The sequence below is a fragment of the Dasypus novemcinctus genome, chromosome 17 (assembly GCF_030445035.2).
Source record: "Dasypus novemcinctus isolate mDasNov1 chromosome 17, mDasNov1.1.hap2, whole genome shotgun sequence".
In the NCBI taxonomy this organism is placed as follows: Eukaryota; Metazoa; Chordata; class Mammalia; order Cingulata; family Dasypodidae; genus Dasypus; species Dasypus novemcinctus.
Window position 1 is genome coordinate 48526603 of NC_080689.1, and position 72089 is coordinate 48598691.

Below are 72089 nucleotides of genomic sequence, written 5' to 3' on the forward strand. Positions count from 1 at the left end.
GGATTCAGAATGATGCCTGTCTTTTCAAATGTAAAACTGAAAAAGCAGCCCAAATAAATGCCATTTAAATTAAGAGGAGAGTCGATTTCCCACCTATAAATATGTGCGCAAAAATTTTTGACAGTAAAATGAAGACATTTTCAGACACCCCAAATGTTATGCTCTGTCTTAGATTCCTAGGGCTGCTATAACAAAATTATGCCGAAACAGCCTGGGTGGACTTCAGGAATCAAGATCCCACAGAAAAGGCAAATGCAAAGAAGTGAGACTAAGCTTCTCACAAGATTCCCCATCTAGGCACTTGACTATGTTTAAGTGGCCATGGGCAAGAGGCTAAAACATCAAACAGAAAGCCACTGAAAGACTTGGAGTTTTCAATAGTCACTCTGTAGTGAGACAGAAATTGAAGTAGGATACTAAGTAGCTCCACTAGAGAGTGAGTCTACATTCATCTATAAGCTCCTTCTTACAGACATTTACAGAATGCAAGGGGGTATATAATCAAAGTCTTGGGCAGTCCTAGGTTGTTTAGTGAAATCCAACTTATAAACATCGGACCATTTTCCCATAGCAAATAATCAGATTTTACAAGATGGAGAACTGAAAGAAATCCACCGATGTCCCTACAGCCCCCTACTGAATGTACTGCAATGTCCTATGAAAGCTAAAGATAAGGCCAGACAGCTGGGAGAAATTCTAATGAGGTACTCTGGGCCTTCATTGACTGCACTGCATTGGCTCTCTGAAGCTGATAGACAAAAAAGAAATTGATCAGCAGGCAAAAAATTTATCTGAGGTAAAGAAAATTGGATTAGATGTAATGGAAAACAGAAAACTCTGTAGCAATCTGAAATTATTGCATCCAGGAAACAAAACAGAAAATTCTCATGCAGAGAACAGCTGGCAGTTTGGCAATAATGCTACAGAGATCTCCAGAATGTTACTAGTGCTCAGATTCTAAGCCCCATTGAAGGGAAATCCCTTTTCCTGACCTCAAAAACATAGGAAACTAATAGTGAAGTGAATCTAAATCTGCAACAAAACTCAGATCCAAATTAATGACAGATTAGATTGATCCAGAGTCCTAGATGTGTGGTCTAACAGAAAAAGTTGTGTGCTATTTTCTGGGGATACATTTTATTTATTTTAGACTCTACTTTTCTGTCACACAAAAGGTTTAACATGCAATCAAAACTTACGAGAAACAGGAAGAAACTAATAATGAAACACATGGATAAGAGATGATACAGACAATAGAATCAGATCTGAAGATGAGCTAGTTGCTGGAATTATCAGAGATTGATTTTGAAATAATGATAATTAAGTTAAAAGGTATGGTGGAAAAGGTGAACAACATGTGTGAACAGATGAGACCACTGACAATTAATGAAAAATAATAAAATCTAGAAATCAGGCAAAGAAACAAAAAAGACAGGAATAATGGCTAAATTCTCTTCAGAAACATTGGAAGCCATAAAATATGAAATGTAAACTTTAAAGAGATTTTAAAAATATTTCTCAAGTCAATAAAAATGTACTTTAAAACTCAAAGCAAATTAAAGGCATTTTCAGACAGACAAAAACTGAGTTTATTTCCAGCATACTGCACTTTAAGAAGGTTATAAGAAGGTCATTGGGCTGAAGAAAGCTGGTTCAATATGGAAATTTTGATTTTCAGGGAGGAATGAAGAGTATCAAAAAGGGTAAATATCTGAGTTAATAAAAAAGACCTCCTAAAATATATGTCATGCATATATATTTGTATTTATAAAATATATTTGTATAGAAAACTTTTATTAATTATTTACATATGTAAACTTCAATGAAAAATTAAGTGTATTATGGGACATTGAGCATATATGGGAGAATAGTGTGGAAGAAGATACTTGTAATATAAATGTGTGTGTGTGTGTGTATGTGTACATATAGAACAAAAGCCATGTGTTTAGAGTATATAAAGAATTCTGTTTTACTTTCCTGGCTGCTAAAGCAAATACTATTCAGTGGTTTGGCATAAACAATGGAAATTTACTGGTGCCCTGTTTTGAGGCTAGGAGAAGTTAAAATCAAGACATCATCAAGGTGATCCTTTCTCCCAGAAGACTCTGGTGTTCTGAGGCCAACTGTTAGCAATATTTATTCCTTTGCTTTTCAGTCACATGGCAATACATATGGTAGGCTCTTCTGTCTTTTCTTTCCTGTCCCCTTTTCTTCCATCTTCTGGATGCTCCCTGTGGTTTTCTGCCTATGTGACTGAATTTCATTCTGTCTATAAAAGACTTCAGTAGTAAAATTAGAACCCTTCCTAATTAAGACCCATTCTGAGTCACATCTTAACTGACATAACCTCATGGAAAGGTCCTATTTAAAAGAGTTCAAAGTAACCAGAATGGATTAAGTTCATAAGCATGTTTGTATAGCTCCAAACCACCACAAACTCCTATTATTAAAAAAGAAAAATACAGACAGCCTGTTAAAAAAATGCCACACTATTTAGATAGACAATTCACCAAAGATGATATCTACATTATAAATAAGTATGTGAAATGCTTCTTTATCTCATTAGTAATTAGAAAAATGACAACAAAATCATCCAGCAGAATGGCTAAAATGAAAAACCAAGAAAATGTCAAATTTTATGAGGATATGGAGCAATGGAGCTCCAAAAATTGCTGGTAACACAATAGTTTTTAAAAACTATATTGGAAGACTCTTTGGCAATAGCTCCTAAAGCTGAGCCAATACATAACCTATGTCCTAGAGATTGCAACAGATAAGTGTACATATGTGCATGATAAATAGGTGATAGATAGATATGGTAGAGGAGATAGTGGGTTTGAGAGATGAAGAGAAGAAGAGAGAGATGTTTATACCAACCTAATTATTATAGTCAAGGACTTAAACACCCTAAATGTCCATCAGTGAGAGGTTAAATAGTGACATATTCATACAATGGTATATCACGCAGCAATAAGAATGAACAATTATGACATGCAAACACATGAACGAGTTCAAGAATATAAATGTCAAATAAAAGAAGACACGGGCAAAAGGTACATATTATGTGATTTTATTTACTTAAATTGAAAAATAACCAAATGTATCGTGTTGATAGAAATCAAGATAGTGGCTACCTTTAAGAGGGAAATGATGATAGGTGCCAATAATGGTTTTTTCTTCATCTGGGTGGTGATCATGCACATATGTACACTTGTAATTTTCATTTTTCTATATGTGTGTAATACTTAGTTGTAAAGTTTAATTAATTTATAGAGAGAGAAAGATTGGAGACTCAAATAAGAAAGTGACCTGATAAATTACCTTTTACATTTTCCCTTACGGCAGGGTATTTTGTATTTCTGGGGAGAGTTTGGGAACTAAAACAATGAATCAGCTGGTCACAACAGGAAACAGCACATTCAAATTATGATAATTGGAAAATGGTTTAATAAAGAGATTGTGATTGATAATTTCATTTTTTTTTTTTTTGAGAGGAAACTGCAGCTACTTTATATACTTTTTAAAATCAAAGCTCAGTGATAATCAGATTATAAAATGAATCACACCTCCACCTCTCTCGGGTCACAGGGGCAGAAAGCCACTTGCCCTCGGGCTCAGGAGGTCCCTCTCTGTGGACAGGCCCAGAGCTGGGAGTCAAAGGGAGCGGGCATGGAGGGCCCTCACTTCATCTCTCGCCTGCAGGGAGGCCCTGGAGATCTCTCGGAACTCCTTGAGGGCTGCCTCAAGGGTTTCATTAAGAGATTGTGATTGATAATGTCAATTTGACTAAATTATGGTACCCAGTTGCTTGGTGAAGCAAGCACGGGCGGAATGTTACTGTGAGGGAAGGTATTTCATAAACGTACTTAAATAATTAGTCAGTTGACTGTACCTATGACTGATTATATTTAAAACCAACAAAAGAGATTGCCTTCAGCAATGAGAAGATTCTCCTCAGCCAATCGTAGGAGACCTTAAAGAGAGAACTGAAGATTTCAGTAGTCAGAAAGAAGAATTTCTGTTTCTACTTGAGTCAGCCAGCTTCTCTTTGGGAATACATTGTCACCTGCATTGGAGTTTCTAACAATGTGGCTTCTCCTGGGAAATTCAAACTTACTTTCACTAGGTTTCCAGACTGTGGCCTGACTTATGGAATTTGGATTTGCCAGTCTCTACAGTCATATGAGCCAATGCTAATTCCAATAATCTGATAATCTGTATGTGCATGTGTGTATCCTGTCATTTGTGTTTTTCTGAAAAACTCTGACTAAGACAACGACTATTAAGAAAGGTGTGTGACTACAGTGGAGAGGAACTGCAAGGAAATAGTGTAGAGACCAAGTATCTCACTTTGCCATGGCTGCTATAACAAATATCACAATTTGGTTGGCTTAAACAACAGGAATTTATTGGCTCACAGCTTGGAGACTAGAAGTGTAAAATCAAGGAGCAGACCAAACTTTCTCCGAAGTCTGTAGTGTAATGGTGGTAGTTTGCTGGCAATCAGTCTCTGACTGCATATGTGGCAAACTGTCTCTTTCTATTTCCTCTTACAGCTTGAACTTCCATGCCCAAGTTTCCTTTGGCTATAAGGACTCCAGGCATACCAGATTAAGATATACCCTGATTTAGTTTGGTCTCATCTTAACAGTTTCTTTGAAGATTCTATTTACAAATGAATCCATACCCTCAGAAGGGTTAGGACTTGAACATGTCTTTGTGTGGGGCATTATTCAACCTATATAAATAATAGCATAGTAATCATTACCCCTAGTCTAAAAGAAAATAGGACAAGGAATGGCTAGAAGAACCCAAAAGAAGAGAATTATGCAGAGAAAGTTTGCCTTGTGAAGAGAAGTGCTTTCAATTCTATGAATCCAACTAGAAACACAAAGACGAAAGAGTCTTTAATATTTCCCACATAGGTTGGCTTCTCAGGGTAGAAAGAAATGTAGAAAGGGATAGAGATTGGATCTAATGGGGCAAATAGAGGAGAGAAAACTAAATAAATAAAAACAATGACCAATAAATAATTTAAGGGGTCTTATACTGGAAAGCATATATAATTGTATGCTAGATGCCTTGGCAGTGACCAATATTTATTTAATCTTAATTGCATCAATACTCCATATTGAAGGAACTGAAAAAATGTGATATGAAGGTAGGGTGTAATGTAAAGAGCTAAATTCTCACTTTCCATGATAGAAACTGAATAGATTATCTAAAAATTGAATAAAAATAAAAATAAATCAAATAAGCATATAATATAGAAAGATGGAGGTTGAAGTCTCAAACTCAAAAAGATTGAAATTATACAAAACAATTTCTCTCATCATAAAAGTTAGTTATGGATAGAAAAAGAGAAAATTAATAAATATATGGAGTTTAAACAACACACTCTTAAACAATCAGTGGGTCAAAGAACAAATTGCAAGAGAATTCAGCAAATATCTTGAGACAAATGAAAATGAGAATACAGCTTATCAAAACCTATGGGACACTGCAAAGGCAGTGCTCAGAGGAAATTTATAACCCTCGAGGCTTACATTAAAAAAGAAGAAAGAATTAAAGTTGAGGAACTAACTACACACCTGGAGAAGCTATAAAAAGAACAGCAAACTAATTCCAAACCAAGCCAAAGGCAAAAATAGTAAAGATCAGAGCAGAAATAAATGAAATTGAAAAAAATAAAGGGGGCAGGGGGAGAGAATAAACAAGACCAAAAGTTGATTCTTTGAGAATTTCAACAAAATCAACAAACCCTTAGCTAGATGGACAAAAAAAAAAAGAGAAAAATGCAAATAAGTAAAATATAAAATGAGAGGGGGGACATTACCACTGACCCTTCAGAAATGAGAGATCATAAGAGGATACTATGAACAACTATATGCCAAAAATTAGACAATGTAGATGAGATGGACACATTCCTAGAAACAGAAAAAACCACCTACACTGACCCTAGAAATAGAAGAAATAGAAGACAATAAACCAATCACAAGTGAAGAGTTTCAAACAGTCATCAAAAACCTCCCAAAGATGAAAAGCCCAGGAGCAGAGGGATTCACAGGTGAATTTTACCAATTATTCAAAAATGATGTAATACCAATGTTGGTCAAGGTCTTCCAAAAAATTGAATAGGAAAGAACTGTACCAAACTCATTCTATGAAGCCAAGACCCCTCTAATACCAAAACCAGCTAAAGATACTATGAAAAAAGAAAATTACAGACCAATATCTCCAATGAATATAGATGTAAAATCCTCAACAAAATACTTGCAAACAGAATCCAAAAGCACATTAAAAGAATTATACACGATAATCAAGTGAGTTTTATCCCAGGTATGCAAGGATGGTTCAACACAAGAAAATCAATTAATGTAATAAACCACTTTGATAAATTGAAGAAGAAAAGTCACATGATTGATGCAGAAAAGGTATTTGACAAAATGCATTACCCTTTGTTGATAAAAACACTCCAAAAACTAAGAATAGAAGAAAGCTTTCTCGGTATGGTAAAGTGCATGTATGAAAAACCTACAGGGAAGTGGACTTGGCTCAATGGATAGAGAATCTGCCTACCACATTGGAGGTCCATGGTTCAAACCCAGGGCCTCCTTGACCTGTGTGGAGTTGGCCCACTTGCAGTGCTGATGCGCACAAGGAGTGCCGTGCCCCGCATAGGAGAGCCCCACATGCAAGGAGTGTGCCCCGTAAGGAGAGCCGCCCAGTGTGAAAAAAGTGCAGCCTGCCCAGTAGTGGCACTGCACACACGGAGAGCTGACGCAGCAAGATGACGCAACAAAAAGAGGCACAGATTCTGGGTGCTGCTGACAAGAATAGAAGTGGACACAGAAGAACACACAGCAAATGGACACAGAGAACAGACAACTGGGGAGAGGGGGAGGGGAGAGAAATAAAAATAAAATATTTTTAAAAAATCAAAAAACCTACAGCTAGCATTGTACTCAACAGTGAAAGACTGAAAACTTTCCCACTGAAATCAGGAGCAAGACAAGGGTGTGCACTGTCACCACTTTTTTTCAATATTGAGCTAGAATTTCTGGTTAGAGCAGTTAGGCTAGATAAAGAAATAAAAGGCACCCAAATAGGAAAAGAAGAGGCAAAACTTTCACTATTCAATGATGATATGGTTTTACATCTAGAAAATCCTGAAAAATTCATAGCAAAGCCACTAGAATTAATAGACAATTTCGGCAAAGTGGTGGGATACAAGATTAATACACAAAAGTCAATAGCATTTCTATACACTACTAATGCACAATCTGAAGAGAAATCAGCAAAAAATTCCATTTATAATAGTGACTAAAACAATGAAATATTTAGGAATTAACTGAACCAAGAACATAAAGGACATGTATTCAGAAAAGTATGAAACACTGCTAAAAGAAACTGAAGAAGACTTAAATGGAAGGACATTACACATTCATGGGTTAGAAGACATCATTAAGATGTCAGTCTTCCCCAAACTGATTTATAGATTCAATGTAATACCAATACAAATTCCTACAGCCATTTTTGCAGAAATGGAAAAGCCAATTATCAAATTTATTTGGAAAGGTAAGGAGCCCCAAATATCTAAAAATATCTTAAAATAGAAGAACGAAGTTGGAGGACTCTCACTTCCTGACTTTAAAGCATATTACTTAGCTACAGTGGTAAGAAACCACATGGTACTGGCATAAAGACAGACATATTGACCAAAGGAACTGAATCAAAAACTCACAACACTTATCTAATGATTTTTAATAAGGCTGTTAAAAGCCCACCCTGCTGGGCTAGAACAGTCAATTCAACAAGTAGTGCTGGGAGAACTAAATATTCACATCCAAAAGAAAGAAAGAAAGAGGACCCCTATTTTATACCTTACATAAAAATTAACTCAAAATGGATGAAGAACCTTAATATAAAAGGTAGAACCATAAAAATCCTAGAAGAAAATGTAGGAAAATATCTGCAAGATCCTGTGGCAGGTGGTGGTTTCTTAAACTTACACCCAAAGCACAAGCAACAAAAGCAAAAATACATAAATGGGACTTCCTCAAAATTAAATGGTTTTGCCCCTCAAACGACTTTGTCAAAAGGGTGAGAAGGCAGCAAACTCATTGGGAGAAAATAGTTGGCAATCACTTATCTGATAAGGGTTTAATATCCATGTATACAAAGAGATCATACAACTCAACAATAAAAAGACAGACTACCTGATTTTAAAAATGGGCAAAAAACTTGAAAAGACAATTGTCCAAAGAAGAAATACAAATGATGAAGAAACACATGACAAAATGTTCAACATCACTAGTGATTAGGGAAATGCAAATCAAAACTATGAGATATCATTTCACACCTAGTAGACTGGCCACTATTAAAAAGTCAGAACACTGTAAATCTTGGAGAGGACGTAGAGAGATAGGAATGCTTATTCACTGTTGGTGGAAATGCAGAATTGTACCAGCCACTGTGGAGGACTATTTGGCAATTCCTAAGGAAGTTAAATGTAGACTTGCCACATGATGCAGCAATACCATTTCTAGGAGTATATCCAGAAGAACTGAGAGCAGTGACACAAACAGATATGTGCATACCAATGGTCATGGTGGTATTATTCACAATTGTCAAAAATTGGAAACAACCCAGGAGTCCAACAACTGATGAATGGGAAAACAAATTGTGATGTATACACATGATGGAATATTATGCAGCAGGAAGAAGAAATGAAGTGGTGAAGCATATGACAACATGGATGAACCTAGAGGGCATTATGTTGAGTGAAGTAAGCTAGACACAAAAGACAAATACTGTATGGTTGGGCTATTATGAACTAAATATATTATGTAAGCTCAAGAAATTAATTATTAGAATATAGGTCAACAGAAAATAGAATGAGAGTAGAGAATGGAAGGCTGAAGGTTAATCTGTGTAGAATAGTTAAAAGATTATAAATCTTTGGAAATGAATGGAAATGGTGAGAGCACACCATGGTGTTTTTGATTAGCAGAGCTATTATTTGGGTATGACAGTGTCAGTTGAAAAGGAAAGTCTATGGACATGTATATTATTAGAAGGAAAGTTAAAAAATGTAACATGAGACTATATAACATAGTGAAACCTCCTGTAAAATACAAACATGGATGATATTGCATATATAAGACTACTTTTAGAAAGTATAAAAACAAATAACCTAGAGAAGGAAACAGAATAGCAGCTATGTATGACAGGGGAAGCATAGAGAAATTGAGAGGTGATGAGTTTTGTTTGTTTTTGTGTTTGTTTGGGTTTTATTTTTTAGTATTATTATATTATTACTGGAATAATGGAAGTGCTCTAAAAATGAATGAGGTGTTTGTATTGAATACCATTGATTGTACACTTTAAATGGATTTATGCTTTATTAATATGTATCAATAATATTGATTTAAAAAATAAAGCAGAAGGAACATTTATTACATATAGTTGATTCAGGAGAGGGAATCAGGAGGTGAGAAAAACTGGGTAAAAGGCCTGTTTTCTTTTTGGTGTTATACTATTGTGTTAAAAACATTCTAAGACTATTTGGAATTTAAACTTTGTATATTTCAGAGATAATTAATTAAATATGGAAATATTTAGCAAAGAAATTAGTAGACACACCTACTTTTTATTGATCCATATAAAATCACCTCTTTTGAGCTTTGTTTTTTACCTATAAAAAGTAATTCCCATGGTGTTTATGTGTGATGAATCTGGACTCAGATGGGATCTCCCTTCATAAGACTTTCATGCTAATGTGCTGGAGGTGCAGTTAATGTTGGGGTTTAAGATATATTTAGGGGATTTGAATCTCTGGACTGACAATGTGATAGCCAGATCCTGAGCCTCAACAGACTCCAGCACCTACAATCTGATTTATTGGACTTACCACACTCAGCTAAGATGGAGGCGAAGAAGGACAACCACCACACCATGGAGCCTAGAGTGATTACAACTGAAAATGGGAGGATTGCATCCAGCATCCAGGTGGAATCTGAGCCTCCTCTTGACATAAAGGTGCAATGGACACAACCAATCCAGTGTCCACATAGAAGAGGTGGCATTGGATTGGGAAAAGTGGACATAATGGACAAAGGGTATGGGGAAAGGCAGGAAGAGATGAGAGGTGGAGGCGTCTTCGGGACATGGAGCTGCCCTGGATGGTGCTTCAGAGGTAATCACCGGACATTGTAAATCCTCACAGGGCCTACATGATGGAATAGAGGAGAGTATGGGCCATGATGTGAACCAATGTATATGAGGTGCAGAGGTGCCCAAAGATGTACTTACCAAATCCAATGGATGTGTCATGATGATGGGAACGAGTGTTGTTGGGGGGGGGGAGAGGGGGGGTGGGGGGGTGGGGTTGAATGGGACCTCACATATATATTTTTAATGTAATATTATTACAAAGTCAATAAAAAATAAAAAAAATAAAAAAAAAAAAAGTAATTCCCTATGGTAAATACTCATAAATAAATCATAGTGATTATAAATATACTAATGATAATAAAATTGATAAATAAATTTGAGGGAATTTAAGAACAATGGAAAATTAAAATACAAGAATATTATGTGAAGAATTTAAAGGAGTTAAGAGTGAAAACATTGTAAGCCTTTTTTTATTAAAGAAGATTATTTCATGCAAGTTGACTTTAGTCTATGCTAAGTAATGTGGTCAGATTAGAATTTGAATAGCCACTAAAAGAATAGAAATATATAGATTTTAAATAAGTAGGGGAAATAATGAAAATTCAAATGATCTATTGGAAAGTTAGAAAGGAAAAAGCAAAAAGAGAGAAAAGACAACAAAAGTATGCAAAATAATTTTAAATATAGCCATAATAATAATTGTCAAAATTGGATTATCCTCACCTATTGAAAAACAGAAGCTATGATATTTTAAATTAAGCTGCGTAAGTGTAAAAGCATTACTCTTAAAGCAAAATAGTTCAGAAAAGTAAAAAAATGAAGATATGGAAAAAGATATACCAAGTATGACTAACCAAAAGAAATATTTGGTGTATAATCTATAAAAGAAAGTTGGTATATAAATTTAACTTTGGACAAAATATAAATAAAGGGAAACCTCCCATTTTAATTGGGATAAAATGAGGTGCTACATAATAAAAACGAAATAATTAACCAAGATTTAACCAAGAAGTTATAATTAGCTTGTACCTGCATATACCAAAATATATAATCTCAATATATATATAAAACAAAAATTAAGAGAGTTACAAGGAGAAGTTTGTACATCCACAGAATCAGGGATTTTAATAGACTTCAATTGTCAATTGATAGATTGAGTATATGGTAATAAAAGACTACAGAGCAGCATGTATTTGGACAGTTAGAAACACAAAGACACTTCCTATTATATACCAATGGAGTTAATAATTTATATTAGAAACTATAAAATATTTACAACTTTTGACAGCAAGTTTACTACATAAGAAACCTGTAGAACCCAGGAAGGCAATACTTAGAAAGAAAAGTATAGAGTTAAAGTCAAGTATTAAAAAAAAAGAAAGATGGTTAGAAGAATATTTTTAAAATATTGATATAATTAGTTGTGGAAATCTAAATGCTTTCTACGTAATTTGCAAACAGAATGCAGGAAGTTCCATTGAAATCCCAAATTTGCCTGTCTGCCTGTCTGTTTCATGCAGAGCTTTGATAGAAAGCAAAATTTGACTGGAGAATATTGATGGGAGGCTGAAATTAGAAGTAGCTGGGGCAGGGGTGGCGGGGGGTGAGCACCGGGAGGGAGATTTGTATGTGTTGATGACTGCGGAGGCAAGGCCAGTGAAGTAGATGGATTGGAAGGTCAGGATGAAGGAAATAAAAATCTCAGCATAAAATAATTCTTTTTTGTGTGACCTTACTATCTTCTTAGAAGGAATTCTTAACCTACTGGATTGTTGAAGAAAAAAATTCCCGCCATGAAAATAATGTTGTGGTTTGTGTTAAGCCCCATTTATATCAGGGCTCATAATTGAGAATTAGCTGAAAGTCTCAAAATGGTCCTAAAACTGAAAGTTTTAAACATCCCTATGTAATTTCAGTCATATCTTTCTATGATTGGGTAGAGATTTTCCTTTGTTTCTATTTCAACCAATATGGTGATTGAAGCCCCAAATTTAATACAATTATCAGTCATTCTAGTGGTTAGAAATATGTCAATACCAATGAACATTTTCTCAAAACAAAGAGGAAAAGTAGGTAAACTAGCAACTGTTAAGATGAGAGGTCCTATAAGTCAATGCATGTTAATACTGTCTATATTTGTAGGTCAGAGAAAGTCACCGTTTTATTAAGAATCCTCTCAATTCTGTTTCTTTCACCACAACTGAAATAACTTCTGTGAGATTATTCCTGGTATGGCTTATCTTTATGGTCCCAAGTACATAAAATGTCTACCTACTATACCTTTCTTAAGATTTTAAAACCTTATACCCCATGAAATAATGACAATGTTTAGATATCCTATTGCTAGTGATGTCTTGAAGCCTTTTAACAAGATGAACATAAAGTTCTACCAGAGTGGACAGAGAGGCAAGTTGTCAAGACACTGAGGTCAAAGTAGTATATTTAGACACTAATCCTGGCCTGCCAGCCTCCTTGTTGCTGATCTGATAGTCACCAAAGCACTTGACCAATATCTGGCTTAAAGAAGCCTCCAGAAAATAACGAGGCATATTGGCAAGGACAAGAACATATCTGCTCAACGAATATTGGCCAACTGATTGAATAATAAGAAGCATTGAGTTTATGTATACCCAGAAGGAAAAATGAAACCCCAAATCCAGTTTCATCTTAAAAGCTGGGAGGGAATATTGAGCCAAATAAAGCACTACCAGGTTATAAATTAAAATTCTCAGAAAAGCCTATACAACTTCTGTTTGCAAGCAGGCCAAAATAAAAGCACACTATCACCGACTACCAGTGAAATATTGGGCTGGTCTTTAAACCAAAGATTTCATACTCTTTGTGGAGAGGATCTTGCTTGTTTATTTGCTTCCTTGCATGCTCGCTTTCTCCCCCATCATTTTATTTCACCTTTAGCAATGTTAGATGATGTTCAGTCAACATTTGTCTTCTTTATCCTGTGATATTTTCCATCTATGAGGATTTGTGTCTGTAACTTTTTTCTACCTTTAGTGGCTCTGGAGGCTGAATGCTACTTGGGGAAGAAAAATATACTGAGTCTCAAAGAAAATAAGAAATTTAGTGGGAGGTGAATGCTGCTATGTGTGAGGACCCTAAGGAGATGACAGAGAAAGAGCTGAGTTTGGAGGTGAGAGAGTGCAGGTGAGGTAGGTTCAGGAAGGGAGCAAAGTCCCTGACCCCTGCTGCCCACATGGAAGGTGCTGGCAGTCAGTCACCACGTGTGCCCGTGGCAGGGAAAGTTGGGGTTTCATTGCAGTCGAGCATGTTGTAATGGGCTACCTTCACTTTGAGGAATGTGAATCTTGAAATTCTTCTGATCCTTTCCTTTTATTCCAATTTTCTTTTAGATAACTTTTTTCCCCCTTTGAAAAACCCACAACAGTAGAGAAAAAATGAATTAATAAAGAGGAAAAAATACTTTCCAAAGAAATTACTTCAGAAAATTCTTTTCTTACGATGGACTTAGTTTTTTATTTTTAGTTTTTGTTTAATTAGGTTTTAAATCTTTCCCTTCTTAATTACTTTTTTTTGGTATTAACACCTAAATATACTTCTATTCGGAGCACAAACATACAGTGATAACAATTAGCAGAATAATTACACTCTTTCTGTCAGTGTAACCTCATGGCACAGAAAGTATTACAAATCCATTTTAAAACATATTAAATGTTCATATTAATGAGGATAATAGAGAACAAGTACCAGCAAACTAAATATTGTTAATGATTTTGAGCTATTAAATTCATTACCATTTTCTTTCATAATAAAGTGGTTAGTTGCTAATTAGACCTTTTTTAACTCATCATTATTGAATTCATTACATTGTGTGCAGTTAACCCTTAGAGGTCTGTGGGTGTGTGCATGCAATTAAAATCATTTTAATACCATATTAAGGATATATGGGGAGTTCTTATGGCTTTTCTAACAGTTGTTCTATATACTTTCCCTGTGTGTATTTCCTTAGTAGGATATGCCTGGCAGCTTCATAGCTGTCACTGCATCTTCACCAACACATAATACAGAAACAGCCTGAATTCATTAGGGTTATTACCATTAGTATTTACAATAAAATTGCATCCCACTTATTTCATTATAAATGTCAGACATGCACAAAAATTATACTTAGGCAACTAGGAGACAATTTAAACTAATTTTAGTGCAGCCTACGAGGAAAGACCAATCTGAAGTCAAGTAAAAATTAATATTGACCTAGGGGAGAATTATCATCTCAGAATTTTAGCATTTGTTTTTCTACATAATGATGATACTATTGCTCTCTTGCTCATACAGCTTCCCTTGGGAGAGCCTGATAGATATACACATACACACATTTACATACATACATGCATACATACATGGAAGGGTCTTGTATATACACATGCACATACACATTTTGTCATGGCTGCTAGCTTTAAGAAGCAAAAATAGCTGAGTAACAGAGTTTTGGTTTATGTAGGCATTTAGTACTAAAATCTAAACTGTTATATTCACTAGCAAGAAACACAATATGAAAACAAAAGTGAGGGTGGGTGGGTAGATGTATGAATGAGACAGATATTCATTAACAGAAAATGAAACTCCTTCTGTGTGTGTGTATGTGTGTACAACCCAGATGGGCAAGGTACTTGGTGTTGGGGTCAGTGACAGGTAGGGCATTGGCTGGGTGGTAACAATGCTTAAAAATCCCCAATTAGAGCAAATCAGAAGTTTGTGTACACTGAAGAGCTAGTAATTAAGAATACACCTTAGTAAAGGCTCATCGTATTCCAAGAATATGTAACTCTAATGGAAGCAGAACCAAACAATACATGCCTGCTGAGCAAAAGGTGGCCCTCTCAAGGATAGTCCTCCTTGTTAAAAAATCTAATTGATGGGAATCCCAGGACTAATACATATTCTTCTCTTATTCTTAATTGAAAAAAAAAAAACATTTATCTCATGTTCTTCACATGTTTATGATCCCAGGAGAGTGAAGAGTAAAAGTTGATACAATTAATAGTTTCTTTGCCTTATTTGGTACTTTTTCTCCTTAAAAACCTGCAGCATAGGAAATATGAAAGTAAAGAAAGACCTGGATTTTGCAAATCAATATACTGAAAGAATGTAGGTCAGGTTGCTAGCCTTGTGAATGTGCTAAATGTCTCTCAAAATTACTTTTTAAAGGATCTGGAGCATGAGTTCTGTCCCTCTGTGCCTGCCCTCATAAAAGGTTATCAACTCTGAATCAAGATGGCTGAACAAATGTCTTTCTTCCCCTTCCCTCCTCAAATCCTATCTAAATGACAGAGGAAATATAAAAATAAATCTGTATCAGTTCCAGGAAATCCATGGCAGTGGGGGTGGGTGGGTGGGATTGCCAAAAGAGTAACCAACTAGAAGACTGGAAGATACCTAGCAGGGGTGAACTGATCAAGCACAATAACCCTTAAAATAGGAAATCCAAATCCCCCACGAACAAAAGAAGGGACCTCCCCAGGAAGGATTTTATTCCAGTTTTATCCCCAAGAAACTGAGATTAGAGACTGTTGAGGCTAGAAAAAGGATCCGGTTCAGTAACTTATTATAGGGCAAACAGCTATTCTTAGTCATTGGATTCCAGCATTTATCTTCAGTTGATTTCTAGAATATAATCTTCAGGGAAGCAGATTTAGCTCAACTGATAAAGCACCCACCTACCACATGGGAGGTCCAGGGTTCAAACCCAGGGCCTCCAGATCCGTGTGATGAGCTGGCCCACATGCAGTGCTGATGCACGTAAGGAGTGCCGTGCCACGCAGGGGTGTCCCCCACATAGGGGAGCCCCACAAGTAAGGAGTGCACCCTGTAAGGAGAGCTGCCCCATGCAAAAAAAAGTGCATCCTGCCCAGGAGTGACGCCACACACAGAGAGCTGATGGAGCAAGATGACACAACAAAAAAGAAATGTAGTTTCCCAGTCCTGCTAACAAGAATAGAAATGGATACAGAAGAACACACAGCCAATGGGCACAGAGAACAGACAACTGGGGGCAGGGGGTAAGGGGAGAGAAATTAAATAAAAACTAAATTAAAAATAAAATCTTCTGAAGCTGGATTTCTTGCACATAGAGGGAGTATTTGGGGACCTCAGCTCAGTTAATTAATGGATAGTACTACTAATGAGGTCAAGACTGCATTCTGGCCCCAGTCAATTTGCATTTATTTGTTCATTGTTGCATTCAATAAACAATTTAACATGTGTCGGGGATTGTGCATAAATTACAGGAACCAATATATTTTCCTAGTCAAAGTCTGTAAGGATTGATCCAAAGGATGTCTCAAGTCCCAACTGCCACTTTACCTGTGTGAAGTTCATCTGGTGAGACTGGCACAACTTGGGGTGGAATATGTGGACCCCTTTTCCTCTTGGAAGAACAGTGTCAGTACACAGAGGTGCTGCAGGTACACCAGCAAGTGCAAACAAATTGTCATCTGAAATTTCTTAATGTGTATATTTAAAGAGTTAAGTAGGTTTTAACAACATAACCTTTGACCAGTTCAAGACTCTAGAGGAAATCTTAACTTTGAAAGGAGCAATGTGATAGGATAGGGCTAAAGAACATGATGGCTAGATGATCAATATATAAGTCAAGAATAAAGTTAACAGGAAAGTTATAGACATACACAAAACTAGGTGTCTCTTCATAAGATGAATAAGACTGGATTAAAGGTGTTTTTGTTTCACAGGAAGTTCAGTTTATATGTCGTAAAAATAATAAGATTGATTTTTTAAAACTTTATACATAACAGAAAATCAACAAGAGAGTTGTTCCTATCCAAAGTTATTACTTGGTGAATTTTACTCTTATTCCAGTAACAATAATACTTTTGCCTCTCCCCTACATTTGGAATATGCCTTTAGAAATTACCTTTAGAGCTTAGGGAAAATCTATTTAAATATATTCAGCTGTGACACGTTTCTCCTTTGTAGAATAAATTTGGTTTCAGGCCACAGCCAAATCATTTGGCCAAAAGTCTGGTGAATAAGATGGTTGGTTAGGCTGGACATATTTTTGATCCAAAACAAGATTGACTTCCACATGCGGCTTATAAACTGATTCTAAAGGAAAAGGCTTATTGCTTAATAGCTACTTCTCATACATGGTTACCAAATATATAGACTTTCCAATTGCCACTAGCAGTTAATGGTAGAGAGAGAGAACCTTCAGATGGATAACAGAACACAGTCATAAAGCTGCCTTCATACGCGGGGGCTGTAAGGACTGTCAAAAATTAGTATTCCAGTATAGAATTACATTTATTCAAGAGTTTTATGAATCTGGCTTCAGAGATCTGTGGTATTTGAATAAAATCCTGAAACTTAAATCACCTGTTCCCTGATTCCAATCTTCCAGTACTGCTTGTGAAAAGGAACGTATCATTTCTGTGTTCCATCAGAGAGATTCAGGATCTAATCTCTCTCAGTCTCTCTCTCTAGAGAGAGACTCTCTAACACACACATATACACACAAACACCACAGACATAAAGACACATATACACACAGACTCCTACCAGTTGCCTTTTTAATCTTTTATGTTTTACGCATAAAGAAATAAACTTAGTCTTCCTCATATGTTCTTGACCATTTCAGTGTTAATTTATCTCCTTTAAATTTAATTACTTATTTGGAGGTGTTTAAAGTAGAATTTTTTTAAAAAAGCCATTTCTGTCTCCTTGCAGCTCAGAAGATCTGTTTAGGAAAGCACATTATCCTCCTTTACAAAATATAGGGATATAAAGAGCATATTTCAATTCGGTCTTCTTCATTCTTAATCTTTTAGTCAATAAGAGCCTGACAATCAAGTTCAGGTCTTTGGCTGTTTTGTGTATCCAAAGATTTATCTAAACACACACATTCATATTTGTATCTTTGTTCTTTTTGCTATATGCTAAGATCTTCATACACTAGGTGTGAGGTGTGCTGAAAGAGCATATAGGAGCTTAGTGTTTATGCTCAGAATGCTGCAAAGTCCCTCCAAACTTCTATAAATTTCTCCACTCTTTTAAAACTGTGTCACCTTGTTTAAAAATATCCCCCTCTGTGAGATGGTGATGTTTTTCTGAAGGGATACTACTCAAGAAGGGCTACCCCCACCTGGGGTCTTTCATCCAGAAGTCCTTCTAAAGAACTGGCAAGGGTCAAGGGAGGAAAAATTAGGGGTGCAGGGTAGAGGGTCCAGGGTACAAACTCCCAGCTCTTTAGAACAGTTGCCAAGGGCTTGCATTTGTGGCAAGAACCTAGTATAGAGTGAATCTGGCTGCACATCATAGTGAGTAGGGATTTATGTGGGCAATTCCTTGTATGCAACATTATAAACAAAACCTACTATCTCCTGACTTACCAATTCCTAGTTCTCCTTCTTATCCTAATGAATGAGTTGTGTATTAATAATAGTAAGATATTATACTTTGCAATTATAACATGATCTTTTTCTCCCCAGGGTACTCAGTGGATGTTAAGCACCCAATCATTTCTGCATTCAGAATGTCCTCAGGTGGGGGGGTGTTTGGGAGGCTTACCATAGGGGATATCAGCTTTATTTTATCCTCATTCTGAAAATACACATTTTTGTGCAAATACCAGTTCTCTACACTCTTTAGGAGACGGCAGCTAAGGTACTTCCTCCTTGTGAGGTACCAGAAATCTGTTCAAGACCACGAGCTCATGGAATATTAAGGTTGACAGGAACCTTGGAATGAAATGTTCATCACCACTGGGGCTGTTCTTCCACCTAACATGGAAATGCTAGAGTGTCTGGGTCCTCAGTTTGGGACCCAATTTTCTCTCTATCCATATTCTCTCTCTGGATAGTGTCATTCAATACCACAGGTTTAAATGCCATCACTATGTTGATTATTCCCAAATTACTATTCCCTAGTTCTCATTTCTTAAATGACTCATACATTCAGCTTTCTGACATCTCCTATTGGATGTGTATTGGGCATCCCTAAATTTACATGTCCAAAATAGATGGCTTGAGTCCCCCAGTCACCTTATCTGTTTCCTTTTGTCTTCACTGTCTTAGGAGTCCCATTAGCTCTTCCCTTTTCCTCCCCTCCCTGTATTTTCTCCATCCATAAGTTCTATCAGTTTTTCTGTGGATTATGCCAACCACTTTTGCCTGGACTACTCCAGTTTCTCCTACCTGGCCTCCTTGATCTATTCTTGCCAGTCTTCAATTCCTTTCCCCAGCAGCCATAATAAATGTCTAAAGCATGAAACTTTTCCAAATGATTCCTCTTGTAAGACACCCCCCTACTCACTGGACTTGCTTCCCATTGAGCATTAAGGAACATGGGTTTTACGGATTGCCATGCCATCCACAGCCTGGCCCCTGCCCCATCTCTGACCATCTTTTGGGCTGCCCCTGGCTCACTGTGTTCCAATCATGCTGGCTCCTTCCTGTTCCTGGAATAAACTAAACCAACTCATGCCTTAGAACATATGCACCTTCTCTTCCCAGTGCTTGGAATGCTCTCCCACCAGGTTTCAGGGGAATAGCTTCTTCTCATATTCTAATTAATAATAATAATAATAAATACCCTCTTTTCAGAAATATTTTCATCCACCTTATTTATTTCCTTCATTTGATTATTCCTATCTAAAATTATTTCATTGCATTTTGCCTGCCTTCCCTCAAGGTCTCATGAAACATGGAATCTTCTGTATATCTTAGTCATCTTTCTGTTTCTACCTTCTTAAGTAGTGTATAGATCATAGTAGGTGATCAGCATATATACTATTGAACAAACAAATAAAGGAATGAAGGTGATGGTGAAGTTACTTTCTATTCCAATGAAGGAGACTGACCCTATTCAATTGGTACATTAAAATATCTTTATGTGGAATGTGACTGGGATGTGAGGGGTGGGATTTGGGTTTGGGAATGCAATTTGAATACTATCGTATTATCCAGGGAACCAGTGGAGAGAACTTGGTCTAAGATAACATCTATGGACATGAAGAGGTGGCAGCAGAGCTAGTTATGGGGATAACCAATAACACTTGAGGATAAAATAGAGAAGTCAGGGGTAAGGCCCAGTTTCTACCCATAGTAACCCATGGAAAGGATGGTATTATTGATTAAGTTTAAAAACAAGGAAAAGGAACAAATTCGATATTTGTAGTTGATGAAATTTGGGACCATCTGACGAGCTTGTAATAATTCCCCCTTTTTTAGAAACAGTCCCCTTTTACAAGATGGGTCCCTGGTGACCATATTTTTATATAACCTGTTGCTCTCGCCATAGTCAATTGGATCTGGAATGGGCATCTGATCCAAATTGAGCCTATCAGATTATGCCTCCCTAGAATTTGAAATTGGAACTCATATGGTAGCTAGTTAGTCTCTGGGTGTGGCAAAAATCAAGGTGCCATAAATTCTTGAACTGTGGGGCTTCCCTGTCTAATAAGTAGCATAGAAAGTCATTTTCTTTACCAAGAGAATGAAAATCAGATATGCAGAGAGATACAGAAATGAGACACAGGGAATGTTGCTTGTGATTCTGAGGGTTATTTGGTTTCTGCTTAAAATCTGCCCAAAAGTCTTGTTGTCTTCTCTCTCTCTCTCTCTCTCTCATCAATTAGCTTGTTTTCTAAACTTTGCATCAAAGGAAAAAATATAACACATTTGTATATATAAAATTCTACACACATATAAAAGATATAAACATAATTTAGCAGAGAAGTTTTCTAATTTTTTTTTTGTAAAAATAAGGGATTGAATAATTCACTCCTCTTGCCTTAGTACTTTAAATCAGTAGTACTCACTGAGATGACGTGCCCTGTACTCTAACATGGACTGAAGAGAATTCAAAGGCCTAACAACATTTGGTCTCTGCCACAGGGAATGTTAGAAGCAGTTTGGCAACAGAAGTTAAATCATATGAATTTAATAATGATATAATATGAAGGAAGTCACAAAGCAGTGCTATACATGATTAATTGCCAAATGGTTCAGACGATAATGTGAGTTCAGAAGCTGAAGACAGCCGAGGGCCAGGTGGACAGGTAAACTTCAATAAGGAATGAGGACAGAGGTTGGAACTTGAAGAATGATTAGGAATTGCACAGCTGGCCAGGAGTGGGAAGGAAGGCAGAACCCCTCCACTGGGAGGGCTGCCATGACCAAACACAGTTAGGGAGAGGAGGCTTCAGGGCCCAGATGCCCCAGCCATCCTGATTTGCGAAGGATGCTTGATGGGTACCAGTGACAAACCAAGAATTCTCTGGTCTGCAGAAAATAGTTTGGCATTTTCTTCCAAAGGGCAGCTGCTCTTTCACTTTCCAGAGAAAGTACAAACCTATTTTTTACCTGCTTGCCTTTCAATTCACCTTGTGCCAATGGTAAGGATTGGTGGCGGCCACCAGGCAAACAACCTGGCTCCCTTATTTTGCTTGTTGTTGCTTCCGTGGAACTAACAGGGTAAGAACACTGCCCCCACAGAGGAGTTTTAATGTTGGGAAATGGGCTGCACTCTCCTTGTCCAGGACTGAACAGCTTGGGGATCAGGAAGAAGACAAGAGCTGGGGACTTGGCAGCTCAGCCACAGGGTGGGTAAAGGAACTGAGAACACGAACCATGTGGCGTCCATCGGGGCCAAGATGGCTAAGTCTGTGCTGGCCTGTGTCTGACCCTGAAAGAAGGAGACCTCCATTAGCTGCAGCCCAGCCTGGCTCCCAGACACATGTGTAAGCAATACCCCCCTCCCGACGTGCTGCCCCAGAGCAGGGTCAGTGTTCTCCCTAACAGGATGCAGATGGTGGGAGTGTCCATTTGCCCAGCCAAGATGCACCAGCTTGGGCCTCAGCTTCCTCTTTGAAACAGCAACACATTTCATAATTAATCTTTTAGGAAACCGATTGTAAATACAAACAAACTCCAAATCCTGATCTGCTGTTGGAAGCTAGTATGATTAACACAAAAAACGAAAAAAAAAAAAGAAGTCAATCCTTCAACATGGGTGTTCCAACTTCTACTTCTCATGTATAGACTCTTTGTTTATTTATCTATTTTCTTATTTTCTTCACCTGCTTTTGAGAGAAAAGTGTCTAATCCTTAGGTGCATTTATTCAAATTAACCTCTAGTATGAAAAGATGTGATGTGTCAGGATTTTTCTCCTTTCAGACACCTAGCTCATATTTTATAGGCACTTAAGTCACACAACCACAAAGTGTCCATGCCCTTTCCAGACATCGGCCTCACTAATTCCATATGAATCTAGGTCAAGGCAATAGCAAAATGTTAAAAACTTGGCATTTTAGGAAGAGAGGTAAAGCAGCCAGGGAAGAGTCCGACTCAGCTCTTGGCACAGCTCACCAGTGTCATGTAAAGAAAGTTAGAACTGACCCCATGGAGTCAGTCCTCACCACAATCGGGATGGCTTTTAAAAAACACTTGGACAGCTAAAAAGTCCAACTTCAAATCCAATTCAGCTCCCCTAATGCCGTAAGCCTCTTCCCTCTCTTCTGTACACCCATTTTCACACAGAGGGGGAGAAAATGAAGCAAGGAGACTCAGGCAAAGCTTGTTAGCATGTAAAAATCACTGGAGCTGCAAAGTCTATTCCATACAATGAAAAATTAATACATACTAATTAATTCTGAACCTTAATTAATTAATGTTTGTGAAGCACTTTGAGATTCTTGGATGAAATGTATTGAGTATTGTTTTATGATGTCATTAGTAATGTTACTACTGCAAATAATAGTAACCACCCTCAATAAAATACCAGCGATAGAGTGAGGTTGTTTATATATTTCTGCATATTGTTTCATATTCTGAGAAAAAAATGGTGGGGTGGTTAGGAAGCTTGGCGCACTCTACCATGCCGAAATAGGAGAGAACACATGATAATATCCAAGTACCTTTGAAAGAATAGGGAAATTTATTGGCATATGAATCATTCCAAATTAATTACTAACTAATCTTGTTACAAACTTCTGCTCTAGCTAAACAAAATTAGTCATTCTTTCACATAATTCCCCACACATTTCTATTTTTGTGCCTTTGCTCTGCTTTTTCCTTTATCATGAGTGACCACGTTCCCCATCTCCCCTTATCCAACTGTGTCCAGTCATCAGTGTCTATCTGAAGTGTCACCTTCCATGGAGTGCGCCCAAACCCCAGCGGTTAGATTTCTTCAGTTTCTTTGATGTCCCTTAACTCCATATTGATGTCATTCTTAAGGAAAACAGTCTATCAGTCAGGATGGCCATGATTATGCTGCAATAACCAGCACAAAATCTCTCTGACTTAACACTACATTTTATTTCTCTCTTTTAGCAGGTAGGCAAGGAAACTAATAGTTTGCCTTGACATTTGCTTTCAGGATCACAGAGGCAGGGAAAACAGATTGAGGAAGCCTCACACTGTCTCTTACAACATAGCTAAATCAAGTTCTCTGGCCATGCCCTACCTAGTTCAAGAAGATGGAGAAGCACAATCCCACCAGGTTGCCCAGAATTATAGACCTAGATAGTGGTTAGCTGTCCCAAGGCCAGCTACTCTGATTCCCTCATCATATATGGACTTTCAGCATGACTTCTCTCCTATTCAATTATCAATTTGAAGTCAGAATTCATGTTTGAGTGATCTTTATGTTCTATATTGTTTATCTTATAGAAGTCTCTCAATGTAAATAGATCATTAAATATACAAAAGAATAGTACAACAATTTTGTGCATCATAAATCTACTATATTTGGCTCTGTAATAATGCACAAATATATATCTGGTAATTATGTTTTGTCATAATTATTGTTAAAATTGTTTCACATCTCCAGCATATGTCAGTTAATAATCGGGAAAGGTTTCAAACTTTTCATCCATGATTTCTATGTGTTTAGCACGGTACTGAATTGTGGGGAAGGTACAAAGGCCTGAAACTTGCCCATTACAATGCAGATTTTTTTATAGAAAAGCCTAATATAAATGAAAGGATGTGAAAGTGATACAACAGTATAATAAGTTTGGATTAAAGTATAGGCTGTTTCTTCAGATCTCTCAGAAATCAGGCTCATGGTAGGTAGTTGAGAAACATCTGTCCTCATCAGGATCTTAGACTTCTCAGGTTGGTCAATCAAAAATCCCTGCCCGTCTGCCTCTCTCCACACCAGTTCTGAGGTACATTTCCCCTGTGCTTAGACCCTTTCCCTTTTCCAGTTTACTCCAAAACTCTTGTTAATACTGGCATTGCTTTCCTAGATGGAAAGAGCATACATTCTTCTGCCCCAAACTCTTCATTCAGTAAAGAACAGAGATGTTATGTAATAAACCCACCCCAGCAGTTCCAGCTTGAATTATGCATGAATGAGAGGATAAAATAAGCTCCATAAATTTCAAGCACAATGTTGCACACAACAATATGACCTAAAACAAGAATATAAGACAAGAAAAAAATGTGGATTGATTAAATGATTTGCAAACCAACAAAATAGAAGACAACCCGAAAATGACAAACTCTTTCATTGCAACTGTTAAATACTCAATGAAGGCAGAACTTTTAAGACTTACTTGATTCCTGGAATTTACATAAATGAGTGGGCAGCCCTGAGTATGGGCTTCCCATTCCTTCCTTCCTTTCTTCCTTCCTCCCTCCCTCCCTCCCTTCCTTCCTTTCCTTTTTCCCTCTCTATCTTTTCTGAAAGATAAAGAATCTAAATTTCTTTTTAAAAATAGGAAGCAGCTGGAATGACAACCCCATTTTATAAGGGTGAGTAAATAGGAACAAATAGACTGTAAATGCCTTGTCCATGTGACATCAAGAGCCTCTAATGTGGACTGCTACTCAGGGATGGGGAAATGGAAAAGGAGAGTAAGACTAGGGGACGTGCTGGTTTTTGGGACTCCTAGCTGAAAGTGTAGCTCTCATCATAACTCATCATAATTCAATCACATTAAATGAACCAGTGACATTTCTGGAATACAAATTCCACACCTTTGAATTCAAAGGAGCACCTGAGGTTTTCCACGAGGGTCTGTAGTCATTCTCATGCTCAGATTTTAGAGTCCTTCGCTTCTGCTTCACCAAAGTCTACCCAGATGGTGTGCAAGTATCTTTGCTGATATCACTCTTCAAGGCTATAATAATCTTGTTATTCCAGTATTAATTTTGGGGTGCTCACAAGTATTTCTTTTTTCTACTCAAATAGGCATCACCCTGAGGTGAGGGAAGCACAGTTTTCTCTAATCATGCTCTTTCAGGAGATCACAGCCAGAGGAGCTGGAGCCCTCGAATTCTCACAGATGCAGTTCTTCATCTTACTGGTTCTTGATAGTTAGCAAAACCCAGTGTTATAACAAAGTGCCCAGGATTTGGGGTCAAAAAAAAAAAAAAAAAAGATCTGAGTTACATTGTACAATACAAAGTCAAAATGAATCGTCCTCTAAACAGCTCTTGTATCTCCTCCAATTTCAAGGATTCTGGTTTTCTTTTCTTCAGTGAGATTCCTCTGCCATCAGTTATGCGGAATGGTTTTTCTTCCCTAAATCCACAGTACCTTGGTCCCAAAATGAGTTATTGCATTGAGGTATTGTTCTCTCTAGAGGTTATTAGGCCCTTATGTAAACAGAATCCTTTCCATCACTGAAAACATGCTTAGATATATCTGAATTTGCAATGAGCATGACATTTAGGGCATTGTTAGAATCTTGCTGTGTGAAGCCATTCAATGGGTTATATTTGCCCACAGTACAAGGTTAAGTATGCTCAGCACAGAAAGTGGTGGCCCTCTTTCAAATCCAAGGGAAGGAGGCAAAACCCCACAAAACACTGTGTGACATAACTTAGGTTAGATACTATAAGCAGTTAAATTATCTGTCCAGGGGTTGTTATCTAGGACTTGAGAACCATGTAGCATTAAGTAAAAGTATTTGATTACGCTTCAGGAATATGTTCTCAAAGTGTCATCATAACACAGATTCCCTACCTGTATTTTACTTGCATTCAAAACTTACTTCACTCAACTACTTGTTATGCTGTATGACTCATCTTGAAAGCTTTAACATCAGTAAGCAAGCCCTCCAGCATGCTCCAGTCATTATCTCTTCTCTATGTCTCTGGCTCATCTTCTAGAGTAAACCCTATTGCTAGCTAAGTGGCTGGTTCATAGTAGGTGTTCAATAATATTTGTGCAATATATAAATGTGAATGAAAGAGATGAGTCAAGTTCAAAGTATGTGATACTTTTCTATCTTGAAATGCAACCAATGGAAAGATGTTACACTGGCCAGTTGATAGTATAAAGTGAGTGGGATTTTCAATCTACCCAACTCCCACTAGACATAAAAGTCATCTTAGTTCTTAATTTTATATCAGTTGGAGGTTATGAATTCGGATAAGTAGACTCCCCTAAAAGTCACGTCTGTCACCTTGTTCTAAAGTACATCTGAATTGCTGGGGGTTGGGCTACAGGTCAGAAGAGTAGGATCAGATGATGAGGTACAATGCAGAGGCAGGTCTCCTTCACCTGTCATTTTCCGTGTTGAGCCCTAGAGAGAGGGTTGTCAGCATAGGTGTTATGACTCCTTTGATTCACAACTTTCTTATCTGGTGTGTAATGCTTTGGTGCCTTAATAAAATTGCACTGAGCAGGGAGTTCCTCCTTTTCACAAATTATAAGGGAAAATCTGTTTGGACAGTTTTAAGGAAAAAGGGGGAAAACTTCTAGATTTTACATCTTTGTTTTTTTCTTTGAAAGTAGTTTCTGTCTTTTAGCAGGTCTTCACCTTGCACATGCATGTCAACTCATTGGATCTTTTGGGTGATTAAATGAAAAATAAAGAGAAAACGTTTATATTTTAGATTCATGGATTTGAGGCTCCAAATGGAACCTCACCCAACTGACATTTTTAGTAGGCAATTTACGTTAAGTTAGAAATTTCAGGCATAAATTGACATTATCTTTGTTTTTGCTAGAGAAATTTCAACAAATACTTGTGTATTTTTAAACTTTTCCTTTTTAGTATGATATAATTTGCATACTATAAAAGTCAAAGGTATTTGCTTTTACAAATTTTGAAAATAGGATACAACCTTAAAACTACTACCCAAATAAGAATTTGACAGTTCTATCACCTTTCATGTTGCTTCCTAGTCAATTTCCCCAACCATAAGTTGAAATTTCTTACTTTTATTAACTTAGATTAGTTTTACCTGTTCCTAATCTGATTAAAATGGAATATAATTTATTTTCTATTTGTCTATGTCTCGCTCCTTTTCTCAATATAATATTTTAGAGATCATGATGGTTAGGTTCATGTATCAAACTTGGCCAGGTGCCCAGTTTGGTAAGCAAGTACTGGCCTCACTGTTCCTGTGAGGACATTTCGTGGACTTAAATCATGATACCTGAGTGCATTTTTGACTGATTGCATCTACAATCAACTACGGATATAGCCTTCAACAATAAGAGCCATTTCATCCAATTAGTTGAAGGCTTTAAAAGGAGAAGTAATAATTTCAGTGGTTAGAAGAGAGAATTTCTATTTCTACTGTAGCCACCCAGCTTCTCCTGGGGAATTGATCAAAATCCTTCATTGGAGTTTCCACCTTGTAGCCTGCCTTAAAGGATTTGGATTTGTGCATTCTGAGAGTTGTGTAAGACAATTTTTACAAAACTCAAAATATTTACAGATATGTCCAGTCAGTTCTGACTCCCTGGAGAACTACAATACAAAGATGCATCCATTTTGTTGTGGGTATCACCAATATGCCCATGTTTATTGCTGAGTAGTATTGTATTGTATGGATCACAGCTATTTGTTCATCTATTCTCCTTTTGATGGGTTGAGTTGTTCAGAGTTTCACAATTATAAATAAGGTCAATGTAAACATAGTTACGGAAACCTATTTTATGAACATAAGTCTGTAATTCTCTTGGGCCAATAAGCAGGAGTTGAATTATTGGACCATAAAGAATGTTTATGTTTAACTTGTAAAAACCTACCAAACATTTCTTCAAAGTAGTTTTACTACTTTAGGCTTCCATCAGCAATGTATAAGTATTCAATTTGGTCTATTTCTCACCAATTTTTGATGTGGTAAGTAATTTTTACTATAAAAAACTCATTCTAAAAGATCTAAAATGGTATATTATTTTCCCTTTTGAAATTTAGGTGATTTTAAAAATTATATAATAGTAGACGTAACTTACACTGAATGAGGTCCTTTGTGATTTAAGTATTGGGGATATTGTTCCCAGTTTGTGGTTTGCAATTTATATTTTCTTAATGGTGTGTATGGGAGATTCAGGGCTCAACTGGCATATGAACAGCCATAAGATTTAAGTCTCTGGGGCATCTATTAAATGGGTATAGTGCTAATTATAGGTTCAAATAAAAAGGGCATAAGAACCATGTGTACAGTCTAACTCTGATACATTGAGGGGATAGGTTATCATAAGTACAATAATCACTATCAAGGCCCTGGCATAATGGTCTGTCTTCCTCTACTAGGCACTGCCCATGTTCTCTAGAAATTCTTGCTACTCTATTAGAGAACATAGCAGGATTCCTCGGGATGGAAATTAAATATTCCATCAGTTATTGTGTAGATCTCCATCCACCAAGACAATACCCGATGACCACCTGAACACATTGATATTCCATACAAGCATGCCCCAGGTACACTTCTCCCCACCCCTTTCCATACCACCAACACCCTACATCAGTGAACCTTCCCTGCCACATTTGCAACCCCTCTGCAATCCAAAATCTCCCCCCAAAGAGACCCATTTTTTTGCATTGCACCTTTCATTGCTGTAAGATCTGTTATCTTTTTTGCATATCAACAGTTTCTTCTGTATATTCCCCAGTGTCTTATTGTTTTTCACTTTATTTTCAAAGAAGTTTTAGGTTACAGAAAAATCACTTAGAAAATATAGGGGATTCCCAAATACCCCCTCACACTTTCCTGTTAATAACATCTTACATGAATACACTATCTGTGTTACAATTGATGAACAAATATTGAAGCATTGCTACTAACCATAATCAATGACTTACATTATGTTTTCCATTTTGCACCATATATTAATATTTGTATAGGTTTTGACAAAATGTATATTTGTCATTGCAAGATGATGCAGAACAATTCCAATGTCCTAAAGCTGCCCTCTGTTCCACCTATTCTTCCCTCCCCTTCCCTTCAGAACCTATAGTAACCACTAAGTTTCAATTTTTGAAGAATAACCTTCATAGTTGCATGCATTAATATTGAGGGTTTGACATACTGGTCTGTTTTCTTTTATTAGGAACTGCCTATGTACTTGGGAATTTCTTGCCCCTTTGTTTGAGAATGTAGCAGGACTCCCCATGATGGGAGTTTATTAATTTTGTTTTTATAGTATGGGTTTCCACCCACTTTGACATCCCATGACAAGATGAACCTATTCATATTCCGTAAAAGTATACCCTAGATTCACCCTTTCCTTCATTTCCCCCTACCACCAATATCCTGTGTGACCCTCCCTTGCTGTATTTGCCAAAAGAACATTCCCACAAGTGTAGTTTCAATCACAGACCTACAAATCCCCAGTTAACCTGTTTCTTCCTCCAGCCCCCTTCCCCCTCAGTTTGATGGATAGTCCAACCCAACCCCCTCACCCCACATATTTAGTTTGTAAAGAAACTGCCTAATTGCTTTCTGTTGTGGCTATGCCATTTTACATTCACATCAACAATACATGAGTGTTCTCTTCATCCTTGCCAGCATATGGTGTTGTGAATATTTTTTATTTTAGCCATTCTGTGAGGTGTGTAGTAAAATCTCATGCTTTTAATTTTCATTTTGTTAATAGCTAATGATGTTGAACATTTTTTCATGTGTTTATTTGGTTGTTATGTGTCCTCCTCTGTGAAATGGCTCTTCATATCTTTTGCCTATTTTCTACAAGTATTGTGAGATTCTGTTGAATTTTGAGACTATTTTATATATTTCATCTATCAATCCTTTGTTGGATATGTAGTTTGCAAATGCATTCTCCCAGTCAGTAACTACTCTTTTCATCCTATTAACATCGTCTTTTATGGAGAAAAGCTTTTAATTTTGGCAAAGTCCAAATGATGTCAAGTATAAGAATTCTTTTCTTAGCCCAGGATTCCAAAGACTTTTTTTTCTTTTTAAGTCTAAAGTTTTGTATTTTTACATTGTAAGTCCATGAAATATTTTATACAATATTTGTATAATGCATGAGAATTAAGTTGAGGGTTTTTCCTATAAATGTTGAATCATTCCAATACTGCTTGTTGAAAATGAAATATTTCATCCATTAAACTGATTTTGCACCTTTGTCAAAAATCAACTAGGGATTGTGGTGAGTGCTAATGGTACAGTGAGGACCTCTAAAACGCTGCTCCATAAAAACAGACACTAGCAAAAAGTATCATAATCTTTTTCAGAACTTTGGAAATTAGTCAAAGGCTTACAAATATCCAAGGGGGCATTACTGCAAGAAGAAGAGCTGAATCTTGGTAAGAACACTGAACTTTGTGGCATTTTAACTTGCTATATTCCTATTCTCTTCTTCCTAGCTCTGCGGTGCCCTTGAAAGCCAACAGCCTACAATCAGGGTGAAACCAGCATCCTAGCAGCCATTGGAAGCACACAGCAGGGTTGGAACTCTTCCAAAGCCTTATACCCAGAGAATTGCCATTATTTAACCATTCTGACAGTTCCCTAGAAACACCACTCACAGAGCTAGACTTAATTGAACTGACGCAAAACTCACCCAGGATAAACAACCTTTCCCTGGGGGCATTTGGTGAAAACAGTCAGGAGTAATCATTTAACCTAGAAGCTGCCTGAGGAAGTGTTAAAAATTGAGGTAAAAGGCAAGCTAACAAAAAAACTTAAAAGGAAAAGTTGGGGAGGGAGATGTCCACTGGGGCCTTAGAAATGCTTTGAGGCCATCTAAAAGGCCAGCACACATGTAGGGTTGTGTGCATGATTAGGAAAAAACCTGAGAAGCCCCTCTTCTCTCACCTCTGGCTGATATTTAAGACTTATGCAAGCAGTAACTAAAAACTGAGGCAGAATTGTAAATTTCCTGGCTAAGTATAAAAAGTATGCCCCAACAAGCACACAGAGCTATTCAGCAAAATCTAGGGGGCTGACTACTTTCAGACATTTAAGGAAATTTCTTTCTTATCATTTACTGATCACTAAATTAATGAAGCAGAGACTTAAGTGGCTGCACAGGAGAAGGAATACAGATATTATAGAATTATTTGAGGCTAGTCACCAAAAAACAAACATCAATGGCAACAGACCTTGAGAAAGGTAAAGAATTTCATTTGCAGTTTTGCTACATCTGATTATGTTAAATGCCCAACATTCAAGAAAATATTATGAGGCATGTAAGGAAACGAGGTATGGCCTATACACAGTAATAAAAGCAGTAAACAGGCTCTTGTCACAATAAAATCCAAATGTTGACTCCACCAGACACAGACCTTAAATCAGCTACTTTAAGTATGTTAAAAAAAAAAAAAAAAGAAAGGAAACCATGTCTAAAGAATTAAAGTATGAGAATGATACCTCAACAAAGAGGGAATAGAAATAAAGAGATAGCAATCATAAGGCAAAACACAAATAACATTATGGAATTAAAAAGTATAATATTGAAAAGAAAAATTTACTAGTGGGTCTCAAAAGCAGATTTGAGCACACAAAATAAAGAATCAATGAACATGAAAAGAGGTCACTTGAGAAAAAAAAGAATGAAAAAATATAAGCAGAGTCTCAGAGACCAATGGGACAACATTAATGATGCCAACTTATGGGACAACATCAATCATGCAAACTTATGCATAATGGAAGTCACAGAAGGAAAGAAGAGGATCAGGTTGAAAGACATTTGAAGAAATAATGAACTAAATGTGATGAAATGTGATTAGAACAATTTACATATCCAAGAAGCTGAATGAGCACCAAACTGTCAAAAGTGAAAGACAAATAGACCATCCTGAAAGCAGCAAGAAAAATATGACTAATGTACATAGGGTCCTCAATTATTAACAGCAGATTTCACATCAGAGACTATGGAGGTCAAAAGCAGTGGGATAACATAAAAAAAGAAAACTATAATCAATCACAAATTGTATATCCAGCAAAACTACTTTCCAAAGATGAAGAAGAAATTAAGATATTCCTAGATTTTAAAAAGCAAACAGTATTTGTCACTAGCAGACCTGCCTTACTAAAGGGAATCCTTCAGATTGAAATAAAAAGAATCCACATGAAGAAATAAATAGCACTTGTAAAGTGACAACATAGGTAAACACAAAAGACAGTAAGAACAGTTTTTAAGTCTCATTTTCTCTTCTCTAATTTAAAATACAATTGCATAAAACAATAATTATCCATTAGTTTTAATGGGCATACAGTATATAAATTTGCAATTTGTATGACAATAACAGCACAGAGAAGGGAGAGAGGAAAGAACTACAAAGGAACAAAATTATGCATATAGTTGAATTAAAGTGGTGTAATAAGTTAAGATGTTAATTGTAATCTTCAGAGCAACCGCTAAGAAAATAATTAAAAAAGTATAGTAAAAGAAATGACAAGGAAGTTAAAATGACACACTAGAAAATATGTAACAAAAAAAGAAAGGAAAAATGTAGAAATACAACAAAAAGACATGACATTTAGAAAATGAATAGCAAAATGGTAGGCAAAAATACTACCTTATTAATAATTACATTAATTTAAATGGATTAAACTCTCTGGTAGTTTGCGATTATTTTATGAATCCCAAAAGAGAAAGATTAAGTTTGTAAACTAGCCTATTCCTCTGGGTATGATACCCTTTGAATGCATTAAATTCATTTGAAGGACATTCAATTAGATTACTGGGCACATTAATTTAGGGCTTTGGATTGAACAATGTCAGTGAGGCATAATTCATGTTGAGTCTCCACCCACTTGCTTGGTCAAATATAAAGGGAGACACAGAGACTCAGGCAGACAAAGAAAAAAGGGGGCCAGCATATTTGATTCTGCAATGTAAGAGAGAGTATTGCTTAAGCATGATCCCCAAAGGCTGGGCCTACAGAGTAGCTCAAGAGGAGAAAGTTAGCCTGGAGAGGAAGGAGAGACCTAGGCAGATATTGGCAGTCATCTTCCTTCAACATGTGGCAGCTGACTTGGGTGAGAAAGCACCTCTTGTGGTACTCTGAGTTGGACTTTTCACAGCCTTCGAACTGTAGACTTTTACCCCAAATAAATACCTTTAAAAATGCCAACATATTTCTGGAACTTTCCATTGGTAGCCATTTGGCAAACTAAAACACCGTCAAATCAAATGTCATCGAGGAGCAATTTTTTTTTTTTAAGTGACCCAAATCTACACTGTTTAAAAGAGACACATTTCATGCAAAGGCACAAACAGGTTAAAAGTAAAAGGATGGGGAAAGATATGCTGTGTAAACTGTAACTGAAGGAGAGAGCTGAAGTGGCTATTCTAATATCAGACAAAATAGACTTCAAAAACACAATATTATATGTTTATATGATGCAGTTAAAGCATTGCTTAGAAGAATATTTAAAGCTATAAATGCCTATGTTAAAAAAAATCTCAAATTAATAACATAAACTTTCATCAAAATTATCTAGGAAAAAAAAGAGCAAATTAAGCCAAAGATAGCAGAAGAAAAGAAATAATAAAGATTAGAACAGAAATCAGTGAAACAGAAAACAAAATAAAATCTGTGAAACCAAAGTTTAGTTCTTTGAAAATATTAATGAAATAGAAAGTCTTCTAGCTAGAGGACAAAGGAACTAAGAGAGAAGACTCAATTTTTAAAAATCAGGAGGAGAGAGGAAACACTACTATGACCTCACAGAAATAAAAAGGATTGTAAGTGAATGTCCATGAAAATGGATGTCTTTTGATTGGTTTAAATCTTTAATTTATTTCAAAGATATTTTGTACTTTTAAGCGGCCAGTTATTGCACTTCTTTTGTTAAATGTATTCCTAAATAATTTATTCTTTATTTTTGGTGCTAGTATAAATTAAATTATTTTCTAATTTTCTTTTCAGATTGTTCATTGTACCTCTAGTATAATGTGAGTAGAATTGATGAGGATGGAAATCCTTGTCTAGGTCCTGATCTTAGAAAGCATTCAGTCTTGCACCATTAAGTCTGATACAACGTTATCTATGGGATTTTCATTAATGTCTTTAGGTTGAGGGAGTCTCCATCTAGTCCTAGTTTGTTGAATGTTCTTGTCATAAAATAGTATTGAATTTTGCCAAACGTTTTTGGTGTCTATTAAGATGATTACATATTATTTTTAAAAACTTTATTTTTATAACAGTTTCAGATTTACAGGAAAAAATTAGAAAATAGTACAGAGTTCCTATATACACAATTTTGTCTATAAAACCATCTTACATTAGTATACTACATGTATTGCAATTAATTTCCTAATATTGATATATTATTATTAACTAAAGTCCATATTTTACTCAGATTTTTAGTTTTTAGCTAATTTCTTTTTATTTTCCAGGATTCTATTCAGGGTACTACATTTCATTTAACTGCCATAGCTCCTTAGGATTCTTTTGGCTGTGATGGTTTCTCAGACTTTCCTTGTTTTTCTTGATCTTGGCAGTTTTAGGGAATACACATAAAGTAACTTGTAAAATGTCCTTCAATAGGAATTACTTTGTTGTTTTCCTCATGATAAGATTGTGGTTATGGGTTGTTTGAAGGAAGACAAAAGAGGTAAAATGCCATTGCACCATTTCATATTGAACATATACTATGAAAGTGATTTATCACTGTTTGCATTTACATCAATGTTAATCTTGAGGATGATGACCTGGCTGAGTGACTATTATGTAGGTTTATCCACTTAAAATTTATATTTTCCTCCTTTCCATACCATATTCCTTGTAGAAGAGTCACTATATGTAGCTCACACTAAACTGCTTCACCTTTGGACATTGGGAGCTATTTCCTTGACATCTGTGTCTCTGATACACCTTTATAAATGCTTCCTTTGTTTTTGTTTGTTGTTTTTTTTTTGTAGCATTTTATCTTTTTTATTATTTCTTTCATTTGCTCACTTTGGTTTTATTTTTGCCCTTCTTTTTCTAGGTTCTTGAGATGAGATCTTTGACTATTGATTTGAGCCTCTTTCTCTTTTCTATGTAATATATTTAGAGCTTTAAAGTTCCCTTTCATGCTGGCCTTAGTTGAGTCCTACAAAATTTGATATGTTGTATTTTCACTGAACTTTTATAGTTCCCTTTTCACTGCCCCTTTGACACATGGATTATTGAGATGTGTGCTCAGTTTCCAAGTGGTTGTAGATCTTCCTCTTTTATTCATGTAAATGATTTCTTATTCAATTTTATTGTAGTCAGAAAATATACTCTGTAGGATTTCAATTCTTTTAGGTTTGCTGAAATTTGCTGTATGTACAGGATTGGTCTATTATGATCTATATTCAATGAGTATTTTAAAAGAAGTTATATTCTGTTGTTGGCTGGAATGGCCTTTAAAGGATTAGATTATGTCGGTGTTGTTGACATCTTCTTTATTCTTACTTATTTTCTGACTTATTTTTCTACCAATTTTTCAGGGAGGATTGTTGGCATAAGTATCATTGTTAATTTATCTATTTTTTCTTCAGTTCTATCATTCTTGTTTTACATATTTTGAAGCTCAGTTGTTTAGTGAATAAATATTTATGATTGCTATGTCTTCTTAGTGGATTGACCCCTTATTGTTCTGTCATGTTGTATTCTCTGATAATAATCTTTGCTCTGAAGTCTAACTTATCTGATATTAATGTACTATTCCTGTTTCCTTTTGATTAATATATATGTATGCATCTTTTTCCATCCTTTTACTTTCAACCTATATAAATAATTATATTTGAAGTAAGCTTCTTGAAGATAGCATATAATTGGATCATGTTTTTATTTCATTCTTGCAAATTTGCCTTTTAATTGGGTATTCATACCATTTACATTTAATGTGTTTTCACTGTTTGATATGTTAGGGCTGAAACCTGCCAAAATATTTTTGGTTTTCTATTTTTTTACCTCTGTTTCTTTTTTCTTTTTCCTGTCTTACTGTACTTACTTGAACACTTTTAAGAATTTCCTTCTGATGTACTTATTGCATTTTTCATGTTAAATTCTTTAATGGTTGCATTAGGTATATGTCACTTATCACAGTGTCTTAGCATTGACATTGTACCAGTTTAAATGCCTTGTAGAAACCTCAGCTCCCTTTATATATCTGAAACTCCCCATTTATAATATAATTGTCCTAAATATTTCCTTTACATACATTTAAAACCACATCAGACAAGGTTATAATTTTACTAGAGCCATCAAATATAAATTATAAGACTCAATTGGAGAAGGAAAGTCTATTGCATTTACTCACATTTTTGCTAATCATGCTTTCTTTGTTCCAATATTCCAAGATTTCTTTTATCATTTCCTTTATGTTTAGAGAACTTGGTTTAACCATTCTTTATAGTAAGTCTACTAAAGACATATTCTCTTAGTTTTCTTTTATCTGATAATTTGATTTCTTTGTCATTCCTGAAGGATACTTTCACTAGATACAGGGTTCTGAGTTAACAATTCTTTTCTTTTTTCAGCATTTGAAAAAAGTTGTGTCAATTTCTCATGGTGTCCATGATTTCTTATGAGAAATTCTTTGTCATTTGAATGTTCTCTCTTTTATTGATAATGTGTCATTTCACTTTTGCTCCTTCGAAGATAGTATTCTCTCTTTAATTTTCAGACATTTGACATTGTTGTGCCTTGATGTTGATTCTTTTGTGTCTCTAACACTCCATTCAGTTTTCTCCTTTTTTTTTTTTTTTTAACTCTGTTTTCTCTTTGTTGTTCATATTGGGTAATTTGTATTTGTCTATTATCATGTTCACAGATTACTTCTTCTGTCCCTCCCATTCTGCTGCTAAGCCCACCCATTGAGCTAGTTTTATATTGGTTATTGCATTTTTCAATTCTAAATTTTTCTTTTATTTCTTCATCTTTTCTATTTCTTTGCTGATAGTCTTTTTCTTTTGTTGCAAGCATACTCATAATTGCTTCTTGAAGCATTTTATAATAGCTGCCTTAAAATCTCTGAGGTAATTCTAACATCAACCATTTTAGAGTTGGCGTCTATTGATTATCTTCATTCAGTTTGCAATCTTTTCATGATTCTTTTTTAAAATTAAATCTATATATTTTGTGAGACTTTGGATGTTGTATAAATATGTTTTAGATGATTTCTTCCAACACTGTTTTGGCAGAGAACATGGAAAGTGGTGTAACACTACCTCATTGCTTCCAGGTGAGGGTAAATGTCCATGTTTCTCACTTGCTACCTAAAAGAAAGCTCCTCATTACTACTAGGTAAGGGTAAGGAGTTACAACTCCTAACTAGGTCTCCACTTATATCTCCATGGCTAAAGAGAAGTAGGATTACTTTGTTACTGCCCCCCCATCCCAGTCACCACTGATACTGTGTATGAAGGAGAGGCTTTTTACCATCAGGCAGTGATAAAAGTTCAGGGCCTCTACTCTCCCTTCTCTGACATCACTGTTGGAGATTGAATCATGTACCCCACAAAAAACATGTTCAGATCCCAACCCCATGTCCTGTTGTGTGAAACCATGGGTAAATGCAACCTTTGTAGATGTTGTTAGTTAAGGTGTGCCCAAACTGAATGAGGAGGGCACTTAATCCAATATGGCTGAAGTCCTAATAAGCAAAGGAAATTGAACACAGGAAGAGAAGACATAGAGAGCAGCCAGAAACTAGCAGTCAATGAATCTGCAAGAGAAAGGATAAGATGCCACCATGCGCATTGCCATGTGCATTTCCATGTGGCAGAAAAGCCAAGAACCAAGGATCACTGGCAGGCAGCCTCAGAATGCCATATTCTTCAGGAAGAAAGCATTGCCTCTATTTGGACTTCTAGCCTGAAAACTGTACGCCAATAAATTCCCTTTGCTTCTGCCAACCAATTTTATGGTATTAGTTTTAGCAGCTAGGAAACTAAGACATCACCCCAGTCAGTTTCTTTGGGTGCCTCATAACAGCCTGATGAGGGTGAAAATTATTCTCCATTTTACCTTTGCTGACATAGGTGGGATTTGGAGAGCAAAGCTTCTCTGGGGTTTGGCAGCAGTAGAGTGGTTATTCTCTAAATATTTTCTATATTTCTAGGTTTTATCTATCTAGCCCCTTTTCTAGAAAGAGTTAGCTTTGGTTAAGGCTTTTTTCTGCATTTTTGGCATGTCTGGTTTGCCAGCTTCTTCAGCTCCAAGTTTTGGATATATATTAAGCAAAAAGAAAACACACAGGACTTATCATTTGTTATTAATTGGATCTAGCTCTCTAGCAGGTCTCCTTTCTTCTGTCCATCTTTCAGAATTGTCTTATGTTTGTTTTATATACAATGTCTAGGATTTTTAATTGTATTTAATGGAAGAAATAGGGAAAAGTATGTTTACTCTATTTTCCTCCAGTGATTTGCTGAAGATGAGGCTAGATTAGGGTATTGTCCTCAATTATTCAAACCCTAAACTAGATAACACTTTTAAGGGATTTTGCAGATGCAATTAAAATACCTAATCAATTGCCTTTAAATTAAGAATGTTATCTTGGGGAGGGGTGGTGGGGGAGGATAAATTAATCAGTTAAAAGTGAGATTATCCCAGGTGGATTTGTCATAAACTGTTGTCAGGCCTTAACAAAGAGCTAAGGCTTTCCCTATAGAGAAAAGGGAATTTTTGTCCATAGGTGAAAGCTTTAGCCCCAGCCTGAGGAACTCCAGACCTCTTGTGATCTTTTCTTCTGGACTGCCTATGAACAAAAACTTCAGCCTGTTCCTCCTGCAGTGCCTCAGTCTGCTTATGATCTTTTCTTCATGTCCTTCTCCATAGACTTTAGGCTTGCCTAACAGCCCCCACAATTACATAGACCTATTGCTTAAAATGATATAGATATATCTAATCCAGCACAGAAAATGGTTAATACATCATGACCAAGTGAAATAGATCCCAAGAATGGAAGGTTGGTTTAATATTAGAAAATCAATGTAATTTACTACACTAGGAAAAGGAGAAAAATTACAAGATCACATCAATAGAAACAAAGAAATTATATAATCTACTTATATATATTTACATAACCAATATAATCTATTGGTTAGGCGTCTATGGGTGAACCCTGAATGATCTATTTCTTAAAATAATTTTCTTTATACATCAGATTAAAAATGTATTAACCACATATATGTGAGTCTGTTTCTGGACTTTCTATATCAATACAAATACTGTCCAATATAAATATAATGTGAGCCAAGAGTGCAAACTAAAGATGTAATTTTCTGGTCGCTAAATTTAAAAAAATAAAAATAAGCAGGTGAAATGAATTTTAATAATACATTTTAGATAATCCAATGTATTCACATATTATCATTTGAACATATATGATTAATATAAAAATCAGTAATGATATACTACATTCTTATTTGTGTTCCAAGTATGGACTGGTATGTGTGTTATACTTACAGCACACTTCAATCTCCACTAGTCACATTTTAAGTTCTTATAATCACATATAGCTAGTGGCTACTGTATTGAGCAGCATAGCCCATATATTCCATTGATTTATTTGTCTATCCAAACACAAATACTAATTTAAGTTACTCTAGCTTTATAATAAAACTCGACTTAAAATGAAATCTTTTAAGTTCTTCAACTTTATTTATAAAAACTACTTATAAATTATTTTAAATTTCTATATATTTAAAAATAGCCTGCTGATAGTTTTACTAATATTGCATTGAATTTATAAATCAGTTTGGAAAAAAATTGTTACTTTTACGAAACTAAATATTCTCACCCATAAACAAGTGATTTATCTCCTTTTATTCAGGTCTTTAATAATTTTTCTCCACAATGAGTAGTCTCCTTCAGGGTAGTATACACATCTACACTATAGAAATATTTATCACATGTATTTTTAGACATTTCATTAAATATCAACCTTGAATTTCTGGGGTATTTTCCCCTTGGACATAATGTATTAGCCTTTTTCTATGTTGCTGGATTCAATTTTCTAAGATACTAATATATTTTAAGAATTTTGTTTTCTTTTCTTGCAATGCTTTTTGCCAGTTTTTATATCAGAATTAGGTTGGCCTCATAAAACAGGTTGGGAAAGATTACTTCCTCTTCCATTTTCTGAGAGTTTGTGTAAGATTGGTAGTGATTCTCCTTCAAATGTTTGATGGAAATTAAATGTGAAACCATCTTGGCCTGGAATATTCTTTGAGGAAGCTGTTTTAAAATTTCAAATTCACTTTGCTTAATAGATATAATGCTATTTGTATTTTCTTAATTACTTTTGTATAAGTTATGATGAATTAAGTTTTATAAGGAATTTATTGATTTTATCTAAAACTAATTGGCAAAGTGTAGTTCCTAACTTTGCCCCATTATCATTTATTACCAGTATATCTGTAGTAACCACTTATTTTTTATTATTTACATAATTAATTTGTATCTTCTTTATCCTTCTCTGATCAGTCTTGTTAAGGCTTTACCAATGTATTAATATTTTCAAAGAATCATTATTATTCATTATTGTTGTCTATTCTTTATTTTATTGACTTCTGATTTTATCTTATCATTTCCTTCTAGTTACTTTGAGTTAAATTTTTCCCTAGATCCTAAAGTTGGAAGCTTAGCTTATCAATTTTTTTTTTTAAATTTAAAGGTAGTTTTTATTATAAGGCATTCATATTGTGATACAGTAAATATTTTACATTTTATATTAAGTAATCACTTAATATTACGATCATAGTTACAATATCGACATTTGTTTCTAAATAAAGAGAAATAAGTCAATAACTTCTTGATAAAAACACTTAGCTAAGTTCTAAATGAAGGTACATGACCAATATGTATCATGAAGAAATGATAATAGATTTTCCCTAAAATTTGTCCTTGAATGTTCAAATTTCCTAAGTAAAACTTTTGGCCTTGGCGTGTAAATTATAAAATTTGCTCATGTGGAAGGAAATACATGTTATTAACAAACTTCTCTTTTTGATGCAAACATAGTTAATTCCCAGAATTTGTCCTTATATTTAGAAAAATAAAAGTGATGTTTTTGTTAATAATATATTGCTAAGGAAAATTTTCTCTCTTTTTTTTTTTAACCAAATGGTTCTAGGATCAGGAAAATCCTTATGCGGTGCAATCTTAACTGCTTTGTGTGATTACTTGGTGTAAATATAAGTGCATAAGTACATGAACTATACATATTGAAGTCACCTTTACACATATTCACAAACAGCCAACCATTTAAGGGAGATCCAGAGCTAGGGCTATATGGCTAGCATTAGCCTTACAGGGGACATTAACCAGGAATTAACTTTTTGTATTTTCTGTAACTTACACTTTTACAGCTTATCAATTTTTAAGTCTTGCCTATTCTGCTAGTGTTGGGTATTGTACTCTATAAATGTCTATTACGTCAGCTTGGTTTACATGTTTTCTCAAGTTTCCTATAAACTTAATGATTTTCATTGATTGTTCTACCAATTATCCAAAAGTAATTGTTGAAGTTTCTAAGTATAATTCTGAATTTGTCTATTTCTTATTTTCAGGTTTTGCTTCATATAGTTTGATACTCTAAACATTAGATAAATGCTACATTGAATAACTTTAGAAGGCACCACTCATATTTAATAAATATGCCTGTATGGGCCATTTACATTCTATTACACATGAGTAGTATTGCCTTGGACTTCCACAATCCTTGTGTCTCTGACTGTTTGTTTGTTAAGTTTTCCTAAACTGACATTTTAAAAGATTTATTTATTTGTTACATTTTTGGTGATTGTTCTAGAATTTATAATATGATGTTTTAAGTTTAATCAATTTATCCTTAAATAGTATTACATTACTTCAAGAACAATTTAAGACCCTTATAGAAGTTTAATTCCATTAAGACCTTTCTACCCTTCATGTTCTTGTTGTCATATATTTCACTTTCTGGAGTTTTGTTAATGTGAGTTTCTTCATTTTCTCTGATGAATTTTTTTTTAAAGCATGATTGTATGTCTTATCCAGCTTGCCTTCATTCTTAATGAAGGAGTGACAGTCTCTTGCAACTTTCTACCTGCTATCCTGAAGTGGAAGTGTCAACTCTCTTTAGAGATGCCCCCTTATCAACAGAAATCCATACACAAATTCACCCAAAAAAACACATCAAGAATGTTTATAGCAGTGTCATTTATACCTGCTAAAATCTGGAAATAGCTCAACAGTCCTTTTGTAGTAAATTGGAAAAATAATTTGTGGTAATGCTATCACAATAGAATCTCACTAAGTGGGATAAAGGTAACAGAAACAAAAGAATCGACACCATATGATACCTTCTATAAAATTGAAAAGCAGGCCAAATTAATCTATAGTCCTAGAAGTCAGAATAGAGTGTACATAGGAATGAGGTGGGGGCAAGAAATGACAGGAAAGGGAAAAGAGGGGAGCTCCTGGGATGCCTTTAAGAGTCTACATCTTGTGGGTATTATGTGAAAATTCATCAAGTTGCGTACTTGAAATCCTTTATGTAGAAAATGACCCAGAACCTCAGAAAACAGAAAGGTGTGCTTCATTCCCTCACCTCCCACAACAAAACAAATGGAAGGCAGGCTACAATGGCAGCCACCTTTTAGTGCTTGTAAAGCAAAATTCACCTGGGATAAGATGCGGCGATGTCAACTTCACGGTTTTATTTTCAAGGGTCTGTTTTGTGTCAATCTCTGGAGATAAATGAAAAGGCTGCAAATATGTTCCCTAAAGGAGTTTGCTCTTTTTGGTGGGTTCAGGTAGATACAGACATTTAAAATCACAAAGTGTCCAGGCTCAACTATTTTTTCTTTATAATCTTCACATTTTCCAATGCAATCTTGTCCATCATATAATTTCTACTTCCACCTATATTTTAAGTATTGCAAAATCTATAAGTCTTGCCAAAACTTCTCTCATGGAATTACAAACTATATATCCAACTGTTTAGAAGGTAGTGATATTGGGATGTCTCCCAGACAACTTCAGTTCAACATGTACAAAGACGAAGTCAGCATTTTTCCTTCCAAAGCTACTTTCCTTCTGTAGGCCACAAATGGATACATGCATTTCCACTGAGTTATCTTCTAAACTTTGATTAAGATCACCTAATAGCACTACTTAAAACTTCTTTATTTTAATAGTTTACCTCAGTATTTAAGCTGAATTTTTGCACTTGCTATTCCCTAAGATGATAATTCTCTTTCTCCAGATTTTCACATTGCTTGCTCATTAATTTCCTACAGGTCTCTGCTTAAAGTATGCCTTATTAAAGAGGATTTCTCTGCCCTCCTGAATAACATAGTTACCACCTTTCCATTTTTACCCTCTTCATCTTTTCATGGCACTTAACCATCACATAGTTTGTGTGTGTGTGTGCATACATGTGTTTATATAATTTTATTTATTCTCATATCCCTCCACCAAATGTAAACTCCTTGAGGGAAGGTCCTTGCTTTCTTCACAGGCATATCTCCAATACCTAAAACAATTTTGTCACATATTAGGCCCTTAATGATTATTTTTGAGTGAAGGAATGAAAAGCGGCAAATAGGTAAACCATCCCAGCCAAGACTTTCTTCTTTTAATAGGAACATAAAACCTTCCCTTAAAGTTACCGGGAAAATTTCCTTTTTTGTAATCTTTGGCCAAAAAAGTGCATTACATGGCATCCATACTATAAGACATTTGAGAAACTAAGTTTTAGACTTTTTTCCTCTGTAGTTAAAGGAGAAAATTGATAAGATGTCTGGGATTGGATTTTGGTATCCCCCACTCCAATCCCATTCTTCACCTAATTGACACTAGCTATGATATCTCCCCCAACCACCTCCTCACTAATGTCCACTTCAGGTTCTTTTGCCAAATATGTTCATAGAACTATTTTTTTCAGTAATGACATTGTATTACTCAGGTTTCCCCAGAGAATTGTATGATATAATAGATTTGTATTATATATTGTAATTTCCATAAGAATTGGCCAATTTGACCACAGAATTGGCAAGTCCAAAGTCCATAGACCATGCTGCAAGTTGGAAACATGATGAAGGTGATGTTGAATTCCCCAGGAGAAGCTGGTTGACTGAAGTAGAAATAGAAATTTTTCTTTCTGACTGCTGAAATCCTCAATTCTTGTTTTAAAGTTTCCAAGCAATGGAATGAGGAGACTCCTCTCATTACTGAAGGCAATTTCTTTTGTTGATTGTAGATGTAATCAGAAGCAAGCAATTGACTAATTATTTAAATCCACCTATGAAATAGCCTCACAGTAACAATCAGACATTGTTTATTTGACCAAACAACTGGACACAGAATCTAGCAAAACTGACACATGAAATTAACCATCACAGACATCTTAGCCCTTTCTGTTTCCTCTTCCTGAAATGACTGTGCCCAGATTTTTACCTGGATTGATGTCTTCTCAGTTCATGTTTAAGAAACCTTTCTTTTCCATCCTTTGTAAAATAGCCAACTACCCCTGTCTTAGTTTGCCAGTCATGTTATAGCTAATGCCATGATCTTGGCTTAAACAACAGGAGGTAATTGTCTCACAGTTTTGGAGGCTAGAAATCCAAAGACAAGGTAATGACAGGCCATGCTTTCTCTGAAGTCTGTAGTGTTCTGGTGCTAGCCCAATCTACCTCCATCGCATGGTGATCTATCTCGTGTCTCTTCCTGTGGCTCTACTGCCCGTGCTCAGGTGCCCATCTCTTTATAAGTTCCTTCTCCTTATAAGGAGTCCAGTCATATTGAATTAACATTGATTCAACTTGGCTTTATCCATTACAAATGTGTTCACACAAACAGGGCCAGGGTTCTGGGGTGAGTACTTCAGTATGTCTTCGTGGACATGATTCAGTATGTCTTTGTGGTGAGTACTTCAGTATGTCTTTGTGAGTACTTCAGTATGTCCCCCAGTTTGGTAACTGAGATCATTTATTCATGAAGTTATTTTCTCTTGTTTTTCATTAGAGTGTAATATTGTTGGAATAGAATATTTTTCTGCCTTGAGCCTCAAGATCCAAAATAGAGTAAGACCTTTGAAGAAACGAAGATTTCTTGTGATTCCCAGAAGTCTATATATATATATATATATATATATATATATATATATAAGTAAATAAACCAAAAGCAAGTTTTATGTTACCATGAGTATTTTTGCTTCCCTCCAAATAAATGGTTGAGTAACATGAGTTCAAGGGCTTTTCTGAACCAAAGTCCAATAATAAACAGTTAGGGTTAGAGAACATCAAAATCTAGGGCTATAAAAACTCTTTGATTATACCAAATGCCATTGATTATACACTTGTGATAAATTGTGTGGCTTTTGTACAAAAAAATAATAGGATGGGTTGGGGAAAAATACACCACATATAAGATATGTACTGTAGTTAGTAGTAATATTTTGACGATGCTCTTTCATACTTTGTTACAAATGTTTCACAAAAATGCAAGGTGTTGGTGGTAGGGTGATGTATGGAAGTTCTGAAGTTACTTTAACTTTTCCTACTTAAGTATGAAAACAGAAATTTTCACTTCAAAAATCTAATTCTGAAGTCACATTATAATGGACTAATTTGAGCAATGGGCTGGGATCTTGGTGGTAGAGAATGCCAGGCAAATCTGATCCTCTCAATCTTATTTATTCAGTTTAACATCCTCTAATGAGGAGCAAATAATGACATTATTCCAGAGGAAAACTTGGGGTAAGTCTGCCAAAATGTAGCATCAACACTAGATTTCAAATTGAGCAGCTAACAATCACTGCCCTTAGAGCATCCTATTACCTTTAACCCCAGATAAATGTTCCTGATTCTGAAAAGTTGTATGGTCCTAAGAGCACCTGATCCTCCCTGGGAACTCTGAAGCCACCAGTGCCTCAGAAATGGTAGGATCAAAGGATACCTTGTGCTCAGCTACCTCATTATAATGGTCACCAAAAATTTTTATTAAATGTATACTTTCTGAATGCCAACTTCCCCAATTTATAGATGTAGATCTCAAGGGCAGCCCCTCTCCCACACTTGCCCAATAATTCGGAATTCCCTCAATAGCCATGGAAACTGTAAGAAAGAAATCTTCTGGAAGAAAATAAGGCTTACCTGATTGTGTAGAAGAAAAAATTTATTCTCACTCTTGCAAGAAGGGGTGCACAACAAGAAAACGTGGCTGGCGCGCTGAACAAAGAAAAATGACATGATTTATACCCCTAAGCCTAGCATGCAAGCCCTTCCTCTGTTTCTCCATAGATTGGATACTTCAGAAGTTACAACTTATCCGAGAAGATCTGACTTTCCCATGCAAAAGTTTGTGATTAACCACTTCCCCCATCACATTCCAACCATTTTAGTTTTTACCTGCTCCGCTTTGCCAAATAAGGAATGGAATTTAGTGCTGAATTGGTATTGATTTAGCTCTGTCTTGGGCATCTTTTTTACTGCCTGTAGCACTGGCTTAAGCTGGTTTCCTTTGTTCCTGCTTAACCCGGGAGTGGGAGACTGAGGCAGTAGGCTGCCAGGTTACATTAATTAATATTTTCTTCCTTTATGTGTAAACTAAACTAATCTTCGTTTCTTACAGAAACCCTGGTTGTCAATCGCAAACTAGCATCCATTAGAGTGCTAGGAATTCCTGCTAGAGTTACTACAGAGCTCTCTTTAAAGAACCAAACTACTAAGGGCAAAAAGCAAAGCATAGATTAATCCATGTAGTCCCTTCCTGCAAACAAATGAGGAGAGGAAGAAGAGGAAGAAGGAGTTGGAAGAGAAGGAGAGAAGGAAGAGAAGAAAAAATTGGAAATGGGAGACCCACTTAGAGAGATATGTGGGACTAGAAGGGCCACCTACTTTTGGTGGATTATCACCCTCTCTCCCAATCTTCTAAGACCAATTAAACTGAAGCCTAATTTGAAATTCTCCTCTTTTCAATTATCTTTACCTCCTTCCGAGCTCAATTAAGTGTGTGATCTCTTAAACCATTTTTAATTGTTACCAAATATTTCTATTTAATAATCATACTTTTCTGTTTTGTCTCTGTAACTAGACTTTTATACTCTCTCTCCCCCGATAGTATGTGATATGGTTCTGGGATCACAGAATGTTCTCCATGAAGACTTGCCTATTCATTATTGGACTAATTGACTGATTGTCTTTCACCTGCTGCATGAACCTCTATTATACCTAGGGATCTGCTTTTGTTTCTTAGTGGCCCATTGCCACACCCCATCCCAACATACTATGTCAGAGTGAACAACCACCAACGTTAGATTTCCATGTCCAAATTTTAAATATCTTGAGGAAGGGTAGAAGGGCCGTCAAGATAAAACATTAGTTTTTGGTATGTCTCTGTATGGCTTTGATATATTGGAATGTGTTCTACAGAGACTTTTTATCCAATGAATCAAAAGATCTCAAGTTCATTCATCAGAGTAATGCTAAACCCTTTCTATCACCTTAGTTTCAGTACCACAGCTCTCAGGAAGAATTAAATTATCTCTTCTCCACATACCTTTAATACTTTGGGAGAGTATCTCAGCGTTCTTGTGGCAAATTATGTTAGAAATCAATCAATCAATAGGTAGACTGCTTTCTGTTCTTGCCATCAGCAAAAAAAGAATCAACTTCATTTTCAACCAGATGTTCTCATTATTGAAAGCAAGGAAGGAAAACAAAAACTTGGGGGAAAACTTGAAAAGGATGCATACTTTTTATAAGGACTTGGGTACATTATTCTGAAACTTGTCTTGGCCCAAAGAAGCTTCTCAATAAATACTACTGACTGAGGTAGATTTTAGTAACATTTATTTTTAGTAAAAGTGTCTTAGTGCCAAGATTTATGATCGTCTATACCATGGCTGAAGTTTTTACCATCATTGTTTGAAATTATTACCCTTGACATCATTTAAATAATATGAAACCAGTAGCCTTGACAGTTAGGTTTCGAGTGTACCAAAATTTCCAGGTTGAAACCCTAATCATTTTATTTCTATATCTCTCAGCTTACATAACTGCCTATCAATAGTTTATCAGGCTCATCACCAGCTTTTATTGTGAAATACAATGTAGGAATCCAGTTCTTACCTTATTGCAGTCAATGGGGCAAAGCTGAGGTGGTGATGGCATGCGAGTAACTAACTTGCACTCCTGGAGGTGATAGAAGGAAACAAAGGTAGACAAATGACCTATTTCCTCCACTGGGAGTTTTGCCTGTGAACCTTACATGATTGAGCTCTTCCGGGCTGGATTATGGTGAATTACACCTTTAGGCTGGAATAGCTGAGACACTAATCCATTAATATTCACCAAATTTATAATTTGCATTTCTCTTTATGGTTCCCTCCTCCTATTTGGCAAATTATTCATTTTCATGGCTGCTTCTCCCTGAATGAACATGGACTTCTGTCCTCAGCTTGCAAACAGTCTCAAAAGATCTATCTTCTCTCTGAGATCACTTCAAAGAATAGTCTCAATTCTAAGATCATGAAGCATCCCACTCAAATCCAGCCTTCTTAGGGTTCAAAAGAGTGTGTGCCATAGATGCAAATTTTGGTGGTGTTTTTTTTTTTTCATGTATATGAAAAAATTCGATCAATGATATGTTAGATTAATTCAACCAGACATAGAAAGAGTGTGAGGTTATATAAACATCTGTAGAATACACCCCTCCCAATATTCCTTCTCTGTTTTCATTTCACTATCTCCTAATTTAGGTGGCCACTGAAATGATGAGGCCCTAGCCTTTCCTGCGTGCAGAAACAGTCTAATTACATAATGCACAGGATTACATTCCTCACTATGTTAGCTGTTTCTAAACGACCTTTGTTTTTAAAACACAATGTAAATCTGACCTTTCCAAATTGTCCCTGAGAAAAGCAATTGAGAGAAAAAGAAATCTCCTCTCTTGGGTTTTCTCACTGTTCATTTCTCCTCTAGGGTTTTGTCATACTCATTCCTAACAGTCCCACTACTCTTTTCTCACTGGGGTTGTTGATGCCCATTCCCCCGGACCCAAGTGGAGATGAGGATTACTGGATATTCTTAGCACAAAAGAAGCAGCCTCAGGCCCTCGACAAAACCTTACCAAAAAGTAATATGAAAAACATAAAAGAAAATGAGTGCAGAAAATATAGATAACTTAAAGGTAGTCACATTTCCAACATAGTTTTTTCATAAAATTTTATTGAAGTGTGTCATTCATACATGAATATAAATAAACAATAAGTGTATAGTAAAATTGTGAACTCACAAAACAAACATGCATAGCATCATACAGGGGTCTAATACTTCACCCCACCATCAACGCCTTGCATCGTTTTGAAACATTTGTTACAAACATTTGTTACAAACATTGTCAAAATATTACTACTAATTACAGTCCGTATCTCACATTTGGTGGATTTTTTCCCCCAACACACCTGATTATTCAACCCTGTATTAGTATTATATGCTTGTTACAGTTCATGAGAGAATGTTCTCCTGTTTGTTCTGTTAACCACAGTCTACCTTCCACCACAGAATGCCCCATGTTGCATGGTCCCAGACTTTGCACAATCCTTTCAATATGTATACTCCGTGGCTCTCATTTTCATCTCAGAGTTGTGTTGTCATCACCTCAGTCAATATTAGAATGTTTTTACTACTCCAAAAGGAAATATCCCAGACTCCCTTATACCTGTCAATTGTTGTCCCTTAGAAAATTGATACAATATCTTCTTTGACATTGCTGCAAAAATATTACAATATTACTGTCAGCTATCATCCATAAGTTACATTAGTTGTAATTTTCCCTTGTATCATCATATTCTTAACACTTTATAAAGGAACATTCTTATATTTATACTATTAGACACAATCTTTATCTATTAATAGCACTGAAATCAGTATTTATACATTCCCTAGATTACTCCCTAGCTTCCTTTCAACTGACATTTACATCCACAGACTGCCCCTTTCAGCCACAACTATTTATAAATCAGCAGTTAGTTATACCCACTATAATGTGTTATCACCAACTCTATTCATTTCCACACTTTTACAATTAACCTTGCTAATAATGCTACATACATTAAGCACCAGTTCCCATTCTCAACCCACATTCTATCTCCTAATAACCTATACTCTAGAGTTTACCTCCATAAGTTTGCTCATCTTATTTAGTTCATATTAGTGAGACCATACAATATTTGTCCTTTTGTGTCTGGCTTATTTCACTCAACATAATATCCTCAAGACTCATCTGTATTGTCATATGCATGCCAATTTCATTTCTTCTCACAGATGAATAGTATTCCATTGTATGCATACACCACATTTTGTTTATCTATTCATTGGTTCATGGGCAGTTGGGCTGGTTCCATATTTTAGCGATTGTGACTAATGCTATGAACATAGGTGTGCAAATGTCAGTTCACATCCTTGCTTTCAGTTCTTCTGAATATATTCCTAGTAATGAGATTGCTGGATCATACAGCAGTTCTATATTCAGCTTCTTGAGATACTGTCAAACTGTCTTCCACAGAGGCTGCAACATTTTACATTCACACCAAGAGTAAAGGAGTGTTCCTCTTTCTCCACATCCTCTCCAGCACTGGTAGTTTACTGTTTTGTTTTTTAAATAATGGCCATTCTTTAAGGTGAGAAATTGTATCACATTGCAGTTTTAATCTGTATTTCCCTAATAGCTAGTGATACTGAAGATTTTTTTCATGTGCTTTTTGGCCATTTGTATTTCCTCTTTGGAAAAATATCTATTCAAGTCTTTTGCCATTTTTTAATTGGGTCGTTTATCTTTTAATTGTTGAGTTGCATGATCACTGTATATAACATGGTTATCAAACACATTCTCATATGTAGTTTCTAAATATTTTCTCCCACTGAATAGGCTGCCTTTTTAAATCTTGATAAAGTCTTCTGATAGCAAAAGTGTTTAATTTTGAGGAAGTCCCATTTATCTATTTTTTCTTTTGTTGCTCATGCTTTGGGTATAAGGTTTAAGAAACTACAACCTACCAGAAGAACTTCAAGAAGTTCCACCTTTTCTTCTAGGAGTTCTGTGGTTGTAGCTTTTATATTGAGGTCTTGTATCCATTTCGAGTTAATTTTTGTATTAGGTGAGAGATAGGGGGGTCCTCTATTTATTTTGGGTATGGATATCTAGTTCTTCCAGCACCATTTGTTGAATAGACTGTTCTGGTCACGCTGGTGGGCTTGACAGCCTTGTCAAAAATCAGTTTACTGTAGATATAAGGGTCTATTTCTGAGTTCTCAGGTAGGTTTCATTGGTCAATATGTCTGCCTTTATGCCAGTACCATGCTATTTTTACCACTGTAGCTAAGTATTATGCTTTAAATTCAGGAAGTGAGAGTCCTGTACCTTCACTTTTTTAAAATAAATTTTTAGCTTTTCAGGGCTCCTTACCCTTCCAAATAAATTTGATAATTGACTTTTCCATTCCTGCAAAAATGACGTTGTGATTTTTATTAAGATTGCACTGAATCTCCAAAACAGTTTGGGTAGAATTGACATCTTAACAATATTTAGTCTTCCAATCCATGAACACAGAATGTACTTCCACTTATTTAGGTCTTCTTTGGTTTCTTTTAGCAGTGTTTTGTAGTTTTCTGAATACAGATCCTTTATATCCTTAGTTAAGTTTTTATTCTTAAATAGTTTTTTTAGTCACTATTATAAATGGAATTTTTTTCTGACTTCCCCCTCAGATTGCTCAACAGTAATGTACAGATCTGATTTTTGCACATCAATCTTATATCCTGCCATTTTGCTGAAATCGTCTATTAGTTCTTATACCTTGGCTGTGTATTTTCTTGATAGAGGATCATATCATCAGTAAACAGCAAAAGTTTTACTTCTTCCTTTCCTATTGGGTGCCTTGTATTACTTTCTCTTGCCTAGTTGCTCTACCAGAACTTCTAGCACAATATTGAATAATAATGCTGACAGTGGGCATCCTTTTCTTGTTCTTGATCTCATCTGGAAAGCTTTCAGACATTCTCCTTTAAGTAAAATGCTTGCCAAGGGCTTTTCACATATGCCCTTTATCATGTTTAATAAAAATTACAATTTCTATCTTTCGGAGTGTTTTTATCATGAAATGATGCTGTATTTTGTAAAATGCCTTTTCTGTATCTATCAAGAGGATCATGTGATTTTTCTTCTTCAATTTATCAATGTAGTTTAGTACATTAACTGATTTTCTTCTGTTGAACCACACTTATATATCTGGGATAAAATCCACTTGATTGTGGCATGTAATTTTTTTAATGTGATTTTAGATTCTCTTTAGGATTTTTGAATCTATATTCACCAGAGAAATTCGTTTGTACTTTCCTTTTTTCATAGCATCTTTATCTGGTTTTTGTATTAGGGTGATGTTGGCTCATAGAATGAATTTGGCAGTGTTGCTTCTTGTTTAATTTTTTAGAAGAGCTTGAGCAAGTTTGGTATTAGATCATCTTTGAATTAGTGGTAGAATTCACCTGTGGAGCCACCTGGTCTTGGGTTTTGCATTTTTGGGAGGCTTTTGATGGCTGTTTCAATCTCTTTACTTGTGATTGGTTTGTTGCCTATGACAGTTGCATAGTATAATAACCCATTAGCTTTTCAATCAAGGTTCATTCAACAAATATTGATTGATCATCTATTATGTTTCAGATCCTGTGCCAACTGCTAGAAATATAAAGGTGAGAAAAAATACAAATATATATTTATACATATATATACACACATATACACACACACACATATATACAGGCACAGTTTCTGCTCTTATGATGAAATAAACATTAGTGCAGATGCTTAGTAAGATGTTTTCTGTTTGGAGTCATACACCATGGGAGTGGTTCTCCAAAGATAGTCCCCAATCAACTATGACTCGCCAGGTGTTCATCCTTCCCTTAGGTACTCAGTCCTCACAGTGCATCTGGATAGGCCCCTGACTCATTTTAACCAATTGCATGTGATGGTATTAACACCATGTCAGTTCCAGACCTAAGTCTTAAGAAGAACTGAGAGCTCCTAGTTTGTGATTTTGATGGGTTCTGAGCTACCATTTAAGTGGTGTCGCTACCCTCTGAAAAAACCATGTAGAAAAGCCATTTGGAGAGGGAGAGGTCCAGAAACTATAGAGAGAGATAGAGAGGACTCCAGTCATTCTGGCATTCCCGCTGTTCCCAGCCTTCCAGCCAACCCCAACAAGGCCCAAACATGGGAATAAGGGATCCTGGGTATTCCATTTCAGTGACATCTCTAGGTGACTTCAGACCACCGGCATCACATGGAGCAAAAACAATGGCCCAGCTGAGCACAGTCAACCAATGAAATCATGGGAAGTAATAAAATGGTTGTGTTTTTATTAGTAAGTCACTAAGTTTCAGGATAGTTTGTTATCCTGAAATAAAGAGTAGTCACACAAGAATCTTTTCTTTTCCATGTAGAAATGAGTGAGCCTGGTAAAATTATTTTAACTCCTGAGTCTCAGTTTTCTCAAGGTTAAATGTGGACAATAGTAATATAGCACAGAGCTGTTGTAAATAACAGATACCATATATGTAAAATTCCTGGCAATTTTTGGTGTTAATACATAGCAGCAATTATTAGTGATTAATGGTTGTTAGTTTTCTTACACAAACTCAGGAAGATTTTTATTTCACATCGGAATTCTGAAGACCTTGAGGTTACCCATATTCACCTAAAGGCTGCTTTCTCTCCAGTATGTACATAAAATCAAGGCTAATGTGAACAGTTTTTTTCTCCTATAGAATTGAGAATGAATGCGCCTATAGCCTATCTGACGTGTTGTTGTTTTTCAACAACCTTCTTGCTAATTTATTTGTATAAGCAAGACACAAATTCAGTTGCCATGTCAATGTCAAGTAATTAAAATTGTTGCTAAACATGGCATCACAAAGTTTCTTCTCACCCTTGCCTTCAATTTAATGCTTCCTGAGAAGCTTAGGGAGATTTGTAAAATAAATGATGTAAAACATGGGCTGTTTGGGATATGACATATCTCATTTATTTTCAGTTATCACTTTCCCTGGTATATAATACCTGCTCTATATAAACTGAAATATGTTTTCAAAATAATTTTGAGCTATGGAGAAAAGAGAGCTCTCTTGACTTTCTCACCTGCTTGCTTTCAGTTTAAGTCCCATCTGAAAAGTTTCTGTATATGTGCATATGTGTGAGATTCTTGTGCACTTGCTCCTGGTACCAGTTGCCCACATAACATTCAGCCATAGTTAACTTGAAAAGAGATCCTGGCTCTCAACAAAGCATGTAGGATTGAAGAACAAGGAGGCAAAAGATAAAACTAGTTATAACTATTCATTAGTTTTTGGTACATAAGATAATTTGTGCAGTGGCTTCAGGGCTCTAATTGAATCACTTTTCCCACCTTGTCTTAATTTTAATTATGCAGCAATCACTTTTACCAACTTGTGCAAAGGAGCCATATGAAAATGTGACATATGACAATATACATTTACCTAAGCTCCAGGACTACAGTGACCTACAGGCAATTAGTTACTGCCTCTAGCACTGAAAGGACCAATTAAAGAGTTAACGAAATGCCCTCCAAATCACCTACATGTTCAGGTTTTTTGGACTGCCAGGAACATTGCAGTTCAACTGATATAATTTTTGACTGACTGATTTAGTAAGTCTACATCTGCTAAAATTCCAGACTCATCCCTATAAAACTGAGGAGTCAGGCTTTATGAGGTGCTTTCACTGTCATTAAAGATGGTCCCACCTTAGCCCTCCTCCTAACAAGACAGTCTTGCTGCCACCATTATGAGGCATGATCCTAGCTTGCCATCATGGAAAAAAAATGACTAGCTCAACCAGGGAGGATGGTACTGAGTTCACCTCAAGAATGTAAGACAGTCATACTCATGGCTTTAAGCCAAAAACCAAATATAAGGAAGAAAGAAAAAGAGGGCTAGAAATAGAAGAATAGAAATCCATTACCTTAAATATATGTATTTGTAATATCTCATAGCAGTTCTCTTATAATTATGATCTGGAATCAACTAATTAGAAAAGGATATACCAGACACTTTCATGACACTTTTTGAATTGTGACAGGCTTTTTGCCTTGAGATATTAGCTCTTCAAATGCAGGAAGAGTTGTGTAAGTAGGGTTGCCCTGTAAGTAGACCCTAAAATGAGGATTTATTCCATAGGTGAGCTCAAGAAACCCTAGGAGGGAAGTGAGGAATGGAGACAAGAAGGCAGGGTGTGTTATTAAACAGAATACTGCAGTAGTCAACTGGAACTCAATCCAGCTGAAGATGTCCAGAAGGTAGGGAAGAGCATGCATCACTGTCCCACCTGAGGTACATGAAGGCTACAGTATGTAACTATTGGCTCCTCTCTATCACTGGCCAAGAGCTGCTCTCAGGTACTGACTCCCCAGCACTTTGGGCTGCCCCACCTGCAGGCTGGGTGTGCCCCCTCAACCAAAGAAAGCCTTCAGGCAAAAAGTTTTGGTACTTAGTTAGAAAGTGTGAGAATGGTGAGTATTGAGGTGATCTGGGTAGGATGCCAAGCAAGTGTATTTAAAAAGCTGACAGAAAACTACATATGTCAGAGAAACATCAAGATTTTGATGGGACTTGATTAATTGAGCCCATTCCTCAAAGTTCAATCATTATACTCTGGAGGGAAAAGATGCCTGTTTGATGAGTGTAGTCCAACTTAGACCCCAGGTCTATCCTTGATGCAGAAAACCTCACAGCATCACTCTTGCCCTTTGGGATATCACAAAATGGGGGAGTCAATTAGGGAACAGAAGTAATGTACGTACTATGGGATGAATCGTTAATTCTCTGAAAATCACTTACTTGTTTAGGTTGGCCACTGATTGGGGTAAATCTAAAGGAAATGGGCTTGTCAAATGAACAGAGGCCCTAATAAGTAAATATATTCATGGGAAGCAAGGGGCATACTTGGTCAAATTGACTCTTATGAAAATTTGGACCAAATCACAAGTGACCAGAACTTCTTCTAAACTAATTTAGCTGGGACCTAGACAAGTCTGTTAGAACCACAATAATGACAAAAAAATTCAGAAACATGCAGGCTGGGTTGGCTCCTGCTTTTGGATAAAAGCTCAAGTCTTATTACTTAAATGGAATTATTAACTCATATTGTTATCCTTTATTGCAGAATCATTTCTAATGTGTGGTCCAGATACTACAGAAAGAGAAAATTATTTTTCAGATACCTTCTTCTCCTAAATCTCCTAAATCTTGACAGAACTACTGGGACACTGTTATCAGTTAGCCAAATATATGAAGCACTTGTGTCAATTCCACAATTATCTACTCAGCATCTACTCTGTACATGTAGCAAGCTCATGGCTAAAGACCAGAGACGCTGACACTGCTGGGCTCTACTTGCTCCACATCTGTTGGTGATAGATTGATCAATTGACTAAGTAATTAACAAAATGAATGAATGAACTCCTATAGCCCAACCTCTTTATGGACAGTAACCTTGTCTGTACTCTTTAAAATCGCATACCACTTCTGATGCTTCATGCACGTTGTCTTCACTCCATAAATGATTGTTGATGGCATGACATAAAAACAGTGCAGAAATAGGTCCAGTATGAGTTGCCATTGTAAGACCCATAATTCTTGAAGTGCTGCAGTTTTCCAGGTTATGGATTAATATAACACACGGAAGAATGAAATTTTTTACAAGCTCATAAGCACTATTCTTTGGCTGGGGTCTGCAATCCTGGCTTCAAAGGTTTAGGGATTTCCACCTCCTATGGGGACACTTTCCAGATTAAGAAATAAGTGGTTTTTCTCTCACTTGTTATTTTTCCTGGAAATGTTACTTTCCTATTTTATCAGACTATCCTTCACCTACAAGAAGCAGTTTTGTTTTCTTTCTACAAGTCTTCTCCTTGTTGTTTTGTTAAAGAAGTCTTCCCACTGCACTTCTGCCGTCTTTCCGCTGAGAGTTTCCATCCATGTCCAAATAGGTGCAGTCAACAGGGAATATGCCACAGGTGTTTTACTGATCAGTTGCTTTTGGTCTGAAATTTAGAAACAACAAAACTTGTTTCACGTGTTTAATGACAGAAAATTTTAGTAGATTCTTTGCTTTAGTAAACATAATTTTATGAATATTTCAGCTTCTATTCAGATGCCCTTATTGTCTCTTATAGTTTGCTGAGCCATTGATGATGTTTTTAGACCAAAAGCTCCCAGAAGACAGGGATTGTGAACACAGTCATATTTACCTCTAGAGAGAGTAAATATTTGCAAACATGTGTCAGGGTTAGAAGCCTTTGAGGTTGTGTTGTCCAGGTTGTCCCTTCAACAGCACTGCCATTTCTGATAATCAAAGCAAATGAGCATATTTAAGAGAGTGCATGACCATGCATTCTATGGCCTGAGTATACGGTTAACATTATTAATAACTTGCAAAGAAATGATCTGTTAAATTAAAATTTATTTGAAAGTAACCAAAATAAGGTATTTCCTGGGGAGCAGATTTGAGAGAGGTGCAATTAACAGCCACAGAAGAGTAAAGAGAAAAGCTGGAGGGAAGTGGATTTCGAGATGTCTGTAGCAGTATCTATTGCCATAATAATGCAACATAACAAACAGCCACAAGGACACCTCAATGGCATACAACAGTGGATAATTATTTTTGCTACAAGTCTAAGTCTTGGCTGGGTAGTTTTGCTGATCTGTGTTGGCCTCATGCCCCTGTAGTCGCCTGTGGGTCAGATGGGAGGCTGGCTGGCTGGTCTAGGAGGAACTCATTGGGAACAACTTGGCTCTAGCCCATGTGGTTTTTCATGATCCAGTGAAACAATCAGTCCAAGAGAGACCACAAGAACAGAAGCCCTCTTGATATCTAGCCTTAGAACTTGCAAACTGTCATTTACACAGCGTGCTCCTGGCCAAAGGCTATCACAAGGCCAACCTTCAAGACTTAAGGAGTAGAGTAACAGACACCAGACTCTTGATGGGAGGAACTGCAAAGCCCCATTGCAGAGACAAGGGATAGAACAAGGTCATTAATCATGTTCATCAATTCAATCTACCACAACAGCCTTTACTCATTTAACCAATAATGTGGGGAGGCGTTACAAAAAAGAAAAAAGATCCAATCTCCTTATATAAATTTCAAGCTAACAAAGGAGAAACAACAAACATGTGTTCATTCATTTACATATGATTAAGATACAGTCCCTGTTCTCAAATAGCTTACAGTCCAATGAATTTGTCCAGAACACGTTACTTGACCAGGGCCTTGCACACTGTGGTTGGCGTTCAATACATATTTATCAGTTAAGGATAGGATAGGCATTAAGTAAAGGGCAGAGTTGCCAGATAGCCAAAGTTCTCATAGCCTTTCATAAGACTGCCTATAGGTGACAATTCTTGAGTGTTTAAAAGATGATATAATATGAAGAACATCTAAATATTTCAAGAGAAACTGATATAGATATTTATTTCCCTGTTTAACTCTTTCCTTTCTCTTGTTTTTTTGGTGAGACAAGGGGTGCACCTCACCTGGCAGAATCAAACTACCAGTTATTGGACCTTGCTATTCATAAAGCAGTAATTACTGGTAAGATGTGAGAACACTGGGCATCAAAGAGGCAAGAGACCCAACAGCCCAGGCCAGGAAAGGATCCCCAAATCAGACAACATCCTCGTGTTCTCTGATTTTAAGGCCAGGGTAGACAGAGGACACTCAGGATGTGACTCTTGGGTTACCCTTCAGTGTATGAACAAGGACATGGCAGCACAGGCATGAGGAGTAAGAAAGGAGAAATTCCTCCCACTATACAGAAAACTTGCAGTTATCCATACTTTCGTGTGTATCTGCACACATATATTCACACCACACCACACATTCACACGTTGCACACACACACCCTTTCCATCAATCCATCCACACTGAAATAGCCTTGCTCATGGCTGTGCTCATGGAGACGTCTTTCTCAGATCTCCCCGCAGGGGTCAAGAGAGCATCTGGAAGGAAGAAAGCTTGTGAGCCAGAGTTGAGGGCTCTCTTGATTTGAACTGTTACTGTTAAGATCAAAATACCCAATGCCTCATGGTGGTTTATGTGTGCGTGAGATTGTGTGCACGTGAATGCATGTGATTAGGCCTCAGTGTGTCTGTGTGTAATGGGGCATTAACACCAACTCATATAAGCTGTTCTGCTTTATGAGCTGGTATTTTTTTTTAAAGGAAATCAAGCCATATTTTTTTCCTTCCCACTTCTCAAAGACGAAGCAGTTTACAGATGCTGAATCCTTTTTTAGGAATAATTCTCAATGCATCATTCAAATATCCTTTGAGATGAGCACATGATATGCACATCATGAATACATATAATCACTGCACAGTCCTTTGTGGAGATTTTGAAAATAGCATCTGAAAAAGCCTTGTGTATGTCTCCATCTGAGGACATGCATTTGGTAAGCATGGCTGAGCTGACTCTGGTCCTTCATCTCCTGTTTAATAGACCCTATTCCATCTCCCATGGTTTGAAACACTGAAAATTTCAGAAATCCTAGTGGTTAAAAAGTAAATTGCAATTTCCTAACCCTTAGAAGAACTGCAGATTTGGCCCGTCCAATGCAGGAAGCAGTTGTGGCTTTTCAACACATGGCATACAGATAAATATTTTCTAGAAGATCATCACATTAAAACTAGCTAATTTCATCCTTTTCTCAACTCGCTTGGGGCTGATGTGACCAAAATTCTAGAGCCTGTTGTCACAAATTGTACTGGTACAATGTATCTATTAAAACTTTTGCAAATGCCCGAAGTACGATTCAAAAGCAACAATAAAAACTCAGTCAGGAAGCATCTCTCTTGCCATCACTGTCACTCGTGGTTAACAATATTAGGGGATTGTTACCTTCATCTTCTTCAGAAATATAAAACAAAATTGCTCTCTGAAACTGGAAAAACTGAGATTAGAGGACTGACCATCCTGCTCTCATTTTCTCTCATTTCCCAGCTGAGGTACAGGAAGGTCTGAAGTCATTTGCTGGATTTTTTTTTCTTTCCTACATTTCCCCACCCTGGAAAACCAGGATTGAAAACAACAGCTCTTTAAGGTACGAATCTCCACCACATTCTCTGGTTTGGGGCACATAAGGTTTTCTGATAAGCTCTTTAATGTAAACCTGGAGCTTATTTACACAAGGTGGCACCTCAAATTATTTCAATGGCCCTTAACCCCCTTTTCCAGATCTCATGGTCTTTAGAAATTTTTGATCTGTGAAGTAACAAATGTCCAACATCATGTGTTATTCAAAATATAAAACAGAACATGAAACATTTGCATCTAGTTCCATTTTGTAAATCTTTGAGATTCAAAAAATAGAAAGATTGTTAGCAGGGAGGTGGTTCATGCAACCCTCCTCAAAAACTAATATTAATAACATTAAAATAAAATAGCCTAGTATATTTACATATAGTGTCTATTTGTTCAAAGAACTTTCATACTTATTTCTATGGGCTATAGATAATTCAGAAACAACCTGCCTCATTACCCTACCCTCACAATCCAAAACGTTTTTCTCAATTTATCTTGCAATTATTGAGTGCCTTCTATATTCTCAGCACAAAGCTCATATTTTAGGGGAATTGGTTTTTAAATAAAGAGTAAAACAACCATTTTGTTGCAGAAAAATGCAAGGCTATTTAAATATTAAAACGTGTTGGAAAACAACAACATGCAACTCATAACCAACTTTTCTGGGTTCATGGTGATCAAAAAATGAATAGGCCTTTTTGGGAAATCTACCATGTGTTGAGTTCCAAATGAAATTTATGACCTCATCCCCAACCTCATGCATCTTGTAAAAACAGTTGGGGAAGGAAGAGGAGAAGATTGGGGAGGAGAGAGCAGACTGGTAGGGGCTTACGAGGGCAAACTAGATCATCACTGAAGCTAGTTAGGGACAGTCAGGCCAGAATCTGCTCAACCATTTCTGCTTTGTCTTTGTAGACAAACCAATGGCAGCAGTAAGAGCACCAGAAAGCAGTGCCCCCACATGCCAGAGCCCCTGGTTGCAGCTTTGCCCTGTACACAGCAGCAGACACCTGAGCTTTGCAAAGAGGAAGGAGAAAGGAGCGAAATTTCTCTTCAATGTTCCTTTAGTGAAGGATTTCATTAGCTTTTGAAAATCAGACCACCTCTGTTGACCTCTCTCACTTCATGTCTCATTCCTGACTGCCAGTCATATTTAAGTTCATTTCAGTTCCAAATATATATCATGCTTTCTGTTGCTGCAAGGAACTTGTCTATACTGGTTCCTTTAGCCCAGAATGTGCTTCTCAATTTTTTTTTTTTTTTTTGGCCTGGTTAACCCCTATTTTAAACTTTAATGTGGCATCATCAGGAGCCCCAAATCCTGAGTAAGTTCCTCCTCAACCATGGGCCCCCATTTTAGCCTGTATTGACATTTCAAGCATTTCTTGAGTTTCTGTTAAGAATTAGATAATTTAGCATTTGTAAAACAGACTGATTTCTAGCACAAAATGCATGCTCAAGAAATGTTGATTATTATTATTCTTCCTCTGTGACCAAAATCTAAGTCAGAGTATGCCTCATTCACCATTGTAAACCATCATCTAGCACAGTGCCAGGCCCCTGACAAAAAATATTATTATGGCAATAAATATTGGATGGAAAATAAAGTATTTAGTTATTACACATATCCATTGGTTCCCAGCCACTTCCCATCAAACAAAGTTCTGCTTTTGGAAAAAAAAAAATTTTTTTTAATCAAAGAAGGAGGAAGAGGATAAGAGAGGGCCTGAATCTAAATCTAAATCTACAGTTTAAAAAGGATGGTCTTCATTTTCCTTCAGAATCAGAGTTTTCTTTCCAAAGCTTCATATGAGTCCTAGAGACAAATGAAATAATTTGAGATTCCCTCCCAGTTTCTCAATGTTAAATGGTGCAAAAAATAATAATTATTTCTTGGCATTTTCAAGAGGGTCAAATGAGATAACACATGTAAAGCACTGTATCAGTCCCTGGAATATTCCCTTTCATTAATCCACTCAATCATTCAAAAAATATATGTATTTACCATGTCCTAGGTCTATTCTAAATACTGGGAATATGGTGGTGATGAAGAGAATTAGCTTCCAGAAAACTACACTTCTTACGATTTTATCTAGCATTCTGATACAAGGTGAGCTCCACTGTCACTGATACCCTAAGATCTAGGTTTTGTTGCTTTTCAAAAACTTTCCTTGTTCCTGTGAAACACATATGCACACGCATACAATTTCCAATTCTCCTCTTCACATCTTCATCAAACATCACTTCTAGTGCAATCCCAAATTTGCCCCTGTAGAGACTAATCTGGAAAGTTGCTGGCAAATATAGAGGAGTTACTTCTCCTTGCAAAAGGATTTGCTGAATTCCTCTCAACAGAAAAGCATGCTACCCTTCCTTCTAATTTTACCCAACTTCCCTATGTTCTGGAACATCATCTGTAAACTCGGTCCTGGTTCACATAGACCTGCTTTATTTCTTTATTCCTTTAGACCATGTACACAGCTCCTTCTCATGAAAAAAAGGAGCAGTTTTAGTAATTTTACAGTGGAAGCTCCATTCTAACCAGCAACTGAGACTGACGCCTACAAAATCTAACCCATGAAAGGAATGTTATTTTCTTGATGAAACCCTTTCTCTTTGAATTTGATTATGACAGAGTATAAGAAACAAACCTTCTAACACTTATGGTACCTTCTACTTGTGCATAAAATCTTGCCCAGACAGGATTTAAATTCTGATAACCCATAATATCCACATCATATTTTCCTGTGATATGTGTGTCCTGCTCTTTTTTTTTCCAACTGGTTCTTTTCTTTTATGAAGTATATTTTTATCAGTAGTTTCTTCCATTATATTTTTGAATAGGTCCCTAAAAGAGAGGTTTCTTTCAGGAAATGATTGTTATGACAGAATTATAAACAGCCAAATGTATCCAGAGTAATATAAATGTCTTGCATGTGATGATTTGGCCCTCCAGAACTGATTTTTTAATAAGAATGAACAATTTACTTTAGAAAAGCATTTGACAGAGATAGAAACTGTGTCACTTGTCCAAAGGGAGGACACAGATAAATATTTTCTTCTGGCACTTGCTTAATGCCTGACTCTAAGCTGCACATCATTCATGTTTTTACCCATCACATTTTCAGCACAACTGCTGTAGCCAACATGAGCAAACCCAGTATGTACTCCTTCCCACCTAGCAGACAGTTGACTAGATGGACTTCAAGGGCTTGGACAAATGGATTCATTAGGTTCAGGAAGAAAAGGGAGTCAGAAGAAAACTAATGCTACCCACTACCAGGCAATGCGAGGATGGTAGTTTTGTCTTTCTCTAAACCTTGGAATCAGATCAGGGCCTCGGATTCTAATTAGCAGCAGACCAGCTCCTTATCCCACCACGGGTCCTGTGGAGCTGAAGAAAATGAACCTGGTCTGCCAAGTCAGAGCTGGTGTTTAATTTGGGGAGGGACAAAGGGAGACTACACTTGGCCAAATTCTCCTGCTGGGCTCTCTCTTGAGCACCAAATAGCCAGAGGAGGGTAAAGGATGGGTGGAAAATAAAGCACAATGGGAGAGGAGTATAAATTATGAAGAAAGACAGATAAAGCAGCAGGAAAGCAGATGGGAGAAGGGAGGGGAATGCCAGAAAACCCAAGGTGATCAAATCAGACAACTTTTCAAGGCCCATCAGTTTATGCTCCCTCTGATTCTCTTGGCTGTCCTGCTTTCATAGCCACCTACAGGTCATTTTATCAGTAAATATTTACAGAGTACCTATGATGGGTCAGGATTTAAATGAGAAATTTTGCTTACATGATCTTGTTTAATCCATGCAGTAATCCCTGGTGACCAGCGGTTTTACAAGGAAAGAATCTAAGGCTTGGAGAAGCAAGTCCCACCTCTAGTTAGTAGCTAAGTCATAATTCAAGTCCAGGTTTGTCTGACTCCAAAGCTCGGGCACTCTTCACTATTCCAATAGGGTAAAAGTAGTAACAGAGTGGCTCATTAACTACTGCAAGAGGGAATTTTTGAATCAATACTTTAATTTTAATAGAAAGTCCAGGGCTAAAATAATGTATTGCTTTAGGGAATACCCCCCTCAGATGAAGGCCCAGGAATGCATGCTGCTCATTTTAATATTTCTTGTGAAATTTCCAACATGGGAAACTTTGGGGGCAATATTTATCTATTTCCCAAAAGCTTCATGTGTTGTAACACCTAGAAATATGGATTCTTATTGTAAACCACTATGAAAAACTAATATAGAAATTGTGAAATAAATGTATACCATGCATACTTTGTGCTAAATTAGATACCATTGCATATCATATCCTAGCTAGCAAGCACCATTTCTAATAAAAACTTTCTAAAGAAAAAAAATTAAAATCAAGAAAACTATGTGGGTATTACTTTTCTGCAGTGCCTTCCTTAGTGAGTCCTTCTATTCCACTTCAGGGTATCAAGTTTCCACGAGGACTTTGGGAATCCACACTTTTGGGGATGTTTTGTCCTACGATGGGCTTGAAGCTTTTGAAATATGGGGTGGAAAACCTGTGAAGTGATAAAAGTTAACAAAACTCTCACCTCGCAAAAGTATAGTGAATGTCAAGCCTTTATTGGCTTGGACACAATAAGAAACCTGCACTTAGCAAAATTCATAAGTAATTGACTAGAACCGGAATATAAAAGAGCAATGAAAGGATGCAGAGAACAACTAGAACATTTCATTTTGGTAATATTTAAATTCCATTTTGTTTGGCGCTTCCTCTCTATTTCTTTTCAGTGACTATCTAAAATTCTTTTCTCAACCTTTCTTAGCCTTTTGATGAGCTTCAGCATATTCCTTCCAACTCTAACCAAACACCCCAGATTCATTTTTACTATCATTTCTCTTTGGGGACATGCCTTCCGCCAAAAATCAGCGTATCTGAAAGCCTGAGCTTCCCTACCAGTGATGAGATATAGGAGATCTGATTTTTGGAGATGGAGTCATGTACAAATACATATTACATCATCGTTGTACCCAATATTTTCTCTTTGCCCTCCACATCCATCTCTTCTCTGTTCTGTGCCCCAGAGACTGGCCTCCTCTCACTGCTTCATGGGGGCAACCTTGCATCCCCAGCGTCTGGTGCTGGGGTCACCAGTGGGAAATGAGAGGGCACCAGGAGGGACTGTGCACTTGCTGTGGCTCCTGCTCCCTCCCCAAGGTTACGCCGGCAATGGCTCACTGGGGAGAATGCGCCTCCTAGGGCTACCCCAACAAATGACCGCCACCTGGGTGGCCTCCAGCAACAGAAGTTCATTCTCTCTCACGTATGTTAGCCAGAAGCTTGAAATCAAAGTGCTGGCAGGGCTGTGCTCCCTCCAGAGGCAAAGGAAAAACTCCTCCTGAGACTATTTCAGTTTCTGACAGCTCCAGGAGTCCCTTGGCTTGTGTCTGCGTAATTCCAATCTCTGTCTCTCTCTTCAAAGTCTTCTCTTCTCCCCACCTGCCTGTGTCTTCTGCTCTTATAAGGACACTTGGCATTTAAGGCCCACCTGGAAAATTCAGGTTCATCTTATCAAAGACCCATTTCCCAAATAAAGTGATATTCATAATTGTCAAGTAAATATTTTTTTTGAGGGGGGTTGGGGTGGGATGTCACCATTCTATTCATTCTGGAAGCAGCTCTGTCTTCATGGGGTCCTGGTCGTCATTCTCTCCATGTACCTCTTCAGGCTCCCCTCTCTTGCTGGGGGCCTGTGCATCAGCCACTCTTGCTGATTTCCTCAATCCTGACCACATCCATGAAAAGAATCCCTCTACTAAACTTCCTCTGATTACCCTTTAAGTGTGCATGGCCCCTGAGTAAGATAATAATATGTTATATACTATAGTGTTGAAGATGCTTAAAAAATGAAATGTCTTATCCACAGATATAGCCACATGAATTTCCAGTCTCAGTTAGAGACACCCCCTATCCCCATGGAACTCCATCTTTCCTCACTGGTCCAGCAGAATTCATTGCTTAGAACTTGGGAAAACACTTACAAACAAGCCAAAGTGACACAGGAGCTAACTTCTGCTATGCCACAGCTAGATGCATTTTAATTTTTAGAAAATGGTCATCTTTATAATGAGGTATCCTAACTCTCCATCTAAACAGACTGAAGTTCCATGAACCTATTTACATACACTTTTAAAATTTCCCCCAGTAGTACAATTGCATGAACTAAACTGTAATAAAACTGATTGTCTGGCATCATGTAAATCAATCACTTACTCCATCAGCTCATATAATTTTTAAACAGTGTAATGCAATAGCAACCTACACTTAATTGTGTGTTCACTGTTTTCTGTTTCTTTAAGTATTTATTCACTCTCATTGCTGATATAGTTCTATCTGGATCTTTTAAAACACAACTTTATTTGCCAAACTAAAGAGAATTTTATCAAGGCATTTTACTGACAGACTGATCTTTATTGAAAATACCCACTTCCTCACTTGTAGAATAATTGGTTAGAGTAGATAATTTGATCTTTAAGCCTGCTTCTGAAGTGTCCTGGAATTTACATACATTGAACCAAGGAACTAATCCACTCTACTATATCACCAAGCATGATGTCACAAGGAATCCTAAGACCCTGAGGCCTCCCATTGAATAAAACAGTCTTTGACTTTCCAACTAAATTTGGAAAGTGTTCTAGGGATCTGGATTAAATTCTTTTCATAAAATCTACCTCCTTCTGATAAAGACCAAAAGTAGTCGAAAGCTCCAAACAGCCATTGCTTCAGCAAGTTCAAATCAAACATCTGACCACACCAGTAGAAAAGCAAGCAAATGCACAGAAATAGGTCTTAATGATACCCCTGGATTTCCCCTACTCTGTGGGGCATTTAACCTTATCAAATTTAATTTGCTTCACTGACCAGTCCATGCCTCTCCTTGCCAGGTGTGTGTACCTGGAGAAACTGGATGCAGGTAGTATGTTTAAATCGTGTTGCTAACAGAGGGTCTATGTTATCATTCAGTCATTCATTCATTCATACCAAATCTGCTGTGTGTCATTTGTATCCTCAAAAATAATGCTTATTATTTACTAGGCAAACTTCACAAAAGAGATCATCTCTTAAAACTATCTAAATTGCCTCTTCACTATATGGTGTTCACATAACAATTTCAAGAGAGTAGTAAAAGATCTGATACTTAGCACACGGTGAAAATGCATATACAAACGTATGTATCCATGCATAGACATATGCATATGCAAAATATGTGTGTATATATTTAAAAGTATGGTTAGAAAGATGTTTGCCAAAATTCAAGGCTCTGTATAAAAATAGTTCCACGTCTGCATCAGTTAGTTTCTCATGGAAACTTTAAAAAAATACAGTATTTTTGATGGCTTTACCCTGCACTGCCCAGCTACATTAAGATAACAGTAAACTACATTCTCATGGCTGTCATAACATTTAGCGTGGTGCTGCTTGCACTGTGAGTAATCTATTAAGATATATAAGGTGCAAAATGCTGCCTTTGTGCCTTGGAGTTCCAGCTATCAGCTGTAACAACCAAATGCAATTACTGCCAGTGTGGGGCCTGGCTGCTTCCCGCCACAGCCCTCATCGGCCAGAGAGTTTGCAGCAGTGACCCCTGGCAGCCTTAGCCACTGCCACTGGGGCTGCCCAGAGCTCCTTCTCCCGGGCTCTGTTGCCTCCACTCCCTCCCCTCGCCTCTTTCTTGCCTGTCATCAATCTTACTAAAATGACAGCAGACAGATGTTAGCCTTTGCAAAGATCAAATGAAATCTATGGCTCTGGGGCTGTTCACCAAGGAGCAGAGCAGTGTGCACCCGACTCAGTCACAAGCGCAGGCAACAACCTACCTAGAATCAATTTGCCAGCCACTGCGAGTGCCTCTCCATGGGCACTGGTCGCTCCAAAGTGGATTTGGAAAAAAATCAATCCTTCAGCCGCTTCAGAGGGGTTTGGTGATGGACTATTGGGGATTTCTTGCAAGGGTGGGTCTGCACGAATGTGCGCCTATGCGTTTAACAACAATTAAACAAATGCTTAATTTAGAGGAGACAGTATTTACTTTGGCCGCAAATTCGTGTTTTTTAACCCCTTCTTCCAAAAGTTGGACTGTAACAAGGGCCCCCTTGCCACTTGCCCTTGAGCTTTCAGATTTCTTTCACTGAGCAAACATTACTCCATAACATAACTATGCAGAATGTGCCCTTGTCTCATGCAATTTCTTTACGTCAATGTACAGGACTATTTATCCCCAATAGAAATGTTTACCTAATCTGGAAAATGTCAGGCCATATGGTGTACATTGTATGAATTTCATCCATCCTTTTTAACTCTTTCCGAAAGACTTTTTTTTTCCTTGCTGCCCCTTTGTTGTGGACCAGGCAGAAATGATTAAAGGGTGGGGGGCGTGGAAATCAGAAACGGGGTTGCAGGACTGAAAGGAAGCAGGGAGAAGCGTGGCTGGGGGATGGGGGCAGCTGCTTTCTTTTGCTTAACTTGACAATATTTTGTAGACCAAAAGCCAAAGGAGTCTCAGGATCAAGGCAACCTTTGTTCAATAGTTAGAGTGAATCCAAAATAAAAAACAAACCACATCAACAGTGACCTGAAGATGAATATGATGCATTATTCATAATAACATCGCCACAGGCACCTGAAAATCAGGAAGACCAAATCACCTTTAGGCACTTATTTCCCTCATCACTTCCTAGAAATAATGAATTCTTAACTGCATGAAGAAAAGAGCAACCCTCTGGTACATTGAGCTGAAGCAAATGTTTCTGGAATGTATCTTTCTACAGTAACTTGGTAAAAGATGGATAGCTATTTAAAATAAGTGATATCAAGGAAGAATAAACTATTATGTTTGTGCCAATGCTTATTCATGGTTTTATAACAAGACATATCTGTTTTCTTCATATAAATCTTGACTCTATATTTAGAGTTTGCAAACAATGATTCTAGTTTTTGGCTGCCTGCCACTTCTGATAGAAAGCTGGGGTAGCCGCACTACATTACTATGACATTAAAAAAATTCCCAAAATTCCATGTGCAAAACTTCCTAACAGGCAGGAGAAAAATAGAATGTATTCTTCTGGGTATACAAAAGAGAAAGAAGGGCAAATTTTCAGGGAGGGGCCTAAACAGACCTTACTTGTTCTGCGTTAAGGTATCTACTCCAGCTGTCTCCAGTAGAGAGCCCATCTCAGGTCTTTACGGGTCTTCATTTTACCTCTAAGCAACAGACTTCTGCTCTGTCTTAGCCACTCTGCCAGCAGTCAGCATTCAGATAATGTCACCTTTAACAGTGTCAAGTAATCTGATACTTGCTAGAAGGTCTCCTAAATAAAAATTCTTTTTTCTTGTTTCTTTTTTATACCCAGTAGTGCTGAAAGAAGTTTATGGGTACCTAAAAATTGTCCTTAGCTTAATTTTTTTTTTTTTTTTGAAGGGGAGGGTTTCCTAGGGAAAGAAGAAAACAATAAACTCTAGGACAAGGAATCCATGGACTCCATAATTGGGTATTATTTTAGAAGTATGGAATTAGTACAAGAAAATCCATTAATTTACTTGCTATATACTCATTCACACATTCACTTAACTAAAAAATACAAATTAATGTTTGCCAGGCACTCTGTTGACTACTGAGGCTGCAACGCTCAAGGATAGGATGTGTGCCTTGAGAAGCACCCAGCCAAAAGGGAATGACCAGGGACACAGGCCACGACAGTACAGTGTGGCAGTATAAGAGATGGATGCATGGATGCTATGATCGGTGAGTAAAGACACAGCCCTGCCTTGGGGTGCCAGTGAAGGATCCTTAGGGCAGACATCTTCTGAACTTTCTTAAAGAGTGAAAAGGTCAGCTGTGGCAATCTGGGAAAAGGATGGCGTTTTCAGAGACCATATGAGAAGACTGGTCTGGTTACTGTGCAAAAGTCAGAGGAATGGTGGTAATAGATAAATGCAGAGAAATATACAATTAAATCTCTAAGAGCCTTGGTTATCTACAATACTGTAGCTTATGTGGAAAGACTCCAAGAGTTGTGAAGCTGCACTAAAATTCTGAGGGGGAGAATTTTAATGGAAAGGGAAAGGAAGCTGTCAAGAGATCCTTCTTAATTTGAAAAAGACTTACATAAATAAGAGCACTAAATATAATGGCTAAAACTCAGCACAGTTCCAAAATTCAAACTAAGTCCATAATTTGGATATCATATAAAAGTGAAAGATGCCCAGTGACCCTCAGCCATGAGAGTAATTTAGGAAAACAGAACTGACACAGGCAAAATGAGAGAGAAGACTTCTTAAAGTAAGAAAAAACACTGGATAGGAAGTCACAGTAAACCAGGTCTTAGAAAAATCTTTATATTAGGGTAAATGAACTTCACTCTTTAAACTGAATAAATCATTTCTTACCATATAAGGGAAAAAGAAAGCAAGGACAGCTGACATAGAAACAGATATTCTATTTATCTAGAGTTCAAAAAACTAACCTAGGTTATTTCAGATACCACGATTTCTAAATCACATCTGGAGAAGAAAAATAATCAAATGCATCAGTTCCATTTAAAACCAAAGTTGTTCAGAGTACCAAGTAAATGCACAAAGTGTTTTCCCCACATTCCTTCCACCCAACTTCCAAATATTTGTTAGTGCATTATCCTGAACATTTCATCACAGTTACTATGGAAGTGATACAAATCCATTGGACAGACACACTGAGCTTTTCATTCTGAAAGTTCATCGAGCAGGATAAAGACTAAATTGTCAATATCTTATTAAGAAATAAGAGCATTAATTATTAGTCAACAGTAGAAATACATGAGTTGTCTGTAAAATAAATGGAATGTATCATTTAGCTAGTTTTTTATCCCCTTTCGTGAATTTCTAATAGTATCCTTGTTAAACTATATAGGTAGTTGAGAAATATATCACTTTCTCAGATGCCATAAAAGATGATATTAACAATATGCTAACCCAAATTAGAATTAGAATCATACTACTTGGGTTTCCCTGGTCTTATTTTGAATGAATTAGAATGAGGCAAAACTGAAAATGAAGAAAAATTAACTGTATTATTTTGAAATGTAGGCTCCTCTTCACAGGTAGGCAAAATCAGAAGATACCTAGTTATTTTAAAAAGAAAAAGAGAGAAAATACATTGGTCCTGGGACACTTCCAGCTCACAGTTCAACTAGTTATGAAACTGTTTAGAGAAGCATTAAAACGGACAATGAAATGTGTTCTTCCCTGAAAATTTCAATTGAACTGTTCTTTGTCTCTCCAATGAATGTTTAAGGGCCAAACATCAACGTTAAATAAGGTACAATCCATGCATCTTAAAACGTTTTCATCTAACCAGGAATCCAGTAAGATGCTCAGAAGTCTCTCAGAAACAATTATGCAAGAGCATAAGGTATTCCCTTTCAGAAAAATGCTTCCTTTTTATTCTTCCTCTCGGCCTTCCTTCCACCCCCATCTGACTGTCGATGTTTGTTCCTTGTTAGAGCAAGGAACCAGAAGCAGGAAGACAGGAGCTGGGAAGAAAGCCCGAAAATGAGGTAGTAAGAAAATGTCTTCCTATCGTGAACACATTTGAACTTTAAGTGTTTAGTCATTTTTGTGATGG